At 37.8% G+C, this 60948-nt stretch overlaps 3 protein-coding genes across 4 annotated transcripts; 2 read left to right on the top strand and 1 right to left on the bottom strand.

Moving 5' to 3' along the window:
- The first annotated feature begins 282 nt into the window (after positions 1-282).
- On the top strand, positions 283-19930 carry LOC143292818 (uncharacterized). Of its 2 annotated transcripts, none has more exons than XM_076603416.1 (3): positions 283-478; positions 5319-7452; positions 13671-19930. In XM_076603416.1, the coding sequence occupies exons 2-3, from the start codon at positions 5500-5502 to the stop codon at positions 19002-19004; spliced, it is 7287 nt and encodes a 2428-aa protein (XP_076459531.1). In that variant the 5' UTR covers positions 283-478; positions 5319-5499; the 3' UTR covers positions 19005-19930. The 2 variants fall into 2 exon arrangements, with proteins under 2 accessions (XP_076459531.1, XP_076459532.1); XM_076603417.1 differs by having other exon boundaries at positions 434-489.
- A 3845-nt stretch (positions 19931-23775) lies between these two features.
- On the bottom strand, positions 23776-41841 carry LOC143292819 (small COPII coat GTPase SAR1B-like). Its single transcript, XM_076603418.1, has 7 exons — positions 41741-41841; positions 38439-38491; positions 37933-38052; positions 35815-35880; positions 34602-34705; positions 33114-33245; positions 23776-32483 (listed from the first exon to the last, which is right to left on the bottom strand). The coding sequence occupies exons 2-7, from the start codon at positions 38479-38481 to the stop codon at positions 32367-32369; spliced, it is 582 nt and encodes a 193-aa protein (XP_076459533.1). The 5' UTR covers positions 38482-38491; positions 41741-41841; the 3' UTR covers positions 23776-32366.
- A 92-nt stretch (positions 41842-41933) lies between these two features.
- Positions 41934-46772, top strand: LOC143292820 (small ribosomal subunit protein uS3m-like). The gene is made up of 3 exons (XM_076603419.1): positions 41934-41972; positions 44704-44902; positions 46352-46772. The coding sequence occupies exons 1-3, from the start codon at positions 41955-41957 to the stop codon at positions 46648-46650; spliced, it is 516 nt and encodes a 171-aa protein (XP_076459534.1). The 5' UTR covers positions 41934-41954; the 3' UTR covers positions 46651-46772.
- The last annotated feature ends 14176 nt before the right edge of the window (positions 46773-60948 follow it).

The raw sequence follows: 60948 nt of genomic DNA, 5'->3' as shown, positions 1-60948 counted from the left end.
TGTTGAGGAAAATATCTGGATCGAAGTAAATACATTATGCCGAATCTCACTGTTAGAATAAGCACACAATCATATCGCAATCAGGTTACCCCACATCAGTATTTAGGCTGCGTCCGACCGACATCGACTGCCACACACTCGACACACCGACTGGCCTCGAGCCTTAGCCGACAACATACTGGCAACAGCAAATGCATAGGCCTACCGTAGCAGTTCAGTTGACGGCGCATATCATTAATATTTTATTTTTGCACAAACAAGGCTGAAGAGTGTACATACTTTTGACAGAATAACTACATGAACAAAACACAAAATAGTAGTTTTATCCAGAAACGGATCAGAACTGAGACAGAGAGATCAAATGGCTGGCCTACATTCCGCGCCGCGCATTCGCAAACAGTGTGCGAAAACAACGCAGGCCAACGACACTGGGCAAGCCAGTTCCATACAAAGAGCAGACAGGAGTGCGGTTACGAAGGTGACTTGATTGTATGTTTATTCTTGATTTGCTCTTTAAATGTTTTTGTTGTCATTCGGTGAACTTCAAAGAAACAAGGACATCAGAATTAAGGATTATTTCCTTTGTTTTTAGCTCGAGGTAATCGCTTTTCGGGTAGAGAAGAAGGCACAAGGAAGTGCGATGGCTGCTGTTACCATGGCGGATCTTGGGGGGGAAAAAAAGTGCTGAATTACTATCCGGAAACATCATCGAGAGCCTGATTTGTTTTATTTCGATCCTATATGGTTCTGATGGATTTTGGCATGATTTATTTATATGCAATGTTATTGAAAAGGATTACGGATTACGGATTCTGGTACTTGACTGTATCAGATCCCTGAAACTACTGCTGGAGCCGTACAGTAACGAGACAGCTGCATCCATAATGGGCTTGCAGCTGAAGTAAAAACTTAGTGAGGAGTGCTTCCCATGACTTAATGATTTAAGTAATATTTTTTAAATACTAATTTAGAAGCGTCGTTGGTGTTAACAGCCTGGAACAACTGATACAATCCACTGTAAAACCATGAACCCGACGAAGGGTTCCAAGTATGAAGTAGCGATTGTGAGGTCATAACCCTGCTTTTGGGTTTGAATATGAAACATTACTTTCGCAAAGAGTAAACAGTCAAGTAAAAAAAAGAAAAGAAAAAAAAGAAAAAGCCAAATATTATACACGACAACAAGATTGAGAACAGGACAATTGAAATGTAATTGAATCTGTCTCAAATCTCAAGAATTTTGTCAGATGTCATAAGGGGAAGAATTCCAAGAAAGATTAGGAAAGGTTAATATGATCTGTTATTCAGAAAGCTCCATATGTATCAAAACTATCATCCACCAAGTACATTTAATTCTTGATTAAGTTAAAGATGTCGCATAAAAAAAGGTGTTTTGGGCTGGGTCATCAAACTGACATTAATAAAGATTAAACTACATTTTTAGATCTAATCTGATAAAAACATCACATTCTGATTAGATCCTAAGCGAGGGAAATCTGTGTTCTTTCTTTTTTGTGCCTTTTAAACATGTCTTTTTATTCAAATACACAGGCATTTACAAGTGCTTTAATTTTTTTCCATACTTATGATAGAAAAAGGAAGGAATCTTGCACTGGTCACTTTGGATTTATTTTGTTTTCCTTTGTGGCAGTGACAAAGACCAGTTTTTTGCAAACTGCTTGAAAAGTTAAAGCACGTTTGTGTGCTCCAGTGATGATTTTACATGCATGTGTACAAAGCACACACAAATAACCATACACCACTTGATACTGATAGATTCCATTTTTATGAAGATATTTTCATTGTAATTGATGATCCTGCCAAACCTCACACCACTGTCTCTCTGTCACACCCCTTCCCCCCAAAAAAAACCCCAAACAACGAAAAGCAAAACAATGACTACAACAACAACACAAAAATGCTCTGTTCATGGCTTTAAATTGTTATAACTCCAGGACATGGTTTTTTGAGAAGGCTGTTGATCACTTGATGCTTGTGTTTAATCAAAATCATTTACAGTGTTTTTCAAAATAACTGGGGGAAATGGACAAATTATGAAACATACTTTTAGATCTAAGTTTTTAAAATGGTTAAGATCCAATAATTTCTTGTTCAGCTACATGGTTTTCAGAATAAGACTTTAGATAGTTTAAAGCTCAGATTTTGATATTTTCTCCTGTTTGTAAGATTTAGATGGTGTTCAGCCTAATGTAAACATTGACTAGCTGGAGGTCAGAGAATTTGGAAACATGGTTTGCTACAATTTCAGTTGAAAAATTAACCAGTATGGCTGAAGGCAAGAAGTCCATTTTATTGGATCTTATGATTATTAAAAAAAGAAAAAGAAAAAAAGTCTACTTCATTCCAGCAGTATTATTAAGGATTGAATTTAGAATTAAGAGTTAATGCAATTGTGAACCATTTATTTGTTAAAAAAAAAAAAAAAGCAAAAAAAAGCATGATTCTTAAGTATCTTTGGATAGGTGCTGAAAATGTCTCCACTTCTATTCCAGTTTTAGTCTCTGTTAACATCTGATTGTTGATCACAGGATTTAATCCAAGGACAGACTATTTCTGTTGTTTGATCTTTCTTTCCCTTTCTTTAACCCTACAGTGTTACAATGAAATGGCTGTAACTTGTTTCTGAGATAGCATGCCTCCATTATAATTGTGTGTAAAGGCACAGCTGCTGTTGTATGTGTCCAGCTATTCCAAGTAAATTTGTTGGTTTTAGTTGTTCTTTGACACTGTTGTGTTCAAAATGCTTTTCTTGTGATTTTTTTGTGTTTGCTTTGTGGATGAGATCCAAACAGAACTTAAGTTACTTTGTGAATTCATTGACTTATGATATCAGAATAAAAGTAATAAAGACTGATCTGAATATATAGGAGTCTGCATGATTTGGGAAAAAGGCTGATGTGGTCAGCAGTCAAGATCCTTCTTTAAAGTGTGCCAGATTCCCTTCTTCCTGACTTAATCACATTTTTCATGATCCAGCCAATGCAAAATGAGAGAAGGAAGGGCAATAACATGTTTTTTTTACGATTTGTGGTCTTGATGTCCAAAGGGTCTGTCAGAGTAGTTCAGTATATCACTTCTGACAGTTTTTGTCCAAGATCATTATGACAAAATCACTTGTGACAGTTTTTATACAAGAACATGATGACAATCTTGCTGGAAATGCCTTCCACATAGTTTCACAGGATTGGGTATATCTGAATGCTGTCTCAAAGGCCTTTTCAAAGTCAGTAAGTGGCATAAACATGTTTTTTTTTTTTTACTTTGCATTGCTTAACCCTTTGATTTCCAGAACTATTTGTGATTTTAGAAAAATAATCACAAACCTAAAAAAAAGTGATTAAAAAACACAAAAACACAAAAAACAACAACACAGAAGTATGTAAAAGTATATTTTTTTCTTGAAGGAAAATGAATGGAGAATGTAAGTATCATAAGTTTAGTGTTGACAGGATGAGATAACTCCCAATCAGGGGAAAATAACTCAGATTTGAAGGGGAAAAGTACACAAAATATTTTTGGGGAAAATGAAGAAAATAAAAGTTCTTTTAAAACAAATGGGTGGAAACAGTGCTAAAATATTAGCAAATGTATTAGACACAGCAACCAAGAGTAGTTATGTAGTTTTCCTCCACTGTTTTGTTGTTGTAAGGATAAACAGAATGTGTAACACTCACATGCACACCCTTCCACTCTCACACCCACAAACATTATAAAACAATAATACAACAAAAATGCTCACTATAATTTATAAACATTTCCATTTGAAGCTTTCATCTGGAGAGTTTCATAGTAAAAAAAAAAAAAAAACCCATTGAAATGAAGGTTTCAAGCTTAAATATTGGGTTTTTCTATGCCCACTTCCCGTACCTTGTTGCATGTAATCATCATCAGGATTACCAGAATCACTTAAGTTGATCAACAGCAACATTACTTTCATTTGCTATCATGTTTTCGTAGTTGCTGTTGACAACGTTCTGTGGAAAATCAAACAAAAATCTAGCCACCGCTTCTGTGCCATTTGTCCTGGCAGCCATGTTGACATGCTCAATAACGGTTTGCTTTACAAAACGCAAAAAAAACGCATCAAAATAGATAAAAAAACTTGCTGAGATATTGCTTTTAACCCGCATCAAGGTAGTTGCCATTTTCAAAGAAGTAAGCATATTCAAATGACTGCTGGACTGTTTATAATGCAGCTTCCCCTGAACCACTGATAATCTGCTGTCGAAAGCGAAAGGCTTAAGGATTTGTCTGGGTACAGATGTCATTGTGTGATATCATTTTTGGTATCCAGCTTGTTCTACATAGACTTTGTACTCAGTAGCAATAAATGTAAAAGGACGTGGGCTGGTCAAGGCTGTGTGTGTGTGTGCTGGCAAATCCCTTAGCACCTCTTGCCTGCTCATGACAGACTGCTACATCACACAGTATTTTGCTTCAAGAATTCAATGAATCTCTGATGCACTACTCACATTTTGGTTATCATTGAACTGGCCTTTGCTTCAAAATTGTAATTATGTATGCAATATAGCAACAAATCCACTTCAAATTTCCTGATATGTAGAAAGATGGGACCTAGTCAGTTGGTGTATCAGTTTTATGTTTGATTGCATAAGAAAATATGTATGCAGTATGGCTGATCACATGCTAACAGACCAAATGCTATAGTTTATAACCACTCTTATTTTGGGGTTTTATTAACTAGATGAATGACTGTGTTGGATGATAGTAACTTGTGCACAAGAATAAAAACAAAAACAAAAAAAGCCTATGAAACATGACCTGATTTGTGATATATAAAAAGATCATCACATATTTATTGAAAAATGGTTAGTTAAAAAAAGAAAAAAAATCTGGAGGAGAGGGAAGTCTGTTATAAAAGTTTGTTGGCAATTCTCTTTTTGTCCTTTCTTTTCCAGGTGTTTTTTTTATTTTTTAGATTACATATTAGTACCAGAGCCAAGAAAGAGGTTTATTGATTATAAAAAAAACAAACAAAAAAACAACAACCCCAAACAAACATGCCCCCCCCCACCCCCCTTCTACACACACAAACAAAATTAATCAAACAAACAGACCTACCTCCGTGTCCCTTTTGTCTTTCTCTTTCACAGGCTTCAGCCTGTACATTCCTAACAGGTCTGCAGTGGCTGTATGACCTCAGTTTGGTTTTGGTGTTGTGTTAGGGAATTTTGTTGTTTTAATTAGAACAGGTGTGCAGCCTATGCCATATACTTTGGATAGGATATATTATAACAAAAGCCATTGAAAGAAAATGAAAAATTGTTTTGTTGCAGATGCATCAGGTCAGACAGAGAAAGGATTCGTAAATGCAACCAAAGTGGAATGAAATGGTGTTTTATAGTGGTGAAACTGAAAACAACATGGAGATAGTGATGGAAAATCCTGCTGGCATGAAAAGTTCATAAAAATGAAGAAAAGTAAAAAGTTTAATAGGTATAGGAAATTTCTGTGAACATGGAAGTGCCAGAGTTCGAAGTGTACCTGGACATTGACGGAGCAGTTGAAGAAGATGAAGATACTGTTCAGTCTGGAAATGGTGCTCATTGTCCAGTTCCTTTGGATACTGGGGAACAAAGCATTCAGCTACCATGGCAGCCACCTGTTAATGGACTTGAATCAGGGAATACAACAAGAAACTTGAAGTCATCAGGCATACAGGGAAGTGCATCTGCACCTTCCACCAGTGGTGCACTTTCCACCAGTGGTGCATCTGCACCTTCCACCAGTGGTGCATCTGCACCTTCCTCCAGTGGTCGTTCAACACATCGACGTGGACATGATAGTGTGAGCGATAATGAAGAAGTTGATGTGGACACCCCATATGATGGAAAACTGTTAGGTCAAACCCAGATTAAAAGTGTACCCATTAATCAACAACAAACTCTTCTGTCAACATTGTTGAGTTACACTACAATGTCCAGTTCATGCACAGATGCTCCAAAGAAGTCAGATGTCCCCAAAAAAATTGCTGTTGCAAAGAAATCAACCACTCCTAAAAAAAGTGGGTCAACCTTTTCTGCAAAAAAGTCCACATCTCAGCATTCATTCCACAACATTCCATTGGTGTCATCAGATCCCCCACAGGAAGTCCGCAGAGTTGTATTAAATGTTGCAAAAAAATCCACATCAAAACAGTCAAAACCATCAGCAAGCAGTCTGAGTGCAAAAAACAATCCAGGAAGAGCAAAGACTGGAAAATGTTTGCAGGTAAAATTTGGTCCCAGAAAGTACCTGGGTAAAGAATCTTCACATGCCAAATTCAGCAGTTTATCCAGAGTTTTGATGAAGCCACCTGCAAAAAAAGTTGCCCAGAAAACACCCAAATCTTTCGCTTTTAGAAGTCTGAATCAAGCAGTGCCGTCCAGTTTCACATCTCAAGTAGGTAAAAAAATGTTTCCATGTCATGAAAGAAGCGGAGATAGAATTGCCTGTCCAGAATGCGGGGTGGTGGTTAAGACCTATTGTCTAAGGTCTCATCTGAAAACAGTGCACAATTTACCTATGAAAAATTGTACAAAGTGCAAAATTACCTTCACAGATCTGAACTTGTATAGTGAGCATTATGCCAGTCATTTGCAAGAAGAGGAAGATCACTTGACTGAGATAAATTCTTCACCAAGACTGAATGCATCCCGGGCATGGGATTCTCAGTTTGAAGGATCAAGAGAGCCCGTGGTGGCAAAAAAACAGCCTTCATCAACTGTAACCAGAGAGTCCTCTGAAGAAAAGATTTTAAGTGAAGACCAGTCTGTGTCAGACGAGACAGAATTTCCTCTTCAGGCAACACCACTTCATACTCCACCTTCAGTGAAGAAGAGAAAACTTTCATCATCATCAGTTTCAGTTGGACCATTTTCCAAACAGTGCAAATTTACAAATGAGAATCAAACAGTGACAGACAAAATTGCCTTTCCCTTTCATCCAAAACTGCCACCAAAGCATCGGAAACAAGGTTTTCATCCAAAGAAGAAGTGGTCATCCTTCTTCACCAAGAACAAAGGTTTGTCAGTTGAACATTCAGCAAGTTGTCAAGCTGAAATAAGCACCAATGTGATGTTTCCTGCCAAGCCAAAACTACCTTGTAAACCAAGAAAACCATTTTCTTCTTCGAAAATGAGACAGTTGTCTTCTGTGAGCAGGGACAATAAATATATTTATCCTGAAAACATTATGAGTGATGATCCAAGAGAAAGAAGAAATTCAACAGCAAGTGTGCAATCTGATGAAATGTCTGCTTATGGGACTTCAGAACTGTCAAGACCAGCTTCCCCTCTTTACAAGGAGAATTGGAAAATGGCCAATCGACGACAGGTGTCTGAGTCAAGTTTACAGGATCTGCCACCACCCAAAAAGCTGCGCTTTGATGTTGATGCTGCTGCTCCAGTCACCAAAAAGTACTGTGGCAAGGTTAGTATGAGATTTAATGTGGAATGACTGAAAAAGAAAGACTGCAGTTTGGCATAGTTTGTTTCAATGTCAGTTTAAAAACTGTGACTGGACAAAATCACTCTTAACAGTTGAGGGTGCTGCATTGGTGTATATGCCCTCAGTGAACAAATTTTGATCAGATGAGAAAGTACAATCATGGTATTTTAAAGAACTCTAGCAAAATGGTATTTGATATCATATTTGTACCAACCAAATGTAATGATGCATGTAACAACCAGCTCCAAGACTATGTTATCAAATCAAATTGTTAGAGTTACCGGGGTCTTCAGGTTGGTTGAAGAAATAAATGAGCAAGCTAGCATCCAAATGCTAAACGACCCAAGAGAAGAATCTGGAACAAATAGAATTTGGAACCATGATCTGCAGTGAAAGTTATAACTGTTGGTATTCCCAGCTTCATTGTTGCTTTTTGGAATTTTCGATGATTCCATAGATAATCTTCATTCCTTGTACATGTGCATGTGCACCCCCCCACATCCCCACCTCCCCCCCCCCCCCACACCCCATTTTTTTTTTTACAACTTGAATTAACAGTACACAGCAGTGCACTAACTATGCAATGCATTTGGTAAGCTCTGAAGACTTGACAGTTTGTGCATTGACTTGACAGGTTAAATATAGGTCAGTCTTACCATACTCGTAAAGTAAGGTAAAGGGGTATGCGTTTTTTTTTCTTTCTTTTTAAACAGCAGACTTATAGTGTATAGGTTTGGACCATTATGATTATCAGTATGTTTATATACAGTTTCCACATATGAAGAGTGGAAACTATGTTTTGTCCTCATCCCTATCATAGCCCCTGTTAGCTTTGAGTTTGAAAGTGAGAGAAATCGTGGGATTGCGAAAAAGTGTGGTCGTTCCCCTCCTCACAATGTGTGAGAAAGTGTGGGATGTCCCCCATATTTTTATCAAAATTATTTCCTTTATCATCAGAGTTGGTTTCATGTTTACTCCCAATGTATATCTCAGAGAAAATGAGAGAGAAGAAAAGAAAAGAGAAAAAGGAGAGTGATGACAACGATGAACATGATAATGACAGTGGCATTAGCGAAGACATCAACAGTGATGGCACTGAAACACGTCTATTTATTGTATTTCACATAAGATGGATCACTGCAATGCATCGACCTCAAATTCAACATTGTAATCAATAGCAAACAAGGAAATTAGGGCAATGTGTATAACTCAGATGGAAATATGATATGATATAATAATATAATATGAATTATAATGTAATATGTTATATATATAAAATATGATATGATAATATATAATACAATATGATATAGAATAGAAAAAGACTTTGAACTGAATCTTTCCCGAGGGATACGTGTTGGGAATCACATTAAATGATTTTACTTTCTACATAAATGTGATAGAGAAAAGGTTCCACAATGATTTACCCACAGAAAGTGAGCGTGAAAACTGGACCAAATAGTTCTGATGTTTGTTGTGATGCAACCTTAGGTTCTCTGTCACATTTATTTAGCATGTTCTTCATTTCATGCTTGCTCATTTATTCATCTGTGTCAGCATCCTTTCACATGCAAGATTGCACTGAAAATAGATGATCAGTTTCACAGAAGACACTCAAAATATGAAAATATTATGCACTGAAAATAGATGATCAGTTTCACAGAAGACACTCAAAATATGAAAATATTATTTTAAAAACACTCAGAACATGAAAGTGTTATTTTAAAAACAGAGTGAAAGAACAAAAAATCAACCAGCCAAGTCAACACACAAAAGGAAACACACACACATGCACACTCACTCACCCACTCATTCACCCACTGAGTTACTCACTAACATACACATGTATGCATTCACACATTTAAAAAAAACAAAAACAGTACTGTGCCATCACATTCACTGCCCATTGTTGTTGTTTTCACTAACCCCACTGTTATTAAGATCGTCGTTGTTGTCGCCCACATTTCTTGTTTCTTTTTCTCTGATTTCTTTTAGATCTGCATTGGGAAAAGACAAGATACCAAATCCAAATGACAAAGGAAATACATATTTTTGATAAATAAATAAAAGGGACTTCCCACGCTTTGTTACGCATTGTGACCCCATACAATTTCTCGCAATTGAGAGAAAACGTGGGAGGGGAATGACCACTTCTTGCAATCCCATGATTTCTCTCATGGTGAGAAAAATTGTGGGATTGTGAGAATTTGTGGGCTTACAGCCCAGTCTCCACTCCACATGCCTTGTCCAGGAAGCTCGGGACTTTGGCCCAAACAGGTACATACGTATAGTTGAAGTTAATTCTTTGATTCAGGTTTTGGATGCTAGAATTAGTCTTTATTAGTAGAACTAAGGTCATGCTGTATTACTTTCATTTATTTACTTATTAACTTGACAAACTAAAAAAAACAAACATAGAAACTTTGCAACAAGACTGGTACTCAGAATTAAAGTTTGTAAGAAATATTGTGCTCAAGTTCTCCAACCCCTGAAAACACTTCTTTGGCAGGCTTCCCATCAGACTTTGAAGTGCTCATAAGCTGAAGCTTATACCACTGTCACTCCTTTTTTCTTTGTTTTGTTTTTTGTTCTAAGTGTGTAAACAAGGTAGTTATGTAATCATTGTATTCACATGATCTCAGTTATCTATGTGTCCTTTGTCCATGTATAATCTTAACCAAAATAGTAGGATGGTAGGCAGTATCATGTATGAATAGGACCTTTGCAGACATGTCCTTAAATTTGTGATATGGTAAACTGGGTGAGATGTCAGATCAAGGTGATTATTTGGCACACACACACACACACACACACACACACACACACACACACACACACACACACACACAAAAAAAAAAAAAAAAAAAAAAAAAGGAAAAGAAAGAAAGAAAGATTGATTGCACAACTGTCTTGCATTCATTTTTCATCAAAGTTAATTTTGTGATTGGCCATCATGACACTATGTTAACAAGATCAGTTCAGAGGTCAAGATCACAGCTCGCCATATAATGGGAAAACCTGGTACTGTGGTAGAGTTTGTTCCCAACAAAAGAAACATATACATGTAATGATGTATGCAACCTTCACTCTAAAAAAAAGAAAGAAAAAAAAAAGGTCTAAACATACAGTGATTGTGATACAGTGGTTTATTGGTTGTTCAAGGGGAGGCTTTAAAGCTGATCAGTGGATCATGGTGAGATCACAATATGGCATAATGGAAGATGGAGGGGAGGGGGTTTTGGGGTGGGGGGGGGGGCGAGAATGTGGAAATAAGTAAGAGCTTGATGTTTTCACTAATCCACTAAATGAGTACTGTAATTTCAGTCCATTTTCACAGAACTGTTGTACAGTACAGTGATTGGTTTCTACCCCATCGATTAGTTTTTAACAGTGTTGGTCAGTTGACAAAAGTATAATTTCAAAATGTGTAAGTCTGTATCTCGCATCATTGTGGGTATAATAATGAGAAGTGAACATCTAAAAAGATGGCAAAATATACCCTGGCTGGCCGTCAGTAAAAGATATGCATTTGTTTTGATTTTTGAATTTCTTTAGTACAACACAGTAACAATGGATTTGTTTTGCAGCCTATTTTATCTGTATTTTCATCAATATTAAAAGCTACCCACTTCCCAGTTAACCTCTTTAGTGCCCCTTTCACACACACATAATATCATTATATGCATACATCAGTGTTATTTTAGAATTGTTCAGTTTTATTTTAAAGTTGATGTATATTTAGATAGCCTTGAGTCAGAAACCTTTATATGTCTAGTTTTCATTATCTGTGATGATCAACAGCCAGTCTTTCTCTGTTTGGTTATTAGTTTTTACTGGATGTTATTTTCAGTAGCTGTTTCAGAAATTTTCAAAATGGCGGACAACAAAGCACACCTGGCTCTGTTGGTTTGTAACGGCAGCGTGTTGCAAAAATCCTAGAACTAATATAAATTATTTTATCACTAAAGATGTTGCACAAGCTTTACAAATCATTGAAGATGATGAAGGTATTGCTTTTGGTGGCAAAATCTTGTCAGATGGTTCGCTTGACGAGAATGAAAGAGAATGATGATTTGCCAAGAACTGTTTACCAATAGTTGTAGAGCTAGATGTTGCAATAAACAGTAGGGACAGGGAGGGAGAGAGAGATTGATCAAGGGTGTGGAACAATCTTGTGTGTTGCACCAATCACCAGACCAGCATGAATTAAAACAAAACATGCTGACATTGTTTAAAGAGAGGGAGCTGTCACATGCAGCAAACATTTTTATCTGAACAGCACTCAGTCCCCTCCTGCTCTGTGTGCCAACTGGTAAATGTGTTTTGGGTGTGTGTGTGTGTGATTTCCATTTAAAAAAGCCCAACTAAACTAAAAGATACAGTTTGCTGACTGCATTTCTATAATAGTTGCCAAGATACTGTGAGTGAATGATGGCCTGAAAATGTATAGAATAGCTAAACTTCAGATTCAGAATATAATTCATGACACAATATGTCTGTAGGTTAAGGTGGCAGATTTAGTTTTTATTTTTCCTACATTTTCTAGGTTATTTTTAGCTGCTTTTGTGAACTATCTATCATGTGATATATATTCAGAAAGTATGTGAAATTGATCTCACATTTATGTGGTTCATTCATTGTTATGTCAAATAAGTATCTATCAGAAATTGACAGTCTGTTCATTTTCTTTCCAGAACAGTATGGGTTATGTTTACTTTTCTTGCAGTGGTTTGAGTGGCTGAATTCTTTATTACCCTCAGCAACCAAAAATCGCCTGGTAGATAAGAAGCACAAGCCAAAATAATGCCCAGCACTGTGTGGTTGTGTGACATTTCAGCGCTTGACAGCTATGGAAAGATTTAATTTTGTTGTAATTTTTCCCTCAGTTATTTGTCATTATTAGAGTGGTTAATTTAGAACAAATCATGTACAAGTCATGAATGGAAGGCTATGGGTTTCTTCCTTTCTTTGCTTTGGCTTTCTTCCTTGTTATACATTATCATATCAAGGCATGTTGGCCTGATAAGATAACTAAGGCCTTTTGCCCGTTTGAAGTGGGGAAGAAAGAGCATCCCCACATATGAGCATTTTTCAAACATTGAGTGTGCAATGTTTGTCAGTTCATAAATAAAATATCTAGATGAGTTTTGTATTGAAATTCTGTAAATCAATGTCAAGATGATTTTTAAAAGTATTCACTGTTCCTGCGGAAACATCTTGTAGCAAATTATTCTAAACATTTGTTACCATTTGTTAGAATGGCAGTTGAACACAAAACATTGTCTGAAGGATGTATTCAATGTAGAGTAACATTATTATTAATAATATTATGATATCATACTGATAAAAAGTTAAGTTTCAGTAGAAGTTTTGTTGGCTGAGCCCTTCATTCTGCCTGCCTTTATTCAGAACAAAATCATGAAATGTGAGTGTGTACCACCAAAAAAAGTTTGGTTTGCTTAATTCTAATGTTCTTCGATTTTGGATCATTTTCACTTTTGACAGGCAATTATTTTCTTTGGAAATACTATAGGTTTTATCACACCAATGGGCAGTGCCTCCAAGATTTAAAAAAAAAAAATTATTATTATTATTTTTTTTTAGCATGGCCATCAACACCTTGTATTAATTGGTTGATTTACAAGCAAGGGTTTAATAGTTTAAGCACAATATATATTTTTTTTTCATTAGCTGTCACCATGTTCCACACTGTTTTAGTGGCATTATGCTCATGTCGTTTATCTCGAGTCCCCAATACACAGATATGTCTTAGTTTGTCTGTGGCATTCCTGACATCGGCAGTCACATAGGAGTGTATGCTGAGTGTTTGTCTTGAACATTTTATTTGGTCATTGACTAGGACAAACCCTCAGCTTGATGACCAGTCTGCAAAAAATGTTTGGAAATTTTATTTGATCATGGACTGGCCTCAGCTTGATGACCAGTCTGCAAAAATGTTTGGAAATTTTATTTGATCATGGACTGGACAAACTCTCAGTCTCAGCTTAATAACCAGTATGCAAACATTTTTTATCCATTTCCCTAGTGCTTAGCAAAATGTCTTTTGTTTTGACAATCTTTTATTTCAAGTGATTGATAATACATGGTTGAAAAAATATTTTTTATTTTTTCAGCATCCAACAATTCCAATTGAATATATTCATTGAACTTCATTAAACTTCATATGACTCTCTTTGCAGGCAACTGTTTCTTTGGTTTCACTGGAAACTGCATCCAGACCCTATGACTGCAAGAAATGCCTGGCAGCATTCCATGTGGCTCTTCAGTGTCCTCGTTCGTTTAGACTGCATTCACAGACCAAGCCCTATGCCTGCAGCAGTTGCCCAGTAGCATTTGCTCTTCCTGGACAGCTGAAGGCTCACCAAGATGGTCAGTGCTGTGCAGGTCCTTTTAAACATGAGGATGATGAGGATGCTGCTGCATTTCACACATCTCTTAGACGTCACAGGATACCTGGCTCACCACATTCCCAAGAACTTGCGCAGAACATACAGGCAAAGAGTTATGGGAAAGGTCAATTGTTTGAGTGTGACAAGTGCAAAGAAACGTTTCAGTATCGTTCTTTGCTTTTGCGTCATATTCCTTATCACTCTTACCAGTATTCTTGTGGAATCTGCAAGAAGGCATTTGTACAGAAGGTGGATTTGCTGGATCATCTTCAAATAATGCACGATGGTCGCATGTTGCTGCGGTGCAAATACTGTGAACAGAAGTATGATGACATGTCAGTGTTTGACGACCACATTCTCACTCATAAAGATGGTACTGTAGTTCCATGCACTGTATGCAGCCAAGTATTCAGCAGCTCCAGACAAATGCAGATACACATGACTGTTTCACATGGTGTTTCTCAGAATGTCATGGCTTGCCAAGTCTGTGGAAAGCGGTTTAAACAAGCAAGGCTTTTGTCTATTCACATGAGAGTTGCTCACAAGAATGCAAAAACAGTTACTGATTGCAACATTTGTGGAAGGATGTTCAAACAAGCAAAGCATTTGTCTGTTCACATGAAAGTTGCTCACAAAACGTCAACACCAATAGTTACAAAATTCCTGTCCTGCAGATTTTGCCACAAAGTATTCCACAATAGACAAGGTTTAGCATCACACTACAAGTTGCGGCATGGTGTGTCTTTGTCAGTTGCTGTATCAACTGAAAGTATGAAGAATGTGAAGAATGTTTCTGACTTGCCCACAAAACCGTCAGTGTCTTCTTCCCAACCCAAACCTAAATGTCCATCAACAGCTGTCAAGGTGGAAACAAGCAATTCTGGTGAGGAGATGAGCAGAACATGTCACCTGTGTAAGAAGACTTACAGTGAAAGAAAAGTACTGGTGTCACATTATCAACGTTTCCACAGAATGGAGCCACCAGGGGTGAAACTCAAGGAAACCAGCATTTCTGGTGAATTAATTACCAGAACATGTCACCTGTGTAATAAGACGTACAGTAAAAGAAAAGTACTGGTGTCACATTATCGCCGTTTTCATGGACTAGAACCACCAGGGGTGAAATCCATGAACTCAATGAAGTGCCAGATCTGTGGCAAAGTAGTGTTCTCACTTCAGGGTCTGAAGGTCCATTATAAAATTCGCCATAGACGAAAAATTCCTGAGGAGGTCAGAGCAGCTCATGGGGTTGAACCCAAGCCACTTGAAAGTGAACCTGTGCCAGTGGCATGTGAACCCAAGGCAATTGCTGCATCCAAAGGTCGATGTAGATGTGGCATATGTGGCAAATTCTTTTTATACACCTGGAGTTTGTTCAGGCATCAAAGACTCTACCACAAAAATAGCATAAAAGGTATATTGAAACCAAAACCAAAGCCAATACAGAACACAAATTCTCATGTGTATGTGAAAACTTCATTGAAAGCAAATTCGCTATCTTTTCAGAAGAGAAAACCCTGGTCTTGTTCAGTCTGTGAGAAGTCTTTTGTGTTACGTAAGACTATGCGTATGCATGTGAAATCTGAACATCCTAAAGATTTTGATGATCAGAGATTTGGAGGAAGAAAATGTCTTAAATGTAGGAAAACTTTTGGTAGCAGAACAAAACTTTCTATGCACATGAAGACTTGTGGTCTGAAGCAACGAGCCCAAAAGCAACCTGTATGCAATACCAACTCAGACAAAAGGATTGGTGAATTCAAGTGTACAATGTGCGAGAAAGTGTTCAGCTGGAGACAAAATTTGATTCGTCATATGCAGGCAGATCATAAACTGTCAAAAGATGTGATTTTGTACAATATGACACATCAGAAACTTGCTCAAGCAGAAAAATCTTATCCCTCTGAGTTGAAATTCTATTTGTGTGAAATATGCAAGGTATGCTTCACTGCACGGCAGCCACTTGCGAGACATCAGCGGCGTAGGCATGGTGGAAAGTCCAGTGGCTTTCAGTGTAGACGCCGAGCCTGCAAGAAACATTTCACAAAAAATGATGCATTACTTCACCACATCAAAATAGCTCACCCAGAAATGTCTGTCTACTGGTGTCAAGGTTGCAATTCTGGATTTGAGACTTCTGGTGAACTCTACAGCCACAGATGCTTCCTTGCTAAACAGCCAGGTACATTGCCCTCTAACTTACGGCTATATTGGGGGGAAGATGACACAATGGAAGGCAGTTTTACTTCTTTGTCAGCAGAACAAGTTTGTCGCTACAGGTGCATGATATGTGACATGGGCTTTCATATTGCTCGAGAATGGACCAAACATATGCAGGAGCACACTGAAAATGTGGGAGAAATTCCAGAAACATCCACACATCATGAACAAGTGATGGAGGCAACAGACAAGGTCAGGTTGAGCATTTTTGATGTCCTGTCAGCTGATAGTATTTTTTCATGCAAATTCTGTAAAGTGATATTCAGTGATGAAAATGAAATGAACCTTCATATTTGTGAACAGCCTGTAGCCACAAATACTGGCACAAAGAAGACAAAAAAGAAACGCAAGAGCCGTAACCTTGAACCTGTCAAGTGCACAGTTTGCTTAAAATTTTTCTCACCCTTATCCATCAAGAGGCATATGATGAACATTCATTCTTTGCCCATGAGAATCTGCACAAAGTGTAATGTTGTTTTTACTGATTTGGAACGCTACAGGAGGCACAATGAATACCATCACCAACATGAAGGAAGTGTGACAGAAGGAGCAGTTGCTGTATCCAATGAAGATGAACTGAATGAAGAATCAGTTACATTTTTTATCTGCCAGGTGTGTGGTGGCCTGTTTTCTGATACAGATTCTTTGGAATCCCATGCATGCTCTGGGGGAAATAATGAAGAGATGGCTGGAATTCAGTATGAATCTGAAGCTGTTGGGAATGTTGATGCATTGGAAAGTCATCATACTCACAGTCAATCCAGTGAATATGAGACAGTTTCACACTATTCCAAGCAAGGCTGTCAGTCATCTGCAAATGATGACATGTACTCCCATTTGAACCCTGAAAGTGAAGGGTTAGTTGAAAGCCAGACTATGGACACCTCATGTGGAGATGCGTTTGATGATGGTTTTCATACAAGAATAGTGATTGAAAGTGTAAGAGGTGGAGCAACAGCTGAGTCTGATACTGAAAATGAAAGAGGCATTGCAACAGTTGAGTCTGACACAAATGTGTATGGAAAAGAATCAACTTTGAGTAACACAGACACGGGCATGGATGTGGGAAATGAAAACGCCTGCAAGCAGTCAGTGTCCTCATGCAGAGTTTCATCTGAGGAGGTACTGTTAAACAGCTCACCTGAGACATTGCTTGTTGCTCCTGACTCATCAGAACTTAAAACTTACTGTGTTGATGTAGAAGAGAATGCACCAAGGCCTCAGGAACAAGCTCAATCTGACACTGATCAAACTGTATCGGCAAGGGTACCCTTCTCTCATGATCCTCCTCCGGAGCCTGTAGTCAGAAGTGCAGAAAGTGTCGACATTAGTGAAACATCTCAATCAAATCAGCCTGTAGAAGCCAGCACTGAAATCCACAGAATCTTTCAGTATCAAGAAACACATACTGAAAGTGAAACTAGTCCAACCATGCAGTCTGCAGAAGCAGACATTGGTACTTGTGGAAGTACTCCATATAAAGAGCGAGAATCTGAATCCACTCTAAGTGAAGCAGGAGAGGCTGTAACTAATCAGAAAGCTCATTGTGAAGAAGCAAGTGTTGTCCCGGGGGATGCCTTGCCCACAAACTGTGCCAGTACAGGTGAAAATTCATCAGGCATGATAGCTAGGGAGGGTCGGGCAGAACTTAGACCATGTGGTCAGCCTCAAGGTCATCAGGAACAAGGCAAGATAGCTCAAGAGCGTCAGGGAGAACTTGGACCATACAGTCAACTTGAAAGTCATCTGGAACAAGGCATGATAGCTAAGGAGAGTCGGGCAGAAATTGGACTATATAGTCATCCTCAAGGTCATCCGGAACAAAACATGATAGCTAATCAGGGTCATGCAGAACTTGGACCATACACTCAGACTCAAGGTCATCAGGAACAAGGCATGATAGCTAAGGAGGGTCATGCAGAACTGGCACCATACCAGTGTGGTCAGCCGCAAGGTTATTGGGAACAAGGCATGAAAGCTAAGCAGGGTCAGGCAGAATTTGGACCATACAGTCAGCCTCAAAGTCACCTGGAACAAGGCATGAAAGCTAAGGAAGGTCAGGCAGAATTTAGACCATACAGTCAGCCTCAAGGACCATATGGTCAGCCGCAAGGTTATCAGGAACAAGGCATGATAGCAAAGGAGGGTCGGGCAGATTTTAGACCATACGGTCAGCCTCAAGGACCATATGGTCAGCCTCAAGGTCATCAGGAACAAGGCATGATAGCAAAGGAGGGGCAGGCAGAATTTAGACCATACAATCAGCCTCAAGGACCATATGGTCAGCCTCAGTGTCATCAGGAACAAGGCATGATAGCAAAGGAGGGTCAGGCAGAATTTGAATCATACAGTCAATCTCAAGGATTGTATAGTCCGCCTCAAGGTCATCAGGAACAAGGCATGAAAGCTAAGGAGGGTCAGGCAGAACTTCGACCAAACAGTCAGCCTCAAGGACCATACGGCCAGCCTCATGGTCAGCAGGAACAAAGCATGATAGCTAAGGAGGGTCAAGTAGAACTTGCACCGTTCGGTCAGCCTCAAGGACTGTACGGTCAGCCTCAAAGTCATCAGGAACCAGGTGTGATAGCTAAGGAGGGGCAGGTAGAGCCTGGACCATTCGGTCAGCCTCAAGGACCATACGGTCAGCCTCAAAGTCATCAGGAACAAGGCATGATATCTAAGGAGGGTCAGGCAGGATTTGGACCATACGGTCAGCGGCAAGGACTATATGGTCAGCCTCGAGGACCATACGGTCAGCCTCAAGGTCATTTGGAACAACGCATGATAGCTGAGGAGGGTCAGGCAGACTTTGGACCGTACAGTCAGCCTCAAGGTTATCTGGAACAACAGGGGATTCAAGGTGCTTATGTTCAAGGAATATATGAAAAGCAAACTGGTTTCTGAACTTGGTGACCATCTATAGAAAATCTGGAAGGGGGTGTGTTGAAATGATATAGATTTTGACATTTTGTGTGGTGTTTGGGGATGGAGACTGTTCCCCTGTGAAGCCAAAGTGCTTTTCTCATCAGGAGGAAAGTTTCTTCCTTTCATTGTACACCCTCAGGGTCATATCTGAAAGGACAGGTGAATGTAATTTTGAGCAAAACTTCTGATTTAAAGGAGATTTTTAACATTTTGTAGAACTTTCTACATTTAGTAGAACTGCAAATAATTGAGAGAGCATTCTGACTGATCTTCTGTTTTCTTTAGAAAGAAGTTCCAGTGAATTGCCCGATTGAAAGCTTCAGTTAAAAGTAAAACTACAGCTTATTTTGAGTCAACTTCCTGATTTTTGGCTTTGCATACATATTTTATATAGCTTTAAATTTTTTTCTTTATACCTTTTTTAAGTTTTTTTTTTTTTTATACTGTAATGCCATTGGTTTGACTGGCTTAATATGTGCTTTGATTGGTCTTATTCATTCAGCTGCCTTCTGTCAATCCTTTATTGTCTTGTCTAAACCTTGGACTGATACTGTGACACCCAGGATGAAAAATTGAGATTGACATGATCAACATTACACTTGATAACAATATTCAGTACATGTATCTGTTGTCAGCAGCTCATTTGGTAGTCTCCAGAACATGTTTGTGTCTTTTTTTTTCTTTTTTCTTGGGAGTGCTGAATGAATCATATCAGTTGGTATATTGTATACCCAGAACAGGAACAACTGAACTCCCGAAACTCCTATTTGGACCAAATTCACCAGGCCACCCAACTAGGAATTAATGGACAATGTTACAACAGTGTTAAGCAACACTTGTATTATAATTTTTTTGTGCATTATTATTGCATATATATATATATATATATATATATATATATATATATATATATATATATATATATATATTTATATATATTCTGAAGCATGGTTTTTGAAAATGCGGTAACAGATTTAGAGCAACTCTTATTTTGAAACTGTTTTGGAATTATCTTTGCATTTGCTGTCGCACATTCAATCTGCATGATGAATAAAACTGTTTTCTGCATTGCTGGGTTTCATTTATATCAATTTTAACAGCGCTGAGTTTGTTCAGCTTTTAGAATTTTCCTAAGTCCTTGGAATGCCATAGACTGAGGAATGTCCTCAACACTAGGCAGAGAGCACTGCTAAGATCACTTGTCTTGCCAAGGTCCTGCTGGCTGCCATAGAGCTTGGCCCTTTTGGAGTTGGATCTGATCATACTGCCTGTCATTCTGCTAGATGAAGAGGGCTCCTCTGAAGAACATGGGTAGCTGTCTGGTCATCTTGATGATCATAGCAGGTTGGGGAGGGCGCCAACCTGAACATCTTCCTTGTTCATTTGAGTGTAGAGTTGGTTGTGGCCTGTTCGGATCCTCACCACGATCACTTGTTGCTTTCTGGACAGATGGTGATTGTAATCTTTTTAGTTTCAGGAGTGACCTCATGATGCTCCTCTTCTCACAGTAGCTGACACTGTGGCCTGATTTGTGTTTTGGAGTCACACAGTAAACATGCCAAAATAAAACGCCCTGAGGAAAAGTGTAGAAAACGCAAGTATGAGATGACAGTTGCTTTTCATGATTGAACAATAACAATGATCAGTTGTGAGGTCCAACTGTCTCCTTTTTAATCTTAGTTATAAATTGAAACCACATCCTAAATGCTATATTTTGGCCAGAGAAGGGTCGATCAAAGATGATGCTTTCTTTAATGAAACTTTGGATTCAGGGCTCTATTTTTCCTGCTGTATATATGTGTGTGTGTGTGTATGTGTGTGTGTGTGTGTGTACATATATATATAAATGTTTGTGTGTAATGTTACTGGTAAAAGTATGGTAAATAGCAAGCTCTGTTGTGAGTTTTATGGTAAATAGCAAGCTCTGTTGTGAGTTTTAGTCTGAAATACTCCTTTGTGCTGATGCCCCATCATGGCAGTTGCTTCCAAAAGACCAGTTTGCTGCAGAAATATTATTACATAACCCTCACACATGCACACACACATACACACACACACACACACACACACATGCTTTGTATTATGCCTTGTTCATTATCGCAGTGTTGCCAGTCTCACTGTTCTCAGTATACAAATGTACATAGAATTGATCCCCTGTGGGATGCTGGGGATCATAATACAGACAGCATCCCCACTTTCTGCATTTTTTTTCTTCTTCTGCCCCGTCATCTGCCCCATCATTTTCAGTTCTAGGATGATTTTTGTTTGTGACAGAGTTTTTGTTTTATCACATTTGGATTTTGTATTTATTTGGCCAGTCCTGATATGACCATGTGCAGTTTGTCAGACTATAAGCAAAAAATGTTAAATGTCATAACTTGCATTTTGTTGTTGTTTAAGATTCAGCCAAAATAATATTGTTCCTTGAGACAGTGTTAAGTGTGTACAGTATTATGACGGATCTATATTTTTTCTGATGATTTGTATTGAGTGTATCAGTTCCGTGAAATGAAACGGATAATGCCTGTATGAATTGGTGGAGGTGATTTATGTGATTTTCTATTTCATTTCTTTTAATAAATTTTGAAATGGTGATTATTGTTCCTCTGCATTAGAAACAAGTAACCTTATATATCGTCTCACACTCTTCCCACTTGTTCTTCAGTTATTAGAATTTCCAGCTTGAGCCATTTTCTTTTAGGGTGCCATTCATTTTTGTTTTGATCCGTACATTTGAGCGGTTGAAACTTTGAAAGGATTAAGAGAAGTTTGTATCAGACAAGAATCATCATTCATTGGAATGCAGACTGTGTTTTGTAATTATTTTATCCTTTTTTGCTGATACTGTTCTACAGTAGTTTGCCATTTTACATATTTTACATCCATTTTACATATTTTGTATCCCTCTGTTCCCACATAATTTTATTAAGTGAAAAGTTGTGAAATTGCACATTTGACTTCAAAGGGGATTGCTTACATTAAGCATGTGTGCACATGTAATTATTACTGTTCTGCTTATTCAGTTTTTAGGCACTTGTTAATTGAAATATCTATTCTATTTAATTCAATGTTTGTGTTCTTTTTGTTGTTGCTTTTTAATGTTGACAGTTGTGGTCCATATGTAATGGCTTATAAATGTGAAATTTGTAGCTTAGTTAAATGCAACCTGCAAGTGTGCTGTATTGTTAGCAGTTTTCACTTAACATGTAGTTCACACATAGTGACTGTGATTCATTCAACATTTTTATTGTAAAATGTAACACTGCAGTGATGCATGTTACATCATACATGTAATTAGAATAATGAAAACAGGACAGGAATACCTGTTTGTGTAAAGTCAAATGCTTGTTTGTAGTCAGTCTCTGCAAATATAATAAAAGATATGCCTCATATCATGTGTCAAACAATATATATACATATTGTGGAGAAAAAAACCTTTGTGATTTGTTTGAAATGTTACAGTTTGCACATACATGATATTGCTGAAGCAGAAAATATCCCTGGAGGAAACCATTGGGAGTTAGTAGGGGAAGTCACCTGTAAAAAATAGGCCTTTGAAGAATTGCATTCATCACTTCACAAGATTTTAGGCATGACTGTTTAACACATGTTTAAAAAAAAAAGTTAAATCCCAGTTTGATTGATTTATGGGATGCCTAATGGTTTGGTTTTTCATCACACAAGTTGTTTTTTCACTTTGTGTCAAAAGATTTGGAAGTTCTAGCTGGTGGGAATTACTTCAGTAGATTTTGCAGGAAACTGCCAAGTCATCTCTTAAAAAACAAAAGAAAGCTTTGTGTATATAGGCATGATGAATGGCTATGTTTCTTATAAAAACATTCTGAAAATATCTTTTATAGTGAGCATTTTTTGCATGAGATATTGAGCATGTTTAATCAAAAAATATTGGCTGGAAATCACATTAAGCCTAGACTTCGAGAAATGGTATTCAGAGCAAGTTCTGAAATATCTTCTTTATATATATATATATATATATATATATATATATATATATATATATATATATTTTATATTTGATGATTGTTTCAAAGAAATTCATGAGAATTCTTTGCTATATATCACATTCATGATCATCTGTAAAAGCTAATTTTGTGGGGTCTCCCCTTCCCCAGTGAAAACTGGGAAGTAGGTTTAAAAGTATGTAGTTAGGTAGATACAGTGATCATGTAACTGAGTGTTTCCTCCCCAGAAAAAAAGGGAAGTAGGTTTAAATAAACGCCTGTACTTAAGATGATGCAGTGATCATGAATGTAATTTACTACTTAATAATTTAGTGTTCCTCTTGTATCTTGCAATTTGCATTTGTACAAAACTATTTGGATGCAGTAATGCTGAAATGAAGAAAGTTGTTTTGCTAATCACCTGTTGGTTGGCATGTTTATTTTTCACAGTATGAGCTGACTAGCATCTGGTTGCTGCTTGTCACAACAAGGAAAAGAAGAAAGGAAAAAAAAAAAGGTGTGGGTGTACGCTAGGAAAGCTGAAACATTGCCTGTTTAGAGTTGGCATTGTGTGGTGTTGTCCATCATGAAAACTGTGGTTTGGTTTGGTCACTTATGTGTTGCATCTACTTGTATTACTTTTTGTAGACCTGCTGATGGGCTTCCATGTTGCAGACTGGTCATGTTGTTGAAATTATGTTCTGACTATCCAATAGTAGAGGAGAAAGGTGTGTAGAAAATTAGTTATTTACTAATTTAGTCACTGGAGACTAAAAGTTAATTTTGAAAAAAACAAAAAGAAAGAAAAAAAGATTAGAACAGAGAGGATAAGGTAGGTAAGCCAGTTTGCAAACAGCACGTAATTTTACAAATTGTGAACGGTTTGTGTACTGCCCCACTTCAAAGTGTTCTCACCACATAGCATCCCTGCTATTTCAACTGTTGGAAAATGTTGAAAAGATGGTGCAGACTAACTTTTCCTGGTGCAACCAAACGGAGAAAGCCTTCAAAAACAGAAGAGCTACATTTGACTGTTGTATGACGGGATATCTGTATAGTACACAGAGCTTGTCACTTTGACTGGATTGTCCATACACTGTGATACTCACAGGAGTTGGTAAGTCCTGCCCTGAAGGATTGCCATTGGGTTTTATTAGCCCAGCCTGGACATACATGTGTTTCAGAGCTGATGCACCATTCTTTGCAGGTCAAGCAGAGATGAGTTGTGGCCAGTGACTTGGTGAGGCACAGCACATACAAACATAAATAGCCTGAGGTCCATGTTAATATTCAGTTTACCTCTGATGTTTCCTTTCAGCCAGCCACAAAAATGAAAACCAAAGGATATAAAATGGAAGATGCATGGATCACATTTTTCTTTGACTTTGATGATTGAAGGAAAAACACAAACTTATGCTTTGTAATACTTGTACTTGTGGATCCAGAAATGGATACAGGAAAGAATGGTCATTCATCAGTCATGGATATTGGCTTCAGGACCTTAATCAGTGCAGTGGTCAGTTTCAGTTAGGTTCCAACACAAACAATTTTGGCAAAGAACTGACAAAAATATGTACAAAATATTGTAATGTATATACAATATATATTTTTTTGTTAATATGTTTGGGTTTTTTTGCCAAACCTGGAACAAGCATTTATTTTTTAAAATATGTTATTCGTCACGGACTTTGATATCTGAGTTGCAGATTTTTTAATTTTTTTTTTGTGGGTTACTTTTGGTAGTCATTTAAATAGCAGGTCAGAAGTAATCAGTTGTAACATTTTTAATAGTGGAATTATCAGTGACTGGATGATTTAACTCGTTTTCAGCTGTTGCCTTGTGTTTCTTGGTTTGCTTTGTTCAACTTGCTAGAACTGGACTAATTAAATTAGCATTGCTGGTCTTGCTGCCTTGTGGGGATGTATTCATTTCAGAACTCGCTTGTATGTAATTGCTGCATCATCAGTTCATATTCAGAAATTTACCAAGAGTGAAGTTTCTAAGACTTAAGTATTGCTGCTGCATTTGCCATACGCTACATTGAGCTTTGCTAAGTGATGTATGTGCCATGCATTTTACTAACTGGTCAAAGAATCAAGGAGTAAAATGTCATGTCAGTCTGTGGTTTTTATTTGCCCATTGATAAGTAAAACATCAAAAGAGAAAACAAATTTTTCTGTTGAAATATGTTCTTCTGTGATGATCTCTGTCTGTGTGACCTTTCTGCCAATCCAAGCTAACAGAAAATATACAGAAAATGTGAGTATAACTACTGAAGTGAAACCTGAATATTGATCCCAATTTGTTGCAGTATTGAGTAATTCTGTCAGTGATACAAATCCTCTTTGAGTCTTTTTACTCGGCTCAATCCAGGGAATGACAGTGAAAAAGTACCATTAGAGGAAATGTTAAATTTGGGAGAAGGAAAAAACTCAAATGAAATAATAGGAATGAAAAAAAAAAGTTTACTCCAAAGGGTACAAAGCTGCTTTACTAATTATAGGCCCATGAAAGGGAGGTAAAGAATTTGATATTAATGATGACAGTTTATTGTCTCTTGCAATTAGTGGTTGCCAGATGCATAGAGGTCTCCAACACATAAAAGATGCCAGGCAAAGTTGTTATGCACCATTATGTCAAGTTAAATTGTGAAGAAAGATCTGTACGTAAGTCTAAACTTGTTTTTGTTCTGTTTTATGTATATCAAAATGAAGTTAAACCATGTCTGATTTGCAGACCAAAATGTTTTTAAAGTGTTAGGGTCATGCAATTTTGAATTCGGGTCAGATTTGATGTTGGAGGTTTTTGTCCAGATTGATTGAAGTTGTGAAGTGTTAATTGTAAAAAGGAATGAGATGAAAATGAGTGAGTTTCAGTAAATGCAAGATGTTTTTTTTTAATTTAAAAAAGAGAAAAGAAAATAGAGAAAAATCACAGCCATATGGAAGCCCATTTTTTTGGGGGAAAAAAGGAGATTAAAATACCTCAATGTTACATCAAATCTGGAAGGGTAAAAAGAGTACATGTAATTATCCTCTGTGTGTGTGTGTGTGTGTGTTAGGTGTGGTGATTTGCAACATTGACATTTTCTCAGCAAGACAAGAAGCAGAGAAACGACTTGCCAAACCTGCACATTTACTAAAATTTATTTAATGGATTTTATCAGGAATAGGGTTGGAAATGGTTTCATATGGTGTCAGCAAAATGACCACCACCAACTGTGCATGAAATATAGCGAAGCTTTGTTTAGGTTTCATTTTCGTGTTGTAGCAGTTTTGTTAGCGAGCCTGTCTTTTTGTCACTTACATGAATTGTACATGAACACACACAATCTGAGTACTTTGTCTGTTTAGCTCATATTTTTTATTCAGTTGGGAGAAACAAATTTCTAAGAAGTAATGATGTGAACTGACTAAATATACTGAAACCATACCATAGAATAATTTTGGGATTTGCCAGTATGTATACCACAGGCAGTTTCAAAACACACAATAAAAAACAAACAAACTGTGATCAGAATATCTTCACATTGTCATTAAAGTGCAAGATTGTTCTGTCAACTGAATAGACTTTCAAATTCTGATATAAATGACCAGCACCAGCTTCAATGTACACAGGTAAAAAAAAAGAAAACAAGGGCAAAGCCTTCAAAACTCACTTGTGCACCAGTAAAGGAATCATGAGGAGAAAAAAAAAGATTAAAAAAATTATTGAAAAGTGCTCTGTTATGATATATAAAATAAGCTTGGCAGAGGGGAAAAAAAAAAAAAAAGTATGCGAGCAGGATTGAACCATGCATGTTTAGTTCTGAAGCAAGCAGACAAAATCCCCACTGCTGCAGCATATCTGTCATTAAAGCAGTGTTGACAATTTCTTCTTCGTGTGATAAATAGATGTGATTATAGTAGATGTAACAACGCCATTTAAATCATGTTTTTGTGTGTTTTATTATATCTCGATTATTCTTTTATTTCGGGGGTAAAGGAGACTTTGCTATCCCTTCAAGCACAAAGCAACGCATGGTAGATCTCTAGGTCTGCACGAACCAGTCGAGGCCTACAACGAGCTGAAAGAAACGATTGATTCGATTTTTCTTTTATGATCATTCCAGTTAATTCAGTGTCCACTTGAGAATATTTATATGCAGTAAACATGTCGATAGTGTAATTAGTAGGCCTAACTCAGTGTGAAGCGGTTTTTAGAATTTTTGGATTTCAGAACAAACCTCAACGAAATAAACTGTTAATGATTAAAAAAACAACAACAACCAAAAAAAACCGCTTAATTTGGGAGACTTACAGCCTGTTATTGGTATGACTGTGAAGATTTTTTTCTCATACTGTGTTTAAATCAAATTTGTTATTGGCAAAGTATTTCCAGAGAAAATGGCAATGTTAAGTTAAACCACGACACACAGACACACACACACACACAGACAACTGAACACCGGGTAAAACATAGACTCACTTTGTTTACACAAGCGAGTCAAAAACGGTATGGCTTGTAGTTGCACTGATTATAATTTGTATTGTTTTTTATGTATTGAACTGCTGCTTGCACATCTTTGATTTTAACTATCACAAAAGTTTGAAGATGAAATGGTTTAGTTCTTCAATTAAAAAAAGTTTCATTATTAGCAGAAATAAGAAAATTCTTAGGAGAGCTAGACAATACAAGGTCCTCAGATTACACCACATTCAAGATTTATGAACAGGTAAAAATGAAATGAGATGATTTACAAGAAAATACTGTCTCCATTGCACAGAATGTCTACTTGAATTAAAATGTTGCATCACCATCACAAATTCAAATTGAAATCATGTTAATCATCAAGAAGCAGGGTAATGACAGTGGCAGTGCTCAAGATGAAAACTGCTCTGCACCGAGTTGTGTGTTCAAAAAACAGCCGGAGGGAGCCACAGCCTGGTTTGCGTGTAAAATCTAAGACTTGTTGCAAGTAATGTTTTCCTTCTTTCTTGAAACAGTTAGAATGCCTGTAATAGTATACGTATGCTTCATTATTATTTGCCACGTCACTTGCCCCACAAATATTGCGTTTGTCTGAAAAACATCTGATGTCCTGTTGATATTATTCACTAGTGGTACTTGTCTCTTGCCAACATTTAGATGATTTGTTGTTTTTAAGATTGTTCCGACAGAAGTTTATGCCAAAGGTGTTTTTTTTGGTTTGTTTTTTTAATGTTTCAGATGTGTGTGTGAATTGTTCTGATAATTATAAGTTAATGCCAGAGCTTTCTATGTTTCAGCTGAGTGTGTATTCTGCAGAAATTTTTAAAGTCCCCAGACACATTTGCTATATGATGTGTACAAGTACTGATATAGCAGCCACAAGATACCACCCAAGAGAAAAAAAACAACCCAAAACAACAAAAAACAAAACAAAGAAAACTGACAAGCACACAGAATTGAATTCTGTGAACCACTGTAACATAAATGTATATAAATTAGACATTTTTATTTTATTTTATAACACTGAAACATTGCTGTAGTCATTTTTTTGAAGAAACAGACAACTAAACAATAACTGAAATTTATTATCTGCCATCTTGAATTAAAAATTTAAAAACATGTCATGCCATATTCAGATTGTCAAATGTCTTTGTTCACTCCAACTGATTCGTTGTTATGCTGCGTTTTAAGGGTTGAAATGTATAGCTAGATGTCGGCTGTGACTGTAAATCCATGTAAAAATGTTCCAGCTCATTGCTGCACTGTTTCTCTTCCCAAACCCTTTTTCATTGCTTTTAACACAGTTTACAGTTCTTCCCATGCTTTTTCCTTCAACAATCATTCTCTTGCTTCTTTGCAAGACCAACATTCCCAAACAAGCTGAACACAAAATTAATGTTAACAGCCAATTTAAGCATATAATGTTCATACATAAAGGTGACATGTACATACACAAAACATGGAAGTCTTTCCTTTATTAACCACCAAATGCTGAAGTGGCAAACACTTGCTCCTAGCAGCAGTACCTTTAGAAGTGGACATACTTAAGATTTACATGTATACCAGTCTGAAGCCACCGGACTAAAATTAGATGGATTGCTCATTGGCCAGGAAAGCTGAAGCCAACTGGACGCCATACTTGTATTCGGCTGTCAGTCCGTTGAGAAATCTGCCAAATGATGGTAGTTTTTCAACTGTAACTGTGTATCTTCGATGAAATCATGTAATGCTTGGCCCCCCAACATGCCAAATGTTGTGTGTGTCTTGATTGATATCTGTCAATGGTTTATTTACCAATTTGCTGTGGAGGCACACACAGGATGTCTGATTAACTAACGCCACTAGCAAGTGAAAGCTTGCCGTGAAGCAGTCATCATAGCCAGCTGAGCGCTCGGCTTCACATATTAAGTTACCACTTCGCGCCATACTGACACAAGTAGCAAAATGGCTGAGTGAACACTTGCGCTGGCTTCAGTTAGCAAAGGGGCTCAAAGAAGGCATGCACTATCCACCTATTTTTAGATCAGGGATCTGAAGCGCTATTTCCACACCTGATTTCTTTAGTCAAAGAAGCTGCTGTTATAACAAATTTCTTCAGTCATATCTGAAGCACTATTTCCACAACTGATTTCTTTAAGTCAAAGGAGCTGCTGCTATAACAAAACAGGACCTGAAGTGCTATTTCCACACCTGATTTCTTTAGTCATATCTGAAGTGCTATTTCCACACCTGATTTCTTTCGTCAAAGGTGCTGCTGTTATAACAAAACAGGATCTGAAGCGCTATTTCCACACCTGATTTCTTTAGTCAAAGGGGCTGCTGTTATAACAAAACAGGATCTGAAGTGCTATTTCCACACCTGATTTCTTTAGTCAAAGGGGCTGCTGTTATAACAAAACTTCAAGTTATACAACTTATGAAGTGTATGTTATTTCTCTGTGGATGATGGTCACCAATCGAGGTATTGTTCATTGTTTCTGACAAGGGAGCCCGATTGGAGTTTTATCAAGTTTTTAATTTTTGGGGTGGTACCTAATGACATTATAATCATAAGCTAGGAATATCTTAACTGACCTTTCAACACTATTAAAATGTCTCTGCTGCGCATTATTTTTTTCAGAATTAAAAGAGCTTCAATACACACATACTGTCACACACACACACACACACTGAAGAGAAATGCCATAGGAGCAAATAAAGTTTGCACAAAACAGTCTTGTACCACTTACTGCTGTCTGCCCTAACTACAGTGGAATTGCTAATCTGACAGTAATTTGTTTAGAAAGTTTGTTTACATTCATATTATTTGCAGCTGTTCTCTGCGATGTATTCACAATAACAAGATAACTGAACAGTTGTAACTGATAACACAGGAATCTAGCACAGATCAGTGACTTTGAATGTTAAAGACAAAAGAGATCAGAACTTCGGAGTGTCAGAGATCAGACACAACCACAACCAATATATGTTTTCACACAGAAAATAACATTGTACTGTTGATACAATATTATGGTAGCTCAAGGACAGCTCAAGGCAACCGTTAATCATGATACGAGAAGAGATTCAATGTTAAGTCTACTTGTAAGCATGTTTTGTGTGTGTGGGTTTTTTTTTTTCTTCTCACAATATTATTCCTGTAAGGTGTACTTCTAATGTTGTATGAACATGGCATTCCATGCATTTTTGCTATGATAGCTAATACTAGTTTCGTGCATTTTGGCTAAGAAAAAAAAAATATAAAAAATCCTCTGATCTACTTTAAACACAAAACATGCTGATTTCACTGACTGGCAAGACCATCCGCTTGTTCACGGACAAGACGACGGTCGCATGTTATGTGAACAAATGGGGGGAGCGCACTCGGCAGACCTCTCCATGCGGACTGAGGCTCTCCTCCGTTGGTGCCACAGCAAGGGCATTGCAGGCCTAGTTTGCATCAGTTTGACATGGTACAGTATATGACACCAAACATGCTGATTTCACTGACAAAGAAAGTGTATAAACTGACAGAAGGATGCTGAGAGAAAGATATAGTAAAATCAGTTTAGTAATGGAATTTTTTTTTTTTTTTTTTTTTTTACTGAGTGATACTATTTCAGATAAGGAGTTCAGTAACCCGACTAATAAAATTTTATGGACAAAAAATATTTTGGAAGGAAGAAAATGAGTCTTCATTAGATGTAAAGAAATATATTTCTATAACGCATAAACACACAATAATTCTGACATTCATTTTCCACACACACATACATATTTATTTCTGACCCAGTATATTCCTAACTTTTGAATTTTCTCATCCATCTGAAATCTAAAATGGAGTTGTACCAAACGTAACATTCTTCATCAAACACAACACAAATTATTCCCTACAAAGGGAAAAGCCACACCCTTCCAAAATCATCCTTTACCTGATGCTTCAATACCTATATAACCTATACCTTCAATAATGTGATTCAGATTACAGAGACAACTGCGGTGGCCATATGGTTAGAACACTGGATACTCTCCCGAGTTTCCTGGTTTCAATCCTTGGTTTCAGCACACCTAGTGTGTTAAGGGTGGAGATTTTCTTGATTTCCGAAGTCAACAAATGTGCAGACCTGCTAGTGCCTGAACCCCCTTCATGTGTACATGCATGAAGAATATCAAATACACACGTTAAAGATCCTGCAATTCATGTCAGCATTTGGCGAGGTAATGGAAATAAGAACATACCCACAACACACCCCCTCTGAAAACAAAGTATGGCTTATTGGCATGGTAAAATCTGTCATACATGTAAAAGTCCACTTGTACAAACATGTGAACATGGGAGATGCAGCCCACAAAAATAGTACAGAAATAACAATGGGTCAGACACACATAAACACACTGAACCAGCTCTGGAACAAAAAATTCAGAAATTTTTCACTCACTGTGATCCAAGCAAATCATGACCATTTTAACCTTGTACATACATGATCTACTCAATCAGGCTATCCAGACAAATACAAAAGTCCATCCCTAAAATGTGGACAACAAAAAAAAAAAGAAAAAAAAAAAGTTACCAAGTTACTTCATTCAAAGAGGTACACATACATATATGCTCCAGTCTCACTCAGTTAACCTGATACTAGTTATTCTATCTCGTTTTCAAAAATTAAAATTTATTTCTGAAAAAAATGTCAAAAAAAATTGGACGAATACAGAACATGAAGCATCTGCTGCCACTGAGCACTAATATCATCAGAGGCAGTCCCTGTACAGCACAAATGGACAACAGTCTCCAGTTTTGATGCATCGTCATCGTCATCATCATCATCACATTCAGACTCATTCAGCAAGGACGCACATGGACAGTTCACTCAGGATCCCATGACCAGCAGTCAGTTTTCACACTCAGTCACACAGGGCTAGCAAGGATGAGCATCAATTGATGTACTGTGCCATCCAGCGGAACCCTTCTCCATAGCCCTGACGTTTCAAAACGCTGCACATGAACAGCTCGATGGGTCGGCCAGGAAGTTCACTTCGGGGAACTGTGCCCTGGAAAATGGAAAGGATATTGTTATAAATGGTTAAGTCAGTAAACACACACAACAGGTTTGGGAATAAAGTCATGAAGACTGTCAAACTCTTCCATTCCAGATATGCACATGTAGAACAAAGAAACATCACCACCACAAAAAAAATTACTGCACAAGCACATGGTACAAAGCTTAGTAAAACAATGTCAATCTCTGGAAGTAAAGAAACATAATGTAATTTTCAGCCTATAAGGCGCAATGCTTTTTATATACTGCAAATCTTACCAACCACAGTGTCTTATCAGCTGTATGCGCTCTATCTGTGTCTGAAAATATCAGGATTCCAAATTAAACTACTTTTGCCTCTTGATTGTGCAGACTATCATTGTTTTTGCATCCTAGTTGTGCTACTGGTCTTTCTCCATTTCAATATTCGGTTTTCCATTTTCTGCAGAACAAAAATTGCAATAGTGATGACTGTGTGCTACATCTAATGATGTAAGGATGAATAAATCCACTTAAAAAGTGTGTGTGTGTGTGTGTGTGTGTGTGTGTGAGTGAGTGCGTGAGTGCAAGAGGAATAAGGGCAGACAGATAGGGAAGATAGACAGCAACATGTAAGAAGCAGCATCTGGTGCAAGAGACAGACCTTTCCTGTGGTGAGGCTGTTCAGACCGAACCAGTGTCTGATTTCCTCTTCACTGGCAGCCCCAGCTTTGTCGATCTTGTTGCCCAGGATCAGGATGGGGGCATTGGCCACCTGCTCATCTGTCATCAGACTCTGAAAAACACCATCATGAACTGGTCATTATGTAGGTATAAGACTTTGTTTTAGCTCTGTGCAAGACTCTGTACAACACTGATAACTTGCTTGAGAAATAGAGAATGAAATATAGAATAAGCTATAACAGTATGAGACAAATAGATCAATGGATAGAAAGAAGAGAGACAAATCAAGCAAAACCAGTTTCTTTTCATCACCTTATATGATACACCTGGTATGAACATGCTATTAAGAACTTCATAGCGTACAAATACAAATCTTTATTTTCCGTAATATATACTCATGATTTGCATCAATGAGAAAGCTAATTGTGAATCAATCTATTTGAGATAGCTAATTGTGAATCAGTCTATTTAAAGTGCTGAATCCAGCTGGGAAGAGAATGCCCAATCTTTCAGTTTTCTTCAAGTATATAACTTGCAGCAAAAGAAAAGAAATTTCTGGTATAACATCTAAGTTCTAATGACTGCTTCATCAGTTTCTAAAAAACCAAAACCAAAACAGAAACGTACTAAGGAGGAGCAGAAAATCAGTAATTAACCCTTTCACTGCCAGGGAGATTCAAGTGAAATCTATTCACCAGGGTTCCCCCCCCCCCTCCACACCCCCCCCCAAAAAAAACCAAACAAACCGGCTATATAATTTTTTTAATATAAAATCCTGTGCTCTTTGTTAATGGAGAGAGACCCATAAAAGTAAATATTTTCTGAAAGGTAAATGAATAAAGAATTCAGAACACACAATGTTTTCCAATCTTGTGTTTTTCCAATGACACGCAACTGTTCTAAAATCAGTGTTTTGTTTTTTGTCAAATTTCCAACTTGTTCATTACAAACATTAGTCTGCTCATTTGTACAATGATATAATACTTTCTGGACAAATGGATAACTGTAAACACAAATCATACTAGAACAACCACAATTAAAAAAAGAGACATATAAGCGATATACATGATTCACTGTGGCTATTCTAAGTGATAACAACATAGATATGATTGTCCAATCCTTTCAGTGACATCAGTTTTCTTGAAACAATCATGTCCATCAGTAAAGTCAGATTCAAGAACGGTTTCTTTTCAAACACATTTGTATCTGTCCATGCTGATAGTCTGGAGTTGCCTACTTTTTTCTGCTTGCCTGGGTTTGCCTGTACCTGTTGGAGTGTCTGCTGTGCATATATACTGGCTTCCTCAACAAATTCCTGATTTAGATTATCATCTAAAAAAAAAAGAGAGAAAATGTCAATTCAGTCTTTGTTGTGTGGGTTTTTTATTCTGATGAGTTATCTCGTCATACAGGCAGCCTGGGGGTTGATGTCAAATTCATAACCTCTACTAAGCTTGGTCCCACTTACGTCAAGTTCAGCTTTAGACTCCATTAGACGTTCTCTGTCATGGACATCTACCAGGAAGACAATGCCATCCACTGCTGGGAAGTAGTCTTTCCACACTCGTCGGGCTGAAAACACAAACTAAGTGCTTAAAACATTTCAATGGACAGTGGCTAACATAAATGCAAAAGAAAAAACAACAACAACAACAACAAACAACAACAAATTTCTGTCATCCAGTGAAAGATATGTTCAGTTTTGTTAATTTCAAACAATTATTAATAGTACACTTTCTGTCAACCATGAACAACCTATGAAATGGTTTGTATGGAAGAGGACAACAAACTCCCACCTATTTCTTCTTTTTCCCCAAAAACATATATGCATTATGTACACAAACTAATACTACTAGATCATAAAAAGTAATGCTGTGATGCTTTTTTTCAGAAACATAACAATTATTTATGAATTCATGAGAGTTATATGGATAGTGAAAGTCCATCAGATCAATTCTACAAACGTGATATCCTTTAATTTTTCATTACTAACTGGGCTGGTACTTGGCATTTTAAATCAAGGTGAAGGAGGGATTCTGATATGCAGCACACACCACCAATAGAAACATACCAATACAATACAAATAACAGGTACAACATTTTACAATCATACTGCGGTCTTGGCCTATCTGTGACATTTCCATATCATCAATATTCTCAAATACAGTTGGGATTTCAAGTGCAGAATGCAGTATATTTTATAATATTTGAGTGACTGTCATGGAAAGCTGAGTTCCTGTTAAACTTCATTGGCATAAATTGACAGTACAGGTCCCCAACTGGCAATGACACAGCAACGCAGCGGTCAAGACAAAGCAGGGGAAATGCAAATGACACTTTTGCTGAATTCGTTTGAAGAACAGAATAGTAGAAAACTTCAATGTAGTTCAGGTAAAAATCAAACACACTTTAATTAGGAGTATAATATAATAAAGATCTTATTTGTAACACACAGAAGTTTGTTTCCGTATTGTGAAGTTTTTATGTGCTCATCAGAGTTTTGTTTCTCAAAGCTATGCAATATTATTTTAAACTAAAATGATGACACTGGCACAGACACTGCATCAGGGATGGTGATGAAAGCACTTGAAACAATGAAAGGAACCATTCCCTCAACTAACTGAAATCAACAGGGGGCACCAATAAGATCTGATTTGCCAACCTGTGCTCTGTCATTTTACCTTGTCTGTGGCCTCCCAGGTCAAAGGTTGTGAATCTCATGCCACCCATACTCAGTTCTTCTGATGCTGAAAATTAATTTCAGGAAGTTACATTAAAAACAAAAATATACAACAGCAATCTCCTATAACAAGGCAAGATAATTCTAAACAAAGGCAAGGCCTTCAAGACTCACTTGTGATACACACCTAAAGAAAAAAACTTATGAAAATTAAAAATTAGTTTGCTGAAATGTGTTCTCTATTCATTATGATAATCATATACAGCTTCATGTTAAAAAAACAAAAAAAAGCGCACACTTAAATGCAGATTCGAACCATGGGTGTTTGGGTCTAGAGTGAGTGATTTTATCCGCTGCGCTAATGTGGGTTCAATGCTAACGTTAAAAAATTATCATTTGAGCGTGTTCTTTTAGCAGAATAAATCGACAGCTGCAGCAAAGTGATAACGCTGTTTAAATCATGTCATTTTGGTATATCTTGGGCATTTAAAAATTTCTTTCAAGTTTGAGGTAAAGGAGATGTTCCCATCGCCTCCAAAACACTGCAATATATGTCCGTTTTTATGGATGTGCAGAGATCCATGTTTGACAAGCTTGTCTTTCCACTCACTAAGAAACTATAACAACATTCAATTTCTTTTTCCTTTTCATTCTAGTTAATTCAGTATCCACTTTAAAACATTCATATGCAGTAAACATGTCAATGATTATTTAAGAAATTCTTTTAATTTGGTGGTAAATGAGACGTTGCCATTATGTTAGGCTTTGCAACATGTTTTGTCAAGATCTCAAGCGCTGACCAGTGCCGTGCAGACAACACTGACCTCATGTCAGTGAAATGGTCAATTCAAATTTTCTTTTCTGTTCATTCTAGTTAATTCAGTGTCCACTTTAGAATATTCATATGCAGTAAACACATCAATAACGTAGTCAGTGTCACTGTACGTGTTCTGTTAGAATGTGTATTTCTTTGCTTGTATTTGAGAACAAGAAAAACGAGGTCATGGCGTCTTCTCACCAGACATTCAGGCAACTGCAAAGGGGCAACAGCGGTTTTGGAACCCGGATTGAATAAACTGTTAATAATTCGGAATTATGTCTAAATTCAAAAGATGAACAATCTATCATTGGTAAGAAGATTTTTTTCCCTACTATGTTTAAGCCAGATTTGGTATTTGCAGATAAAGTATTTCCAGAGAAAATGGCAATGTTAAAGTTTACCAGACACACAGACTACACACACACACACAGACAACTGAACACTGGGTTATAACACAGACTCATTTTGTTTACATAAGTGAGTCAAAAAAACCCACATAACACAGATTCATAAAGGAACAAAATTAATCAAAAATGAAAAACAAATATCTTGTCTCCAAGAACACATAATACAGATTTGGTAAGCATTAACTTGATTAAAGAAATTTCACATTAAATTCAGTATTCCTCACAGTTTTATTCCGTAAACTATTTTTGTAAAAAAAACAAATACAAAAAAAACAATAACAACACACAAATAAAAACAAACAAAACCACCCTCAATTCACTCCAAGAAAGGATCTAAAAGTAGTAAAACAGTAAAAGATGGCAACTGCAATTCACACTGCCAATTCTGCAGGTGAAAGAAAAACTACAAGGTTTTTCTTGTGTTAAATGGAAGAACCCAGAAATAACTTTCTTGCCTTGATTGGTTGATGGCTTATGTCATGCTTGTTGTGTAGCAACAGGCAGCCTTTGGGGAGATGCAGATTGTTCTTAAGACTGTGTGATTATATATATTTTTTAACTCTTCGGTGTCAAATCCAAAATATCATCTGAATGTGCCAGCAAAATACCAGTTCAAATATAAATCAAACCTAGTCTGGCTAATCCCACCCTCACATTCACATACAAATACAAATATACACAAACAGATAAACATCTGGTCTCTCCAACAATTCACTGTATAGCAAGATACATATAATCTGAAATTTAAAACCACCAGCATTCCTGTTTCAATGCAACTTATTTATAAAAACAACAACATTATATTGCAAACACTGTGAGTGTGAAACAGGTAAAACATAAAGAAATATGAAAAAGGAAAAAAAAAAAAGAAAAAAAGAAAAAAGAAAATTACTTGGGTGGAGGGTAGGTACATGCTGTGCCATCCTGTCATCTTTCAGCATATGCAGAAGGGTGGTCTTCCCAGCATTATCCAAGCCAAGAAATACTAATTTTCCTGACTTCTTGTATAAACCTGGAAAAGCAGGAGAGAAAAGCAATCAATGTGTCTGAGTGCGTCTGTGTGCCTGCTTGTAAAGTTTTGACATGCCCTCAAAAAAGCAACCAAAAAAAAAGCTCTCCCCTTGCTAGGTAATTTAGAGAAATCAGGGGTTATGAAAAATTTTAAAAAGGCACAAAAACTACACGAGATACACAAAGAAAGTCAATGCTTTTTATGAAGGAAATGAACAAGGATTCTGAATCTGGACTTTTTCCAAATTATTTTGCATGTAGATAACTATTAAGACAATTCAAAGTGAAGATAATTTTTGTGCAACAAATGTCTTATTTCCACCGCCACAGGATGACCAAATGAAAACAAACAAAATACAGCTGTAACCAAGCAGTTCAAGGACTCACCTAAAAAGGAAAGCATGTTCTGAAACCAATTCCAGATAAACATCTTGGTTTTTCTGAAACAGAAACCAATAACAGATGTATTAAACATTACCATCATTTTATAAATCAAAATCATTAAAAACTAAGGGCAAAATATGCAGACTGTTACTGCACTATATAGTATTATAAGTAGCAACAATGTATATATGGCAATAATCTACACTGTAAAGTAACAGTAACCAGAACTTTTCTTTCTTTCTGCATTCATCATTTCATGGCTGCAACATTCATGCTCACTGTATAATAGTTCTACATGGCTTTTAGTAGGTTTTTTTAAAATGTGTACAAATGTTTTTACCCTGTTATGTAGGTAATCATTCTCCATTTCCATGGATGTGTATGCTGGGCATGTTCACAGTCCATTAAAGGGAAACACAGTGGTTTGGTTTTATAGCTAGCAAAAACAGATTTTAGGTTTTTGTGGCTTATCCAATATATATATATATTTTTTATATAGCAAATGAATGTGTGTCTTAAAAAACACACACACGATTTAAATGTGATGCTTTGAGTAGTAATGGAAGCCGCCATTCTGTATAAGGTTGTGATCTCACAAGTTCGGAGATTCGCTTTTGCTTTTGGCTGATTTGCGAACAAAAAAAAATTAAATTTGTTAAAAGGTTGTGTGCAAGGACTCTCCAAAAGAAAAAGAAAGAAAGAAAAAAAACAACAACAACAACCCCCCCCCCCCCCCCCCCCAAACTGGACAAGTACAGTGCTGGAATGGATTTTGGCTCAGTTCAGTATAATTTTGAATTCAAGTTTATGGGAGAGAGTTGCAGAACAGAGTTAAAACAAGCTGCTGAAATATCAACAACACAGACAGATCAAAGTTGTGACTGCCCATGTGGAAACTGTGCCAACTTCTTGGTGCCCTGAATAAGCACATGTTGCAGAGACAATGATTTAACTGTCAAAGCTTTTGAAAATGATGAATGTGATAGGCATATATTTTGCACCACAGAATACCCGTTTTTTCCCACTGTTGCTATAAAATGAGCAATACTGAAAGTGAAAGATGGCCTTGTACTCATTCAAGGTGATATCACAACTGACCTCTTTCTGTCTTCTTTCTTGACAGCCAAGCCTAATAGTTATACTAACAGTAACAGTGCCCAGTGTTGCACCAGGCTGATAGTTTAAATCAATATAACTGCTTTAGTTTAATGTGCAGACCTATATGTTCATTTTAATGCACGGTTCTGTAATCATTCATTAATTTGCAAGGTGTTCAAAGCATCATTCTCTTTCATTTCCTGTCCCCTTTAACTACACTTAACACTGGCATGGTTTATGAAATCTTTAATTTGTGTTTTTGATTTTTGCATGCATACATGTGAATACTGTACACAAGATGGACATTAAGGCACTAGAAGGTCTGCACATCTGCTGACCTGAGGGAATAGAAAAATCTCCATCCCTAATCTATCTGGCACTAAACTCAGGGCTCTCAGACTGGAACTCCAATGCTTTAACTATTCAGCTATTTTGCCCATCACAGTCTAATGGCAATACAAAAAATCTCCTGCACAGCAGACTGCAATAATTATAAATCATACAACTGCAAACCATGAAGTCAATGTAATGATCTTCAAAAGCCATCAACTCAGAGTCTCCTCTCTCAGTTCAGATTCAGTTTACCTTCAAGAAAATTATGTGATTTAGCACACACACACAAAAAAGTGGGAAAACATGACAAAGCCTGCTCAGCTTCTCTGTTACCAGTATTGACTTAATGTTCTACTGATACTCATACTGTGAATGACAGAGTGAGACCAAAACAAAGTATATATCATGTAATTTTGTCATTGGCAGAATCATCATGTTACTATCCCTGTTTGACAGCTCTGGATAAAAATTTCAGTATCCATGTGTATACTGAATGCAAGAATTTGTTCAAAAAGCATTACCAGAAAGCCATCTCCAGGCTCATGTGTTATGATAAATTACAGGAAACAATAATAATAATAATAATAATGGATACTTATATAGCACACTATCCAGAAATCTGCTCTAGGTGCTTTACAAAAAACGCTTTTGATAACATAAACATACCAAAAAAATATGCATTGGCACACACAGGAGACAAGTGATAACACATACACAGAAAAGAAATACACAAAAATATATGCACACACACCTAGTCTGGGTTACAACTCACAGTTATATTCCAAAATGTGCACATGTATGCACACATCATTTTGTATGTGATACCTTGTGGGAATGAGAGAGGCTAGGGTTAGGCAGACAAAGTAAGTCTGTTGGACTAGCATTCTTAAGTTATTTGTTTAACTTCCCTTTTATGTCAAATACAGAAAGTATTATCTTCAGCATCCACCCTGAAAATTTAAACCACTCACAGCTGTTAATGTAACTCTAAAACCAATTGCCATGATGTAAGTGTAGTTTTTGATTGACCTGTCTTCCTATTTGTGTAATGGTGAGCAGATGAAAGCAATATATGACATTTGCTTTCTGATAAAAAATAAAATTTAAGTAACAACCCAATCACTTCCAAACAACAAACCACAGTTGGGTAGCATTGGGTTTGTATTCCAAATTTATGGCTGAGTTTCATATCCAGAACTGACATGGTCACGAACCATGTAGTCATGACAGTTTCATGTCCTGTTAGGCAGTCCCTTCTGTGGTTCCCTGAGAGAAGGTAATCGTGTCATATAAGTCAGATTGATGGTATGTGTCAATGTAAAACGGTACATTAATTGTCTCTGATCACTGAAAATCGAAGGCTGACTATTTCAACACAACGATTTAATCAATCCATTTAACTATTGACAATCTGTGAGTTTTATCAAACATGACCATTTTTACTTAAGTAAAAAATAAAAAATCTAACATCTTTCCCCACTTTGACCATTCCAGGGGCAAACCCAAACTAGCAATATGTTCTGGATTGTCTGCTTTCGCTGCGGTCTTTTTTCTCCTTCCTTTCGGTTAGTAACCCGCATATTATTCTTCACTTAGTCGGAAAAAAATCCTGTCTCATCAGAATATATGAACCTGTGTCTAGATCTGCCACGAAGGTGAGTCGATTACTGTTTCATTGATCGAATGAAGGGCCATAAAGGGATAAAGTACACCCACCAGCAGACGGCCCCGACCCAAGTTATCTTTTGACAGCTTCATTTCACGTTCTGCTCTCAACAGGTAGGCCCTTAATTTCAATAAAGAAGTTGGCTATGAACGGTACAACAAATAGAAGAGAAAGAATACATAGCCGAGTAATCAGCTCATTTACTTACTCTCTGAAAAATAGACTCCCAAGTTACCAGGAAATATTGTATAACAAGAAGCCGATGGAATGAGACGTGTACTTCTACAAAATGGCCGAGGTGTAACGATGACGCAGAGGCATTATACTCTTATTCTATACATTCTGGTTGGTTGATATTTTCGTCGAGACCAATCCACTGCAAGATTACAAGTAGGCTCGGCTCGAAGAATGTCTGCATAAAGATGGCGGCGTTGTATCAGGTTGGTGTTGAACGTGTGTCTTCAAATCTCTTTTGATTTTCAGTTTAATATGTACGATACTGAACATTAGCCTGTTGCATCTGTCAGATAGCATGCAACTGAAATAGGTTAGATGTATAATCCTTATGAGATCTTGTTTGAAAGGCAAGAACATTCTCCAAGGACCGCTGCTCAAGTCCCAAGGACTTTTTGATCAAAGAATGAGTGGAAAGTAAAAGTTAGCTCGCCGATCAATTTAAATCTGTTGAGAAGGTGAAGAAAAGTCATTCCGAAATAGCATACGCACGCACGCACACAATCTCTCTCTCACATACACATACAGTACACACATACGTACACATTCACACACAAAGTGTGACACATAACCACACACACACACACACAGAAGGACACACTCACAACACAAAATAACAGTGCATTAACACACACACACACACACACACAGTAACTATATGTTTGAAAATGGTCTAGCTTTGTTGACTGAAAAAAACATGTATGATATTGTTTAATTCAGGTGGAAACCCATCTAGCATACCCATTTTTAAATTACTTGGTGGTGTAGTTGATTATAAGCAGGTGGTGAAGTTTTTAGGTGTTTATCTTACTTCAAAGCTGACATGGAACATTCACTTTGATTTCATCTTAACAAAGGCAAGGAAAAGTATCAATTTTATGAAAATTATAAGCTGTTTACCCTGGGGAATGGATACAAAAACATTGATTCATCTTGCCATGGCCCTTGTAAGATCTAGGATAACCTATGTATAAGAAATATTTTTCAGTGCACCTAAATATTTATTACAAAAGATTCAAAGTGTAGACTGTAAGGCTATCAAAATTGCCCTCGGAGTTCCCTCTCATGCATCCAATCAGGAAACATACAAAACAGCCAGAATTCTTCCCTTAAATGAACATCGTGAGTTAGCAACAGCAAAATTCACTGTGAGATACACTTCAGTGACAAAAAAATTCATTGATGATGAACTGACAGTAAGATCTGACACTGATTTTCCTAAAAGAGCTAAAGCCATTTCATCACAAGAAACAGTTGCAACTTACGTTTCAAATTTGTTAAAAGAATCTGATGTTAACATGAAAGAGTTAGCTGCAAAACCACATCATTCTCCTGTTCCTTTTTGGGAAATGTTGAAAGCAGATTTTGATATCACTTATTCTGAAACAAAAAAAGAAGAAAACATCAATATCACGACAAGTACTGCCAGAATTCATATAGCAGAAATATATCAGAATTATCTCCATCTATTTACAGATGGATCTGTTCTTGATGACAAAAATGCTGGTGCAGCTTTCTATATCCCTGCCTTTAAAGTTGAAAAATCTTACTTTATTGGAAAACATCTTTCCATATTCACAGCTAAGCTAATTGCTATCATACAAGCTCTGAACTACTTAGTGAGACACCAAATAGTTTTCTCGAAAATAGCATTCTTTGTTGATTCCAAATCAGTACTTTATGCTCTAGAATTATTTAGCCTTGAAACAAGACCTGACTTAATTATTGAGGCAAATCATTTGGTACATGGTTTAAGGATTAAAGGGACTGAGGTCATTTTTTGTTGGGTGCCTTCTCATGTAGGCATTCATGGCAATTAAGCTGCTGATAAAGCAGCTAAAAGAGGAGCACAGGATTCAGAAAAATTGACAAAAATACATGTCCATCTTTCCGTGAAAGAGGCATGCACTTTGTTAGAAAAATCAGCATGGGGTCTATTTCATAACCAATGGAAGGAAAAGTTTTTAAAACATAAAGGAACATTATTCCCCGAGAATATCATTAAAGAAAAGATATCCGAATCCATCAGCTTGCTATACAAGATTAATAACCTCTATTTTCTTCCGTATAAAACTTGATGCGCTGAAGACAAAGAAAAGTAAAAATGTTGCATGCATCTGTGGTAAGCTGTTCAGCTTGCATCATTGTTTCTTTCACTGTCAGCAGTTATGTACCTTCTTGCCCAAGTATTTCTAAGAGAATAATTATTTTGCAGATGATTTTTGTAAAGTCATTTCTGATTAGGTTCTTATGGTCGAACTTTCACAGACATTAGTTCATAGCCCTATTTCTACATTCCTTTAATGTACTTCAGAATTGTGTTAATGGTTTCTGATTATTATCATTATTATTATTAAATTGTTACTGTTAAATGTAATTGCATGTTAGTTATGCATTTTTTGGTAGTTTTCTACCTCTTCTCTTCCCTGCCCCCCCCCCCCCCCCCCCCCTTCCCCCCCTTCCTCCTCTTCCCCCCCCCACCCCCTTTTTTTTTTCAACGTCTAATATCACTGATAGTGAAAAGACGCTAAACTAAAGAACGAACACACACACACACACACACACATTCTTTCTCTCTCTCTCTCTCTCTCTCTCTCTCTCTCTCTCTCTCTCTCTCTCTCTCTCTCTCTAACATTCACACACACACACAACTTTAGTGCATGAAACATCTGTATCCTGACAGTGCAGGGGTATTATACACTAACATGCTATGCACAGGTAGGTGAGTTAGAAACATGAGTGACAGTCCCTCAGATAACACTGATTATTCATTCAAATTACAATGTGCACATTAGTTTCAAGGGCAGTTGTCATTAAGAGGAATTGATCACTTCAAATAGATTGTTGATCAGCAATGTTGATATGATGCACAATGTCGGTTTCATTTTAATTCATTTCATAGCAAAAAACGTTTAATCAGTATCTGTCTTTGTTCAGGCTGCAGTCAAACTGCCTACAACTCCACCGGTGGCTTTGCTGGCATTCCGTGGTTTTCAGTCAACAACATGTGCCTTGAAGAACATCCGTGCTGGTGTACCTAAAGCAACCATCAATCGAGATAAGCCACTGACATATGAACAGGCTCAGGCCCCATACAGGATTGGTGTCACCAAAGGATGGAATTCTTGGCATACAGGTCGGATTTAATTTTCTATCTTCTTAAAAAAATATATACTAGCGAGAGAGAGAGAGAGAGAGGGAGACAGAGAGACAGACCGAGAGAGAGAGTATAATCTGTTATTTTGTGTTCGCACTGATTTCAAAGCAGCTTGTTCCACTTGATACATGGACTAAAATAGATAAAACTGATATAGTGATAAACCATTTTAACAAAGTCCAAGCCATTTTTTAAAGTGTTGTTTGACATATGAGACCATGGTATGCAGATGGATGTGATGCCTCAAGCTCCCAGGACTGGATTTCTGAAATGACTCAAATGAAAGGTCAAGGGGGATAACCTCTCAGCTTTTGTTGATTGCAGTGTCCTGTAAGATTTTTGGACTGATTTGTCATTTGGACACAGACTAATTGATATTATAATTGTTGAAGTTATCAGAAATTACAGAGTATTTCTCATATTTCTTAACATGTACTGGTGCAATTTATTTATCATGTTGGTGAAAAATATAGAAACAGGAACAAACGGACACAGATGAAAAAGACTTTTGATGAAACACAATATAGAGGACAAGGAGAGTGTCATCTAATCTTCCTGCATATGTGGATGGTGGTTTCTTCCAGATTTCAGGGCTGACTGAATAGATAGATAAATATTTTTTTATGTAAACTTACATTGACTTCAGGTTGTAAAAAAAGAAGAAAGAAAGAAAGAAAAAAGCAACTAAAAACCCAACCACCATGGACAGTGATGGTTATCATGTGACTTCACATTCAGGGTCATATAGGATTATATTCTTAATGTCATAGTTTTTAACATTTCACAGGAACAGTCAAGGACCTTGACCACATTCATATTGTAATACAGCTACATGACAGAGCATAATGATAAAAAAAAATAATAAAAATAATAAAGTTTGGAAATATAAAAAAGGTAAAGTTAGTTACAGTGCAGATATTCATTAGTGTGTTCATTGTGATAAAATCATCTGGATGTAAAACCCAGTCATATCTGACCTTTGCAACTGTTTTAGTTTATTTATTTTTTTTATTGATAGTTTTAAATACTTGCCCTTTTCAGTCAGTAAGTCAGCTTCAGTCACTGTTTTCTCATTTTCTTCTTCCTGGCTCTTTTTGTCGGAGTCATCAATCATTCAGTCATTGGAAAGATTTCTTGGTGAGAATTTTCTTACAACAGTACTAGTAATGATATGTTGTTGTCCAGAATGGCCAGTCTAATCTACAGCTGTTTTTTTTTTGTGTTGTTGTTGTTGTTGTTTTGTTGGTGGTGGTGTGTGTGTGCGTGTGCGTGTGCATGTGTGTGTGTGCAATGACTGTATGGGTGATGGCAAAGGAGAATTCATAATTACACATAAGACATATCTTTTGTTTTCAGTCTGAAAAACAAAAAAAGTGCCATGTAATATTGCATTATTGCATAAATATATCTTGCAATCTCCTGTTGCAGCCAACTTGGCAAAAGAGGGTTTTGGAGCCCGAGCCGCTGAACGAACATTTGAGGACATACTGATCAGAAAGTTCATCAAGGGGACATGGCCAGGACTGTTTGCTTCGGAGGTGATTGTCAAACGGCGGCACAACCTTGTGGTTGTTGCAGGGCTTGTCTTCCAACAACTGACTCCTCGCAAACAGTACTTCCTCATTGGTTACTCAGAGGAAATGCTGTCATACTTATTAAAGTGCCCTGTCAAGTTAGAGATTCAGACTGTGAAAGAGAAGAGTGATGTCATCTTCAAGAAGATATGATACAATATATTGTTTGACAGAAAGACACTGCATATGTGCGTGTGTCTGTGTGTGTGGTTAAGTGTGTATTTGGTGCAGTTGTGTAGTTTTCAATAAAATTTGTCATGCAAAGATTAAAAAAATATTGTGGTGATTGGTGTTGTGGTGTGTGTGTGTGTGTGTGTGTTGCACTGTGTGTGTATGAATATCCATTAAAAAGAAAGACGGTGAGGAAAAGAGTGGAGTGAGCTATGTTTCTCTCCTTCTTGTAACAGGAGTTGTGTATTCTTTGTGAACAATATTATTTAGGAAGAGGGACATTAAATTTTGTACCGACATACAACTACAAATGAGAGAAAGAAGCCAACCCACATTCGACCGAAATGAAACAGGTCCATTTCATGCATGTATGCGGATAAATCCTTGTATGACATTTTTTGCACCTAGAAGTTAATAATGTTGTTTTTCCTATTTTTGATTTGTATTGTGTGATAATATCCAGCTTTCCCCCAAAGAAATTAGGAAAAAATTTTTCATTTAGTTCATGACTTTTTCGAACATTGTCAACACGTCAATGAGCTGTATGATTAAATCGTTGGACTTTCAATCCGAGGGTCCCAGTTTCGAATCTGTGATGGGGCCTGGTGAAATATGATTGAATAACACAGGAAATGAAAGATGAGCGCCCAGAGGCAGCCGTCAGTTAGCTCTACCCAGGTAGGCAGCCTGTTGTGCAAATGACCCCGTGTTTGTAGAGCACTAAAAGCTTGGTCTCCGACTGAGGATAGGCGCTATGTAAGTATCCATATCAGTCAATGAATCAATCTATTTTTTTGTTGTGTAAAGCGACGAGTGTCGCAGTGGTTCATGACTTTAGTTTAATGAACAGGGACAATAATAATAATGGAAATTTAGTGACTTCCAATGCTCAAGGCACTTTACAGTAACAACAAAAAGTAGTACCAAAGAAACAATAATTTGGGATGATGTATAATGCAAAAAGATAACGAGTAACAACATAACACACACACACATACACACACACACACATATGGGTGCACACATGCGGTCAGACACATGCACATCAGCCTTTTAGATGATGGCAGCGTTACCAGAATCCCTGATATTGTCACTCACAGGGCATCTGCCATAGATTTGTCTTTCATATCTCCTACGTTGTATCCAAAATGTAGATGGACGACATATAAAGATACATTGGGAAGTGATCACTTACCGATCATCATAACTTTTAATGTAACTCAAAGACCTACAGAATTTCAAAAGACAAAGTTCCAAGATATAACTATAAAGATGCTAACTGGGAGAAATTTGAAAGTATGCTTGCTAGCTAGCCAATAACACAGAGTTCATAAACACAGCGGATATAGATACATTATATTCCTTCTTTACTGACACCATTTTACAAGCTGCCGACATATCAATTCCAAAATACAATTCACTTAAATCAAGCAAGCATTCAGGAAATATTTGGTGGACATCAGTAAAAAATCTAAATTTATAACTTATCTGAACAACAAATCACCAGAGAATCTCACTGAAAAGAAAAAGGCAAACCATCATAGTAACATGGTCATTGCACAGGCAAAAAGACAATATTGGTCTTCCTTCTGTAATAGGGAGATTTCTGATCAAAGATACTAAAAAGGTATGGAAAAAATTTAATGAAATGAAAGAAGGTATAAATTTGCCATCTTGTCCTATTAAGATAAAAGACAAAGATTTTCCGTCCAATGTAGAGAAGGCAGAAACATTTGTAGAAATGTTCTCGGAGTCTATGCGATTGGAAGGTCTCTCACTTAAAAACCGAAAACACAGAACCAAAGAAGAGAGCAAAAGTGATTATACAGATCCAAGTCCTGATAACAGTTAGTACGCCAATGCTCCACTCACACTCAACGAAGTTAAAGAAGCATTAGTATCCCTCCCTAAAAAGAAAACATCTGTAGGACTTGATGCAGTCTCAAATGAGATGCTGAGACATTTATCAGACAATTTTGTTGTTTTATTGAGATTTTTCAAAAGTGCTGGATTGATGGTTTAATGCCAGCACAATGGAAACAGTCTATTGTGATACCAGTTCATAAACAAGGAAAATGCAAAACAGATAGGAGCAGCTACAGGCCAATTGCACTAACATCACATACTGGTAAACTAATGGAAAGAATAATTTTGAGAAGGCTGATGTACTATCGTCATAAAAATAAGATTATCCCAATTAGCCAAGCGGGCTTTCAGAGAGGTAGATCTGCAATTGATAATTTGGTAAAACTTACATGTAAAACAACAATTCGCTGGAAGGAAAAACATTCTTGCAACTTTTTTTGATGTGAAGAAAGCCTATGATCAAGTTTGGCATGCAAAGTTACTCTTTAAACTGAAACCTGTTGGCTTTTCAGGACATCTCTATGATTATATCAAAGATTTCCTGAGTGAAAGAAGTATACGTCGGGAATACGTACTCAAATCCTAAAACTCTTCACATGGGATTACCCCAAGGTTCTGTTATTGCCCCTGTTCTATTTAATATCTTGTTGAACGACTAACCAAAACACTTATCAAAAGATGTGATCCTAGTGCAATACGCAGATGATATATGTATGTGGATAAATGTAACTATGAAACGGAATACATCCAAAAGGGCTTTAAACTATATCAAGAAAATATACCAAAGAGAAATAGTTAGATTAAATAGATATATTGCTGATAATGGTCTTACATTATCATAAGAAAAAACACACATTATGCTTTTTAACAATGGTACAAACCCAGAAGAGTTACCAACATTTAAGAATGAAAATGAGACAATTCAGTATAAAGATACTGTTAAGTTTTTTGGATTGATACTTACTTCAAAACTAACTCGGAATAGCCATATTGAATATATAATAACAAAAGCAAGAAAATCTTTAAACTTACTCAAAATTGTGAGTAAACAATACTGGGGACAAGATACAACGATTTTGAAACATTTATCATCATCACTTATTCGATCCAAACTATCCTATGGACAAGAAGTCTTTTTCAATGCTCCAAAATATTTGCTAAAGAAACTTCAAAGCATAGACTGTAAAGCACATAGACTTGCCCTTGGTGTACCTTTCCATGCATCAACCACGCTCTGCTAACTTTTTGCCAACGGCCATTCCACGTTGAAAACTGATACCGGTTCTCGTCCGATCACCGAAGTTAAGCAACGTCGGGCCCGGTTAGTACTTGGATGGGTGACCGCCGGCTGTTGGCATTCCTTTTTAACAAAGATAAGTGATTTTTCTGTGAATTTGATTAATAATTTGTCATCGCGTTATTGTTTAATGTTTGAATTATTAGTAAATTATTGAGAGGGCTCAAAGATAGATTGTCCGTCAGATGCACGGAAAAATCGCTTATCTTTGTTGTGGACAGAGTGATTTTTCTGTGTAATTGACTGATAATTTGTCATCGCGTTATTGTTTAATTATTGAATTATTAGTGAATGACAGAGAGGGCCCAGAATCAGTATAGCACCGGGCGAAACCACGCACAAGATAACCGTTGTAGTTATGCAACGCTTAGCGGACCCATCACGAGTGAGGGCTGTGTAGGCTCGCTCGGGGAATATTACAGAAGGACCTGTATTTTTCTGCAAAATAAAATCTGCTACGCAACAATACCCAGATGCACCCTTCCACCAGCTAAGAGGAGACAACCTGACAAAAATCCCCAATCCCACGGCTTTCATACAGTACCAATGGGATGAATGGCTGTTGGGTTAAACAGTCACTAACTGTATACAGTCTGGCCTTAGGGCGACACCAGGCTGACGGACTCCACACAAATGGACATCCATTGCCCTTCCCTGATAAGAGGCTCTGTGAGGGCGACCGAATTTTTTCCCTTACATAGAACACCCTTCTATGGATACTAACAAACCCCTGTCTCGCGTGCACCTCGGGGATCAGCTGCATAGCACGAGACATAAATTCAGATCCCCAAACCCCCAAAAACAGGCGTGGCAAAAGAGGTGGGAAAAGATTGTGCTTAGGTAGCAAAATGACAAAAGCAGAGCGGCTGTCAAAGAAATTCTTTAGAATCGGCAGTTGGAATTGTTCCAGCGCGAGAATGAGAATCTCAACAATTGAGAAATTGGCATATGATTTTGACATTTTATGTCTCCAAGAGACCAGGACAAGTGCAGACAGAACAATACATTTTGAGAATTTCACAGTCTTTCAAAGGAATGAAGGAAGAGGAGTAGCAATCATACTGAACAAAAACCTAAAAAACAAAGTTTCCACCATAAATCTAGAGAAATGGTGTAGCAACTCATGTGAACTAGTGGGGGTGCGTCTCGAAAAACCTGACGGAATTCACAAAAGCATCGTGCTCATCAATGCCTATGTTCACCCAGGAACCTGCACAACAAAAGAGGATTGGGCCTTTTTAGAGGAAATAGAGAACGAACTTGGAGACTCAGTCATTATCTGTGGAGACCTCAATACAAGATCGAAGTTATGGGACCAGCGGAACACCAACCCACAAGGACTCGCACTTGAAGGAATGATTGGGGAAATTCTTCTTAGCCCATTAACAACCACATCCCCAACTTGCCTTGGAACAAGACAAGGGGACAGTGACAGTGTGATCGACATCGCTCTAACATCTCCAAAATTCAGAGCAGAAATGAATGCAGAGACACTTCCACACCAAGGCAGTGACCACCTCCCAATAGTTTTCAGTCTACAGAAACTGTCAGATAAACCCTGTATGAAACCGCGTGATTCATTTCAGTATGAAACCAAAGAGACAACCGTCATCGAAAAATTAAGACGCAGAAGAAACAAAAGAACGGCACTGAACAGGATGCAAACTATTCAGCCCCCATGGTGGAATACCGACACAGAGAGCCTGGATAGAAAAACATGCGGCTGTCAAACTTTGGCAAAAAGAAAGAACAAAACCATCTCCGGACAAAGATATTGAAACAAAAGTGAAAGAAAAAACTAAACAGTTTGAAATCATTGCTCAAGAGGCCAAAAATGACAAGTGGAAACAGTTTTGCGAGGCACTCAGTTATGACTCAACATTGACAGAGTTCTAGCAATTTTATCGTCGCATGGAAGGGAAAACGTGCACAACAACAACCCCAGACATGGTAGACACTGACGGAACCAAGCTTAAGACAAACGAAGAAAAAGGATCCGCCCTGCTCAAACGTTTCATACAACAGAGCGATCCAAGAAACTTAGATGAGAAAAAGAAATATGTTGAGGAGTTAAACCAAACCCTTATGCAGACTGGACCTGATGATGACTTGACAGTAGATGATCTAAACGAAGCAATAGCTAAATGCAAGAAAGAATCGGCTCCTGGCCCAGACAAAGTTCGCTACTCGGACATCAAGGAACTATCAGAAGAAGACAGAAGCAAACTTTTCAATCTATATCAAAACAGTTTCCACAATGGACATGTGCCGTAGGACTGGACACACAGCTTCTTAAAACCCATACCAAAACCAGGAAAGGACCATCATCAAGTAATCGGCTACCGGATCCTAACCATGCAAAGCATTGCTGGAAAGCTCATGGAACGCATGATAGCCAGGAAACTTGCAGGGGATCTTGAACACAGGCACATTCTCCCTTCAAATCAAGGTGGTTACAGAACAGGCAAGTCCACATGGGAAAATGCAGCTGCTTTTGCATATGGGGTGTATGAAGGATTTCAAAGAAAAGAAGAAACACTGGCAGTAGCAATCGACCTTGAAGATGCCTACAATAAAGTCCAGTTTGCGCACCTCATGGAGCTGCTACTAAGGTATGGTGTAAGTTTGACACTGACAAGATGGATAACAGCAGCGCTTCAGGAAAGAACCGTCGTCCTACGCCTCGGAGATTGGATGTCTGCACCTTCTAAACTATCCATGGGACTGCCACAAGGGTCTCCGCTCTCTCCTGTCCTCTACAATGTCTACACGAAGGGCCTTGCAGACTTAAACAACAATGAAATAGCTCGGGTGCTTACTCTTGCGGATGATGGCCTGGTCTTCAAAACTTCGAAAGATGCTCAGGAAAGAACTAAAGCCGTCCAGAAACAACTAAACAATGGTGCAAAGACACAGGATCTTCCATCAATCTAGCGAAAGCCCAAACGTTGCTGTGCACCCTCAACAACAGAACCGCGAGCAAATCACCACCTTCTGTGTCATTCGATGGGATTCAGATCGAGAAAACTGAATGCCTACACTACCTAGGAATACACTTCGACAGGATGCTGACCTTCAGAAAACATACGGAAAATACTGTTCTCAAATGCAAAAAGGGCCTTTCAGTCTTAAAAGCAATGGCAACCAAAGGTATTGAACAACGCCACCTCTTCCTGCTATACCAGTCACCGTCCTCAGTGTGATCGACTACGGATTTGGGCTAACAACACCGTCTCAAAGCAACCTTCTAAAATTAGACAGAGTTCAAAATGAAGCTATGAGGCTGATCCTTGGAACAACAAAAGACACGCCCACAGAAACCATGCGATACCTGCTTGACCTTCCTTCAGTGCAGGCCAGAAACAAGTTAGAACAGGTCAAGACCTACTTCAAAGCATTAGAAAACCCTCAAACCCACTGCATGATGCAGTCAAAGAACCAAAAGGCAGCTGTCTAGGACGAGGAAGATCATGGATGGGGCAAGCAGAAGACACAACCCAGCTAGTATGCCAACTACAAGACCTGAAAGAAACAAAAGAATGGGAGAAAAAAACCCGAAAACCTCAACCATCTATTCAACACAGCCATTTCACCCACTCTAGGAAGACAATGTCGGGAATGGCCAGACTCGGGCAAAACTGATGCGGAAGTGAAGCTACTCATAGAAGAAAACAGTAAAGAAGAGGACACCATCATATACACAGATGGCTCAGTCACCAAAGACCAATCCGGTTGGGGATTCACTGCGAAACAAAATGGAAAAGCAGTTAGGGAAGAGAATGCTGCCTACAAACTCACAACCTCCAGCCTAACGATGGAAATTGAAGCTGTGACACATGCCCTCTAGTGGCTATCGTCCATCCATACGCCCGGAAACCAACATGCCATGATTCTAACCGACTCAATGAACCTCATACAGAAAATTGAAAACGGAATGGGAAGCCCAGAGTGGCATAAGGCAATGCGCAACTTTCAGATTAAAAAAAAACTCACATGGTCATACTGCCCGGGACATGCAGGTGTTAAGGGAAATGAGCGAGCTGACAGACTTGCTGGTAACGCAACACCAACGAGCGGCCTACATCTAGGAAAATCGGAAATCCCAGAAAAGTCAAAGAATATAAAAAAGAACAGGTACAAGGCCATCACACCATCGAAATAAAAGCAGAGAGAGGGAGCGGCCGTAAGTCTAACATGAAAGGTAGAGCACGATGCTTTGCAAATCAAACAAATATCGGCATCTTTTCCAAACCAAAATTGCCCAAATTTCTTCAAAACGGAACAGTCTCTGTGGGCTTTTCCAAATACAGCAGACTGAGCAACACACTAGACGCCACGTTCTTGGCATCAGAGATCTTTTCCCATCCCTCTTGCGGCCAATCAGTGGCAGCCGCTGTGGGTGTGTGTATGTGTGTGTTTGTGTGTATGTGTGGGTCTGTGCGTTTGTGCATGTGCGAGGGTGTGAGTGTACACAAGTGTCAGGAGAGTTCTGTGCACATGCGTATGTGTGTATGTGTGTGTGTGTGTGTGTGTGAGGGGGAGGGGGAGGTGGGGGTGCGGAGGGGAGGGGGGTAGAGGATGAGGTATGTGAGTGTATGCATGCCTACACTGTGGGAGCAGCAGGATACTGGAACGTGCGGGTGTGTATATATATATATATCTTTGTATATATGTGTGTGGGGTTGGGGGTGGGGGATATGGGCGTATGTGTGTGTGCTTGTACAAATAAGTGTTCATGTGTGTGTGTGTGTGTGTGTGTGTGTGCCGTGGAAGCTGCGATACGTAGCCTAGAAATGAGTGTGTGGAGGAGTGGGTAGAGGAGGTGCAGGGTCATGTGTGTGTGTGTGGGGGGGGGGAGAGGGGGGGGGACGAGAGGGGGGGCGGGGGAGGGGGGGGGGGGGGGGGTGAGAGAGAGAGAGAAAGAGAGAATCGGTGAACGCGGGAGGACCATCTCCAGTTCATATATGGGAGACTATTGAAATAAAACTTTCTCTGCTATTACCACTGTCTGAGTTTCTTCCCTTCGACCATTTCTTTCTCTCTCTCTCTCTCTCTCTCTCTCTCTCTCTCTCTCTCTCTCTCTGTGTGTGTGTGTGTGTGTGTGTGTGTGTGTGTGTGTGTGTGTGTGTGTTATTTTCTACGTTACTCTATGTCTGTCTATATGTCTGTCCGTCTGTCTCTTTTTTTCCCGTTACTCTGTCTCTCCACTTCTCTCTCCACCCATCCCCCGCCCCCATCATTCTCGCCATTCCATTTGCTTGGTTCCTTGCACACTGAACACAGTTCATCATGATAAAAACATCTTTTTGGCCGTATTCATCGGGTGCCTGCATGGCTCAGTTGGGTGATCGCCGTTCTCACAATCAGAAGGCTGTGAGTTCGAGTCTCCGGGCACGCCCAAAATGTGAAGAGTAGGAATTTAGAATATAATAAGACAAAACAAAATATCAACGTATTAAAAAAAAAAAGAAAAAAAAGTCATGAAATATGAGCCGAGAAAACAGAAAATGGATACAAGAAAAACAAAAACAAAAAAAAAAAACAAACGAACAAACAACAACAACAACAACAAAAAAACCCAACAAAAAACCCCTGTAGAATGTTGTTAAAAAACGAACTGGATGAAAAATGAAACTTAGTTGTTGTTTTTTTCGTTTTGTTTTTGTTTTTGTGTGTATTTGATTTTGGAGATCATCTTCGTAAGTGTGCATCTGTGTGTGTGTGTGTGTGTGTGTGTGTGTGTGTGTGTGTGTGTGTGTGTGTGCGGTGGAAGCTGCGATACGTAGCCTAGAAATGAGTGTGTGGAGGAGGGGGGTAGAGAGGGTGCAGGGTAGTGTGTGTGTGTGTGTGTGTGTGTGTGTGTGTGTGTGTTGGGGCTCATGTACGTTTATGTGTATTTGACTGTGCTTTCATATCTGTGAAACTGCATGTTTGGTGCATATCTGTTATGCATATGTGTGTGTATGTGTGAATGTGTGCCAGTCTGCATGTTTTACATTTATTTGCTTATTTATCATCATTGTTGTCTTTTTTATTTATTTATTTATGTATTATTATTATTATTATTATTACTTTAAAAAAAATTTATTTATTTATGTACGCTTATAGTTGACTTCATCAAGTTTTTGTGCCTTATACATATTATTATTAGTAGTAGTAGTTCTTTTTTTTTATGTATTTATGTATTATTTATTTACCTTTTTTGTTTCTCAAGGCCTGACTAAGCACGTTGGGTTGCGCTGCATGTCAGGCATCTGCTTGGCAGATGTGGTGTAGCGTATATGGATTTGTCCGAACGCAGTGACGCCTCCTTGAGCTACTGAAACTGAAACTGAAACTGTGTGTCTGCGTGCGTGTGAGAGTGTGTGTGTAATATGCACGTATACAGACCCTACTGTTTATGTTATATGTTTTTCATGGGGATAAGGGATGAGAGAATGGATAGAGAACAGGGTCGGTTTTTTTTTGTTTTTTTTGTTTTGTTTTTTTGTTGTTGTTTTTTTGTGGAGGGGGGTAGGGGGGAGAGAGAGAGAGAGAGAGAGAGAAAAAGAGAGAATCAGTGAACGGGAGAACCATCTCCAGTTCATATATGGGAGACTATCGAAATAAAACTTTCTCTGCTATTACCACTGTCTGAGTTTCTTCCCTTCGACCATTTCTCTCTCTCTCTGTGTGTGTGTGTGTGTGTGTGTGTGTGTGTGTGTGTGTGTGTGTGTGTTATTTTCTACGTTACTCTATGTCTGTCTATATGTCTGTCCGTCTGTCTCTTTTTTTGTCGGTTACTCTTTCTCTCCACTTCTCTCTCCACCCATCCCCCGCCCCCATCATTCTCGCCATTCCATTTGCTTGGCTTCTTGCACACTGAGCACAGTTCATCATGATAAAAACATCTTTTTGGCCGTATTCATCGGGTGCCTGCATGGCTCAGTTGGGTGATCGCCGTTCTCACAATCAGAAGGCTGTGAGTTCGAGTCTCCGGGCACGCCCAAAATGTGAAGAGTAGGAATTTAGAATATAATAAGTCAAAACAAAAATATCAACGTATAAAAAAAAAAAAAAAAAAAAAAAAGTAAATAAATAAATAAAAGGCATGAAATATGAGCCAGTAAAACAGAAAATGGATACAAGGAACAAAAACAAAACAACCCCCCCCCCCCCCCCAAACCGACCCGTAGAATGTTGTTAAAAAAACAATCTGGATGAAAAATGAAACTTAGTTTTTGGTTGTTGTTTTTTTGTTTTTGTTTTTAGTGTGTATGTGTATATCCTCTTGAAATCTATGTAAGTGTGCCTCTCTCTCTCTCTCTCTCTCTCTCTCTCTCTCTGTGTCTGTATGCCGTCAGTGGAAGCTGCGTTTCGCAGCCTAGAAATGAGTGTGTGGAGGGGAGTAGAGAAGGTGCAGGCTAATGTGTGTGTGTGTGTGTGTGTGTGTGTGTGTGTGTGTGTTGGGGCTCATGTACGTTTATGTGTATTTGACTGTGCTTTCATATCTGTGAAACTGCATGTTTGGTGGATATCTGTTATGCATATGTGTGTATGTGCGAATGTGTGCCAGTCTGCATGTTTTACATTTATTTGCTTATTTATCATCATTGTTGTCTTTTTTATTTATTTATTATTATTATTATTACTTTTTAAAAATTATTATTTATTTATTTATTTATGTACGCTTATAGTTGACTTCATCACTTTTTTGTGCCTTATACATATTATTATTAGTAGTAGTAGCTCTTTTTTTTCTTTTTTTTTAATGTATTTATCTATTATTCATTTACCCTTTTTTTCTCAAGACCTGACTAAGCGCGTTGGGTTACGTTGCTGGTCAGGCATCTGCTTGGCAGATGTGGTGTAGCATATATGGATTTGTCCGAACGCAATGACGCCTTCTTGAGCTACTAAAACTGAAACTGAAACTGCATCGACCCTCGGAACATATAAAGAAATAGGAGTACTACCTTTAGATGAATACCGAAACCTCGCATGTGCTAAATACGTACTGAGAAGCTCAACAACTGAAAATTATACATCAGAGGAAGTAAAAATTACATCCGAAAACAGCTTCCCCAAAAAAGCTAAAAACATATCTTATTTAACACCCATTGGCACGTTTGTGTCAAACCTGTTCGAAAAATCTGAAATTAATTCAGATGACGTAGACACACAGAAGACCGTAAGTCCACACCCCATCTGGGAGATGAATAAAGCACATATTGATGTTAATCATACTGACATTAAAAAGAATGAAAATCCGAATATCTGGCAACGGAAGTCCGAGTACACCTTCAAAATAGATACTGTGATCATTAACAGATCTACACAGATGGCTCACTATTAGACAATGGCCAAGCAGGTTCAGCTTTCGTAATACCAGAACTGAAAACGGAAAGATCATACTATATTGGTAAAAATCGTTCAATATTCACTGCTGAACTTATTGCTGTTCTTATGGCTCTATATCACATTCTTGATCTTCCAATTTGCCTTCTACAAGTCTTGTTTTGCGTTAATTCCAAATCTGTATTATGTGCTTTAAACTCATCAAATTGTAAGAACAAATCTAAAATCATAGAAATCAGCCATATTTTACATCTTTTAAGCTTGAAAGGAACACATATTACGTTTTTCTGGGTTCCTTCACATCTTGGTATTCTCTACAATGAATGGGCTGACAGGGCTGCAAGAAAAGGTGCAAAAAACGAACAGGGAAACATAGAACTTTATGTGCCTCTGTCTGTACAAGAGGGTTATCGAATACTAGAAAAAAACACATCGTGGAACAAAGTCAGAGAATTACACCAGGAAAACGACAAAGCTTTAAACCATAGTGTAATTAATTGTCAACAACCGGGAACTATCAATCAGTCAAATACATACAGTAATTCAATAAAATTAAGGCATATTCATACATTATCAAACAGGGTAAAACTGAACGCTTTTATAACTAAGTTCAGCAAAGATGTCAGGTGCATATGTGGAGAACATATTTCTAGCAATCATGTAATATTCGAATGTCAGAATCTAAAATGTTTTTTGCCAGACTTCTCCAAAAGTTCTTTTGAATGTGTTATTAACAATTCCAATATGTTATTTGTTATTGCAGAAGGTTTGCTGCGTAGTCCTAAAGGACATTTAAAAAAAAAAAATTATTTTTATTTTTATTTTTTATAGATGTTATATTTGTTTGATGTTGGCGTTTATAACGTTTCCATTTTCCCTGGCGTTGTCTCTCCCTATTCACCCTCCACACACACACACACACACACTTTTACCCCTCCCCCTCTCACAACCCCTACCCCCACGGTTTTTTTGGTCTTTTTTTCCCCTAATATCACTTCAAGTAGAAAGACGTTAAACTGAGGAAAACACACACGCACGCACACACACAAACTTTTTAGAATTTGATTTAATTTAATTTTTTTCTTTATTATTATTTTTATATATTTTTTTCCCGTCTAATATCACTTAAAGTGGAAGACGTTAAACTGAAGACTACTACACACGCACACTGACGTCACACACACACACACACACACACACACACACACACACACATAGAGGCAAACACACCCATACTCTCTCTTTCCGTCCTGATGTACACATGATTATCACAAACAATAATCAGGCTGTACGGAAAAAAGCATGTTCTTAAATGGCAAAGAGGGATCATGTTTGGCTGGTGTTGAAAGGTAAGTTGGTACACATGTGATGTTTAGATACAAAGAACGAAATATGTCATTTTGATAAGATATTTTTACATTACAGCTGTCGACTCGTGTGCAAAGCGCACTTGGTGTGATATGATTCTGTTTTGAACTGATCAGAATGACATGTTATACTCCCAGTATCTTTACTTACTTTATATATTTATAAAGCAAAAGACAACAACAAACAACAAAAACCAACAAAGCAACAACAACAATAAAAACAAACACGTGAATAGATCTTTGTTGTTAATATTGGACAAGACATAGACCCACGTTATATAACAGAGAACAATTCTGCGCCCCTTGTAGATAGTGCAGTTTTCCACTGTAATAACCAAACAATTTAGTGTGTGGAAATAAAGTCATAAGCTTCAGAAAACGGTAAAATAAACCATGTGTCAGCTGAAGGAAAACAATGAGGTTAATATTGATTTCACAACTGATATGCATAGAGATCCTGTTAATATGAATATTTAGGATCTCTTTTTTCATACATTTATTTCCTTGAACTTTTATCGCGGCTTTTGAACTTTTTTATTTTGGCCTTGATTGTCGCTTATAAACACGTCACGCCCATCTTGAAAAATATCTCACAGGGGAGACTATCACGGGTTGACAGTAAGTTTTCTGTGATTGTTTCCCTTACTTTGTTGAACTGGATCGGTCGGCGCTGGATTGTCAGTTGAGCTCATAAACAAGAAATCATGACGCATTTTAGATGCAAAGTTTGGAACTGATTTATTATAATAGAACTACATGATTCTGGATTTCACAGGCAACAAAAGTCAAAATAAAATGCAATATTACTGCGTGCATGTTTGACGCATCATTCAGTTCAAGTTAAGTGTCAGCTGCTGACTGACGAGCATGAGCGCCAGGGGTCACTGGAGCAACGGCGGCAAACCGTTTGAGTTTTATTTGAATCTGAGGATCACAACAATCACGGATTCGAATCCCGGAGGCATAATTGTTCCCCCTTACCCCGACCACACCCCGAGTTCCCTGGAGAAGAAAATTCAGGCCTTAGTGCCACTGACACTGAGACCGCGGAGCTCTGCAGACTCGGACTGAGTCCTTTTCAGAAAAATATAAGAAAGAAGAGCCGGAAAAGAAAGTATTTGATCATGACCCATGGCCGGTTTAAAAAAAAGAAGAAGAAAAACAAAGCCAGACTTAGAGATGGAAGGTGATGAGTTATGCGTGCTGAACAGCCCCGAAGCTTGGCGACCCAGCCGGGACCGTGACCATGGACGCCACGTCTGAACCGCTTGATGAGCATCCATGAGCAGCCCGCGAGGCATCCTGGGGACTAGAAAAGGCAAAACTATGGGGGAGTAAACGTAGACAAAACATCAGTCCCAGTGGAGTACCCAAAGGCGGTGCCGGGATCAGCGCCGGCGGCCAGCACTGGCA

The sequence above is a fragment of the Babylonia areolata genome, chromosome 18 (genome assembly GCF_041734735.1).
Source record: "Babylonia areolata isolate BAREFJ2019XMU chromosome 18, ASM4173473v1, whole genome shotgun sequence".
Classification (NCBI taxonomy): domain Eukaryota; kingdom Metazoa; phylum Mollusca; class Gastropoda; order Neogastropoda; family Buccinidae; genus Babylonia; species Babylonia areolata.
This window is presented reverse-complemented; position numbering and strand designations above follow the sequence as displayed.

What these genes read in the sequence shown, in the direction of transcription:
- LOC143292818 (XM_076603416.1), top strand. Translation starts at nt 5,500, where the DNA reads ATGGAAGTGCCAGAGTTCGAAGTGTACCTGGACATTGACGGAGCAGTT. An exon ending in CCAAAAAGTACTGTGGCAAG is followed by an intron (nt 7,453 to 13,670) that starts GTTAGTATGAGA and finishes CTCTCTTTGCAG; the next exon opens with GCAACTGTTTCTTTGGTTTC.
- LOC143292819 (XM_076603418.1), bottom strand. Translation starts at nt 38,481, where the DNA reads ATGTTTATCTGGAATTGGTTTCAGAACATGCTTTCCTTTTTAG. An exon ending in GAACATGCTTTCCTTTTTAG is followed by an intron (nt 38,053 to 38,438) that starts GTGAGTCCTTGA and finishes CTGCTTTTCCAG; the next exon opens with GTTTATACAAGAAGTCAGGA. An exon ending in AGTCTAAAGCTGAACTTGAC is followed by an intron (nt 33,246 to 34,601) that starts GTAAGTGGGACC and finishes GGTGTTTTTCAG; the next exon opens with AGTCTGATGACAGATGAGCA.
- LOC143292820 (XM_076603419.1), top strand. An exon ending in ATGGAATTCTTGGCATACAG is followed by an intron (nt 44,903 to 46,351) that starts GTCGGATTTAAT and finishes CTCCTGTTGCAG; the next exon opens with CCAACTTGGCAAAAGAGGGT.